The 72,089-nt window shown below is 37.5% G+C and overlaps 2 protein-coding genes and 1 pseudogene across 3 annotated transcripts; 1 reads left to right on the top strand and 2 right to left on the bottom strand.

Annotated features, from left to right (window-relative positions):
* Positions 1-42,278: 42,278 nt before the first annotated feature.
* LOC132617789 (uncharacterized) lies at positions 42,279-55,275 on the bottom strand. Of its 2 annotated transcripts, none has more exons than XM_060332863.1 (7): positions 55,166-55,275; positions 54,093-54,163; positions 48,217-48,591; positions 48,006-48,132; positions 47,383-47,670; positions 46,485-46,569; positions 42,279-42,425 (listed from the first exon to the last, which is right to left on the bottom strand). In XM_060332863.1, the coding sequence occupies exons 3-7, from the start codon at positions 48,576-48,578 to the stop codon at positions 42,280-42,282; spliced, it is 1,008 nt and encodes a 335-aa protein (XP_060188846.1). In that variant the 5' UTR covers positions 48,579-48,591; positions 54,093-54,163; positions 55,166-55,275; the 3' UTR covers position 42,279. The 2 variants fall into 2 exon arrangements, with proteins under 2 accessions (XP_060188846.1, XP_060188847.1); XM_060332864.1 differs by having other exon boundaries at positions 42,290-42,425; positions 46,462-46,569.
* On the bottom strand, positions 44,516-45,757 carry LOC132617357 (probable inactive receptor kinase At1g27190; annotated as a pseudogene).
* Positions 55,276-56,347: 1,072 nt separating the features above from the next.
* Positions 56,348-56,996, top strand: LOC132620067 (uncharacterized). The gene is made up of 2 exons (XM_060334787.1): positions 56,348-56,383; positions 56,454-56,996. The coding sequence occupies exons 1-2, from the start codon at positions 56,348-56,350 to the stop codon at positions 56,994-56,996; spliced, it is 579 nt and encodes a 192-aa protein (XP_060190770.1).
* The last annotated feature ends 15,093 nt before the right edge of the window (positions 56,997-72,089 follow it).

The following is a 72,089-nucleotide window of genomic DNA, read 5'->3' as shown; positions in this document are numbered from 1 at the left end:
CACCCTGGATATCCTTCTGCGATATCTTCTCCGACAAACAACACTTCTTCATCAGGGAAATAAGTCTTAAGGGGATCGTACTCTTCATCTACGGGATTTTCAGCAAGATGATCGGCTATTGCCTGCCCTTTGACAGCCTTTTGGGTAACATACACAATATCAAATTCACTTAGCAAAATTTTCCGTTTGGCTAACTTCCCAGTAGGCATAGGCTTTTGAAAGATATACTTGAGTGGATCCATCCTTGAAATGAGATAAGTAGTATATGCGGACAGGTAATGTCTCAACTTTTGTGCAACCCAAGTCAAGGCACAACAGGTGCGTTCCAACAAAGTATATCGGACCTCATAAGGCGTGAACTTCTTGCTCAAGTAATATATTGCTTGCTCCTTCTTTCCCGTTTCATCATGTTGTCCCAACACGCATCCAAATGCATTTGCCGACACAGAAAAATACAATAACAAAGGTCTTTCGGTCTCTGGAGGCACCAAAACAGGCGGATTAGACAAATACACTTTGATTCTATCAAAAGCTTGTTGGCAATCTTCTGTCCATTTGGTAGCAGCATCTTTTCTCAACAACTTGATTATTGGCTCACATATTACTGTCGATTGTGCTATGAACCGACTAATGTAGTTGAGACGACCGAGGAAGCTCATCACGTCCTTTCGACTTTTTGGGGCAGGCAAGTCTTGAATAGCTTTTATCTTCGAAGGATACAATTCTATACCCCTCCTACTCACAATGAAACCCAACAACTTCCCAGCAGGAACACCAAATGCACACTTTGCGGGATTTAACTTCAAATTGTATCACCTCAACCTGTGAAAGAACTTCTTCAAATCCGTCAAGTGATCTGAACTCTTCCGTGACTTGATGATGATATCGTCCACATAGACTTCAATCTCCCTGTGGATCATGTCATGAAAAATGGTAGTCATGGCTCTCATATAGGTGGCACCTGCGTTCTTGAGCCCAAAAGGCATCACCCGATAATAGTATACTCCTCAAGGTGTGATGAATGTCGTTTTCTCAGCATCTTCTTCATCCATTAGAATTTGGTGATATCCTACGTAGCAATCAACGAATGACTGCAACTCATGCTTCGCACAGTTATTAATGAGTATATGGATATTCGGGAGACGAAAGTCATCTTTCGGACTAGCCCTGTTGAGATCCCGATAATCCACGCACACCCTGACTTTGCCATCCTTTTTTGGTACAGGCACGATATTGGCTAACCAAGTGGGATACCTTGCAGCTCGAATGACCTTTGAATCAAATTGCTTGGAAACTTCTTACTTGATTTTTAAACTCAAATCCGATTTAATGTTTCTCTTCTTTTGTTTTACCGGAGGACAAGAAGGATCAATAGGCAACTTATGCGACATAATGTCTGTGTTAGACCCGGCATATCATCATAAGACCATACGAACATGTCTATATATTGTCTCAATAGGTTGATCAATTCTTCTCTTTGTGACGGGGTTAAATGGACGCTAATTCTTGTTTCCCTTACGGTTTCTGAATCTCCCAAATTTATGGTTTCTGTTTCATCCAAATTTGGTTTCGGCTTATTCTCAAAATGTTCAAAATCCTTAGTTAACTCTTCAGGTTGCATGTCTTCTTCATATTCTTCAGAGTCTTGTTCAGCATTTACTATGGGCTCGCTTGTTTCATTACGTGTCACATTTACAGTATCGGCAGATTTATTAATTTGATTGCTGAAAAATAAAAGAAAAATTAATTAAATAAAGACGGAATAATAAATAAAAGCATAGCTTGAATTTGGCATTTGAGCTTTCAAAAGTTTGGAGGCAAAACAACAAAAGCATAAACACAATTCAGGCCTTAGTTTTGAATCGTGTTGTTTCATCAAATACTTAATACAAATTGTCTACCAAGACTCCCGGAGAACCGGGGGCGGGTTACAAGTCCAATTGTTCAAAATATCTCCAGGATCAGCATCCCGGATAGTCGGGGTTTCAGAGCATTCATCCAGAACCACGTTGCATTCAGCTTCCTCCTCGGTAATGAATAAATTCTTGAGACCTTCCACGAGGCTGTCTTCAGGTTCTTCTTCTGATGCTTGGGTGGTGGATGCTTTGAAAAATGACTGATTCAGGAGAGGAACAGGCTTTGGCAAGGGAATATCACTTCTTATTTTGAGACTAGCCAGTGAAATTTCTTTAGGAGTAGGATCGTATCCAAGACCGAAAGTATCCTTCTGCTCGGGTAACTGAATCGGTTCCACGATTCCATCCAAGTTCAACCCGAGACCTCGACCGGGCTGGAAACCATTCTTCAACATCTCCCAAGCAACCATCATAAGCACACGCGGAAATTTTACCCTTTTAGCTTGAGTAGCACACATGGTTTCCTTGATATGGATGACAGATCCATCCAGCCTTTTTACACTTTCAATAACAGGAACTGAGCTTTCAGGATACATCGAGTTGCTGCCTTCTCCATGGATTACAATTTCTTGATGATTCCAGACAAATTTCAAACTTTGATGTAGGGTAGAAGGGACTGCACCAGCTATGTGGATCCATGGCCTTCCTATCAGTAGATTGTAGCTAGCGGATATATCTATTACTTGGAATTCCACTGTAAACTCCACAGGTCCGATTTCCAAGGCTAAATCATTCTCTCCCACGACACTACTCTGGCTCCATCAAAACCTTTGACTCTCACCTGACTGTCGCGAAGTTTCCCGACATCAATTCCTAACGCACGGAGGGTAGTGACAAGACATATGTTCAGAGCTGAACCTCCATCAATCAACACCTTGGAAATGAATTTGTCCCTGCATCTGACGGTGATGTTCAATGCCTTGTTGTGCCCCAAACCTTCAAGTGGCAATTCATCATTATGAAAAGAAACTTTGTGGGCTTCAAGGACTTCTCCAACCATGGCTGAAAATTTCTCGCTGGAAGTCTCAGCCGGGACATAAGCTTCATTCAGTACCTTTGCTAAAGCGTTCCTATGAGCTTCAGAACTCATCAACAATGCCAATAAAGAAATTTGGGCTGGTGTTTTCTTTAATTTTTCTACAACAGAATATTCTTTAGTTGGCATTTTTCTCCAGAATTCTTCAACTTCAGCCTCAGTCATAACCTTATTTTGGCCATTTTATTTGCTTGGTGCTCCTTGTGCGGCCTCCTCGGGGGCATAACACCGCCCAAATCTAGTCATTCCAGCAGCAACAGTTTCCACAATCTATTTTCCCTTTGCTTTGTCCCTTTCATCAGACGGATAATTCCAGGGAACTGCTTTGGTGTTGAAAGAGGGTGCTTGAGCAACTAAGGCCGTGATTCTAGGCCTTGGAGTGAGCACTTCCACTTCAATTGGGGCCCTCATTTGAACCGTGATCATTGGAGCAACAAAAGCTGATGATTCCACCTTTTCCTCTTTTTTGACTGGCACAATAGTCCTTCCAAATCACAATCTTCATCAATGGTAATCATGTTCACATTTGCATCACCATGATTGGGCAGCGGATTGTTGTTTATAATTGGGGGAGCTCCCTTGAGCTGGATGGCTCCTTCTTTGATTAATGCCTCGATTTTGTCTTTGAGAGTAAGGCAATTTTCAGTATCATGTCCGGCAACTCCGGAGTGATACGCACAATGTTTAGTCCCATCATACCATCCAGGAAGGGGATTAGGAACTCTTCCCTGAATTGGTTGAAGTATCCCTGCGGTACTCAATCTTTCATACAGTTGGGCTAGGGGTTCGGCTAACGGTGTGTAAGTATTGGCTGGCTTTCTTTCAAAATTTGGGCGAGGTCTGGCTGTATTTTATGGACGGTTTGGTGATTGGTATTGGGTTTGAGGTGAGTAGGTTGGCTGGTATTGTGATGGGCTTTGGTGGGCAGGTGTTCAGGGTGGGTAATATGCTGGTTGGCTATGGTAAACAGGATGGGGAGTGGGTGGAGGTTGGTAATAAGGCTGAGGGGCTTGGGTGTGTTGGCTATAGTATGAAGGCTAGGATGAAGGGTATTGGTAGGTTAACATTTGGTTCGGTCTTCGTTCCTGGATGGTCATGACCGCGGACACTCCGTCCCTCTTCTTCTTAGCTGAATCTGACTGAATTGCCTTGTTTGTTGCTTGCAAAGCTGCCAGATTTGTGACTCTTCCTGTCTTGATTCCTTATTCTATGAAATCTCTCATTCTAATGACTTCAGAAAACTTTTGTCCGATGACACTTAACAGTCTTTCATAGTATGTGGCATATTTTAAGGACTGTACAAAGAGCGTTGTATCTCACTCTCCGCCATTGGGGGCTGGACTTTTGCGGCCTCCGCTCTCCAGCGCATAACATACTCTCTGAAAGTTTCTATCAACTTCCTTTCTAACTTCAACAAGTAGAATCGGTCTGGGACAGTCTCAGTGTTGAACCTGAACCTATCCATGAATTCTTGTGCCATTTCTCCCCAACTATGCCATTTCTGCGGATCGTGGCATGTGTACCAATCGAGCGTCTCTCCTGTCAAACTCCTTATAAACAGCTTCATCCTGATGGCTTGATCTTTCCCTACTCCCACAAGCTTGTCACAGTACGATCTCAAGTGAGCCCGAGGATTTCCTTTTCCATCAAACATATCAAATTTTGGTACTTTATATCCAGCAGGCAACTCGATGTCAGGATGAATACACAGACCCTCGTACTCCAGTCCTTCACATCCCTTGTGGGTTTGGATGTTTCTAACTGGTTCCTTCAGACTGCGAATCTCCTTTGCTACATTCTCGTCTCCTTTCGCCCTGGCTTCCTTTTCCATCTCCTCATAAGGGTCAACCTATGGATGCTGCACGGCCTGCAATTGGGTAGTGAAAGGTTGAGCTTCTGCTACATATACCAGTGGCACATACTGCGTGTTATGGTTAGCGGTGTGTGCCAATGGTATGTGTTGAGTTGTCTGATAGTTTTGGGTAAGTAGGGTAGTTTGGATAACTGAAGGTTGAGGGATATAGGGAGTGGTGAAAGGTGGCGGATTGGTTTGTTGAAAGTTAACTTGTTGTGGGTTGGCTTGTTGCGGGTCATTTTGTTGCGGGATGGTTTGTATTATGTTAGTTTGTTGCGGGATGGTTTGCTGTGAGTGGATCGGTGGTGGAATGGCTTGTTGTGGATTTGATTGTTCTGAGATGGTTTGTTGCAGGCTGGTTTGTTGTGGGATGGGGGTGAATTGGTAACGCTTAGATTGACTGTGTGAAGTGGAGGATTTGAGGGAAAGGGCTGAGGGGCGGGTGAGTCAACAGGCGAAAAGGATGGTGGGATCGTTGCGCTTGTTCTTTGTTCATGGTGAGGAGTGTTGAGGGTAATGGATAGGTTGGTAAGATTTCGCAGTCGCTTAATTTCACTTTGCATGTTGGCCATTTGCTGCATCAATTGGGTGATAAGCTCATCAATTCCTCCTCCTGAAGCCTCAGGTTCGTCTCTTGGAACGGTGACAAGTCCCAAGCCAGTCTGTTCGGATGCCCCTGAATCATTCATATCGTTTGATGCTCATGCTTTTGATCTTGTGAAGTATGGGTGGTCTGCCAGTTCGCAGTCAACACGAATCAACCTTTGGGGGGATAATCAAAATAAAAGAAAACCTTCAAAAATGAAGAAAACTGCGTTAGTATAGTGCAAATGATTGCTGCTTTAAATAAAATAATGCGAACATTGGGCAAATAACGTTGAAAGAAACACATATTGCATAGCAAACAAATCATATAGTAAAAGAGAAATATAGCAAACATAGCGCGACCTATTATGCACGGGACCTCTTTTGTGCCAGAGGTAAGCCTCACGCTAATTATTCGGGATTATGATAGAGTGATCCAAGCCATTTAATTGAGACACTTGAGTTTGGAAATAAAGAGGCCAAATTTCATTGAATAAAAAGCGAGTACATTAAATAAACCAGAATACATCAAAGATAATATAAAGACAATCGTAAAACTTGGTCTAAAATTTTGTATTTGATCATGCTGGCGGCTGAGCCGAAGATGATGCTCCATCATTGCTAGGCCCTGCTCCCGTATTCCCCAAATACAACATTATATTCCCCATTTGAGCCCCCATCTCGGAAGTGACAACCATGGCCCCCAAGCGAGCATGTTTTATCCAAATTGTCTTCACTTTGTCTTCGAAACCTGATTCACCTGCTGGGCTAGGCTCTATGTTACCATAATCTTCTTGCAGCCATGCGTGATATTCTGGAATACCTCCTGCCGGCCCAGCCCCAATGCTTATCGGATCATGTTAACCCATTCATCGAGAATTAGGCCAACTCTGAAGTCCGGCCCAAAAAGGAATTTAGAACCGCTCATATCAGGTTGGAGAGGGATTACTTGATCTATACAGAACTGTCGAAGCACGCGTACCGGGGCGTATGGCTGGAGGCCTTTCAACCCAATAAGCTCAATGTAGTAAAGCTTCCTTCCTCTTATATAAGCCGTGGTACGTGGTAGCAAAGGATACTTCCATTGGATTTGATCGCCAGTTCGGGAAGCCAAGAACTCATACCAATCGTGAGTGCCAACCGGAGATACGAACGGTTTCGTCCTTTCATAAAAACTACCAATTTTGTTCGACTCACTAAAGCATATATCTGCCATATTCGGGCGTTGATAAAAATGCTCCATTGCCCACATCTGGAGAAGAAGATTGCAACCCTCAAAGAAAATTGTTTCTCCCCGTTTACATTTTCCCAAAGCCCGGAGTATTTCTGCCAAAATCATTGGAACCAAAGTGAGTTGCGAGTCATCAATCCCTTCAAAGAGTGCTCGAGCCACAGAACATATGCAAGTGCTGATCTTGTCGTATTCACGTGGGAATACCAAAATCCCAAGTAAGGCGACAGCGAATACAACAAGTCGTCTAGCTTGCCAATGAGCGGGAGTGCACGAAAATTCCTTCTTGAACAACTTGTACCCGTCCTGACGACCATACCTCTCATATAGATAGTCCAAAGATACCCAGTTATTTTCGAAGCATCGGAGTTCCTTAGTGTTTTTCAACCCCAAATAGCGGAGAAATTTCTTTCCCGATTGACTGTGCGGGATAATCTGACCCTTCCCTTGGTATTTTAAGTTCGTGAAATAGCTTATCTCTTCCAACGTGGGTGTGCGCTCAAAATCCTTAAATTTGAAAATCACTCGGTTGGGGTCCCAAAATTGGAGTAAAGCTCTAACTATGTGCTTGTCCGGAGTGATCTGAAACAATGAAGGGAGGAACTTCAACATCCTTGTGACCGCCAGTCTACTACCCAGGTCTAAATCTTCCCACCATACCCTCAGCTTGCTCGGGACGCCACTGACCATCTTAATTTTGGGGATCTGCGGGACGAAATTCATCCTACAAAAAAGAAAAAGAAATGATTTTTCAAACTCGACGTGTCATGATTAGGCTTGGATCCTTCTATCACTATCACGTTACACATAATATGCTTGTTGGTCGTTGGGTTATGAAAACCCGTCGATAATTTGGTAGGTTTCCTAATTGTGGAGTCGATACCTAGGACCGACCCACGTAAGGTATATGCATGTATGACCTAATAGAATTGGTGGCATAGCTCTATCCTAAGTTTTCTAAGATTTGGCTTACTAGACACAAGGTTCCCGAGTGGACTACTCGAGTGAGAAGGCTACGCGATCACCGGAATTCGAACACCCCGCGCATATGCCAACTCTCCTAAATTTGGGATTTTTTTTGAAAATGTTTTGCGGGTGCGCAAAACACACCTCGCGTGTACGTGTGATAGTGTGAGTTTTCCAGAAATGGAGGAAATATGAACGGAATGGCAGTTGAAGGAAAGCAGTAACATAGAAAAAAAATTCACATAATAAAACAGTCACTTAAAAGCACATAGGAAAACAATAAAAGCAACAATAAAGGCAAAATAAAGAAAACACTCAAAACATCCAATTAATTAATTATTAACCTAAGTTGTTATGGTTAAGAACCTAAAGTCCCCAGCAGAGTTACCAAACTGTTATACCCCATTTAAACGGGTCAAACCGGAGTACAACATATTGGTGATTCCTATTCTGTTTTATTTTAAGGAGTCGCCACCTAATTAATTTTAAGGTGAATTAGGACACCTAATCATTAACTAAGGTAAAGCCTAACCAAACCTCTGTTAATGGTCCGCTTAACTAATATGATTCTAGGTAAGGGTTCTTGATTATCTTAAAGGGAAGGGGTTAGGCATCCTTTAGAATCCGTTAACTACGGTTAACCGGTCAAACATAGGTTAATTAATTAAGGCTAAAGATGCAAATATAGCATTTAAATTTTAAGAAAATGGCTTGTAAATGTTGCTAAGGTTTTAAAGGAAAATATATTAATACTATTTAAAATAAGACTTGCATAAAAGAAGACTTTAAATGCTATTTAAAATAAGACTTATAAATGTTGTTAAGGCTTTAAATGAAAATATAATAATGCTATTTAAAATAAGACTTGCAGAAAATATAATAATTTGCATATAAGTAAAATAAAATGCGGGTTTGTGCAGCGTTTTTATAAATATTTGAAATAACTCAAATGGCGAGGTATTAATTGATTTTTGCGGTTTAGGAGTATAGACAAGATACAAAAATAGCTAATGTGAGTTTAAAAGAAAATAATTTTATAATCAGATTCTTTTCTATGGTCAAATTAGGGACTTGGCGAAAATAAAGATTTCGAAACATTGAAAACTTATTTTCCTTTTTTCAAAGATATGTCAAAATACTTTTATCATCATATAGAAATAATGCCCGTTTCTTTCAAAGATATGCATAAATACTTCATAAAAAATGAATTAAGACATTTCCGCTACTAAGTCGGAATAACGTCCATTTCCGAAGCGAGAAACAATTGAATCCGTTATTGGGCTAAATTATTAAACCTTTAAGTAAGTTATTTCGAAAACCAACTCAAACGCTACTACCCATTATCACTAAAATTATCCCCACTAATTCTACTAGGATCCATCTAAACTAAAAAATATAAAGAGAAGGTAAATGTTAGTCAAGCAATCAAATATACAAAAAAAAAAAGAACCAAGCAACGAAAATAAAATGCTTAAATGGGCTCGGCCCATTTTAATGCTGTAGCGATCTGTTCTGGCTATTGGGCTTCGGCCCAGAATCGTTTTTTTTTGCTTCGGACAGGGCTGACACGGGAGAGCTCACGTTGGGCTTTTAACCCAACACCGAATACGGAAGAAGACGAGTCCCTTGGACTCGTACGCGATGGTCATGCATAAAAACGAAAGAAAAAGATTAGTATGTAATCAATAAATAAGGCTAAACATATATAATGTAAATTCAAAACAGACCAGTGGATTGTGTATATACTATGTATATTTGAGTATACTCCATATATACATTCATAAGGAGGCTTACAGGGTTAATATTGGAAAGCTTTTGCAACCGTCTTCCCGATGTTGCACAAGTTCCAAGGGATTTCATGAATCCCAGGCATGGCTAACACTGGGGAGGTTTCAAGCTTAATCCATAATGACCCATTAATCTCCCCATAAACGTATTAACTAAGATATACTGGTCATATACAATATATACATAATCACACAATATACTTGCAATGGACAGCCACATAAGAAATAAAAAAAAGTACAGAATCAACATCACATTCATGAAATTTCCTATAGCATAGTGATGGCATGAAATGAATTTCAGTTCAGGTCAAGTTTTCCAGAACGAGTGCAGTATCTGTTTTCCTTTTTCTACAGAGAATGATGCAACAACTAATTTTCCCAAAATGCAACAGCTTGAGAACACTTTAAGGTGCAACAACCCAGAAAAAAAAATGCCACAACATTGAGCAACGATAGGTAGCAACAGATATAGCGGATAGCAAGTAGTGGATAATCAAAGTGTGATGGCCAGCCAAGGTCATAAATTCGAGCATCCAATAAATACACAACAGGGTCAACAAATGTTAAATACTCAGGCTAAGCACATGACTATTAAGATTAAAACCAAACCAAACTGCAAACAAGGGCTAATACAGATTTGACCCAAGCTACAGAATAATAGACTGCACAGCTAGACTGATCCATATAAGACTTAGAGCTTGTTTTGATGGGCTTATTCCTATAAGCTGTTTGCAGCTTATAAGCTAAAAAAAATAAGTTGGGGTAGTCTAACTTATTTTTTTTGGCTTATAAGTTGTTTTCAGCTTATAAGCTGCTTTAGATAAGCTAAGTCAAATGGGCCCAATTATTTTTTTGAGCTTATTTTAAGCACAAAATGACTTTAAGCTGGTCAGCCAAACACTCAAAAAAGCTAAAAACAACTTATAAGCAACTTATAAGCCAATCCAAACGGGCTCTTAAGCATATAAACATGGTTGATCTATTCTTACTTATAATGCACATACAACCAGCGACATAATCAAACAAGAAGACATAACTAAGGCATGCCACTAACTTAACACTGTATAGAGAAAACAGTACTGATTAGGATAGAATCAGAACCAGATGAACCACATCGTATGAATCAGGCTAGTTTCTTGACATGTGAGATTTTATTTTAGTCATGCTTAAGCTAATAGATAACACTTGAACACTTTTAGAAGCAACATAGGCTTAGTTAATATGATGCACAGAATCCATGCTCAACACCGGTCTAAGGGGTAATCATATAGTATGCGTATCATGTTTTAGCAAATGAGGAATCTCAAACACTTTGCCAGATTTAGCAGGTCATTTACACAAGTCTAAAGATGCTAAGATTGTGCTCATAATTCTTTTAATCCCTTTAAAAAGGCTTAATACCTAGATGGACCCTTAAACTTGGCATGTTTTGTAAGATAGGCATATAAACTTATAAGGTGACCAGATAGACACTTAAACTTACTCAAAGTATATTTTTCAAGTTTTTCAGTTGTTTTGAAAACAAAAACTATATTTTTCAAACACTCACAATTTTCATGGCCAAACAAGCCCTAAATATATCACAAAGGTTTTTTTTAAAATGCAAAAATAAGGCAAACGCATATACATGAGACTATAAATGTGCACTTAAACCAATAAATACTCGCTAATCGCAATTTTGCAGCTTTCAATTAACTCGGATTTTTTTTTACACTTGAATAATTAAAAAACAATAACGTTAACCAATAAAAATCCTTAAAAAAAGAAATTTCAAATTAAGAAATTTCTAAGTTCAGTATTTCAAGTGTAAAAGAAATTTCAAATTAAGAAAACTGTAAAGCCGAGAAGAAATTTCTTAATTTGAAATTTCTTTTTTTAAGGATTTTTATTGGTTAAAGTTATTGTTTTTTAATTATTCAAGTGTAAAAAAAAAACCGAGTTAATTGAAAGCTGCAAAATTGCGATTAGCGAGTATTTATTGGTTTAAGTGCACATTTATAGTCTCATGTATATGCGTTTGCCTTATTTTTGCATTTTAAAAAAAATATTTTGTGATATATTTAGGGCTTGTTTGGCCATGAAAATTGTGAGTGTTTGAAAAATATAGTTTTTGTTTTCAAAACAACTGAAAAACTTGAAAAATACACTTTGAGTAAGTTTAAGTGTCTATCTGGTCACCTTATAAGTTTATATGCCTATCTTACAAAACATGTCAAGTTTAAGGGTCCATCTAGGTATTAAGCCCTTTAAAAACATAACCTATGACTCATACTACTACCAGCAGTCAACCACATAGCACAGACTCCACATGTTAGATCAATAACAAAGTTATGCTGAACTAGGGCTGGTTAAACTATAAAAAAACATAAGACATGATTAAGTAACAAAAATAACCTAAGGCAGTATATAGGAACTAATAAATCTAACTATAACTTAACACATTATGCAGGATGATCTATTAAAAAAAAGGAGTATTATCCATCTGTTAATCATGCTTAATAACCAACCAAAACTAGCACACATAATTCTATTTTTTAGATAAAACTAAACTAAGCAAAAATGTAACTAACATACTTAAACAAACTGGACTAATTTAACACATATAAACATGCTAAACTACTTAATTTAAACAACAACATACAAAAGCAGTAAACTAATCTGCACAGAACAACTAAGGAACACAAAAAAATGCAGAAAATTAAAAGAGCAGGGGAATTACAGCAGCAGATTTAGAACACATAAAGCTGTAGTTTGACTAACCAATCTATAGAGTTATTTTCAGTAGACTGAAACTTAACAAGATATTTAGACTCAATGTTACATGCTAGTGACAGATCCATCAAAAACAGGAATCAACCAGGTACAACATCAATAGGAATGCATACTCATATACTGAAAGTTTAGCCCTAAACTAGCAATATCACATGAGCACAAGATTTGGATACCTTTAAACATGATTTAAACTTATTGAGTAAGGACACATAACCTAGACAGGACTAAACACTCAGCTTATGCACACCTAATATGAGTAACACCACCATTAATCAACTCACATAATCAAGTTTATATCAACAAAAGCATTATAGACTGAATATAACCTCATCATACTCAAAAGCAGGATATTTACCAACCACATGTAAAGTAAGCAGCATGATTCTGAGATCAAACAGGACTATTTTAAATACATGATGCATAGAATCAAACACATATTTGACCAGAACTTAAACACTAGGCATACTGATCACATAGTTGAACCGAACTAAGCACATGGATTTATACAAATCACAAATACCTAATCAGATAAGCTGTTTGGTGACTAATCTAAACTAATAACTACTAAGCAACATGATTAATAAACTAAACGGTTATAGAACTATACTAAAACACAATTAAACTAAGGTTAACTAACTACAGAAAAAATAACTCACATAACTTCAGCAGCAGCTTAAAACATAAAGAAAAAATAACTAAAGGAAAGGGGAATTACCTTCTTCGGGTGCAGCGAAATGAGACTTCGAATCTCCGATATACCTCGAAACACCGCAAACTCCGAGTTTGTATACACTCGGATCCGAACCTATACCAGGGCAAAAACAAACAGAAAAGGATTTAATATTTTTTAATCGATATCAAGAAAATTGTGACTGTTGAAAACTAATATTTTTTAAGGGGGATTTGGGCGGCTGAAGACTTATATTTCCAGGGGATTCGAGGCGGCTAAAAGAACTCCCCTTAAATGACTCAAGAAAGGATTATTTATAGGAACAACTAGGGTTTTGCTGGGGTTCTAAAACGAAAATTGGGCGGGATTTATGGTCAAAATACTTTCGAATCAAAACGTTAGGAGGCCATCATTCTGTCGTCGATCAGAAACAACGAAAAAGAAAACAAAAACCATTAAGCTAGTACTACGAAAATGACAAAAAGAACTGATAAGGAAAACGATTTCAACTTCACAAATCGACTAAACTCATTAAGGTTTTCAGATGCAAGCAGAAGAGAAAGAAGAAGAAAACAAAATTTTACCCTCTTTGAACGGTTGAATCCGGGTGGGGGGGTACGAAGCATTAATCTCCATTCCTGAATTGACCATGCACGGTCTGGGGAGGCGAAATAGATCTGCGCCTTCACCATTTTTGGTCGAGGAGAGAGAGAGAGAGCGTGTGAAGAGAGGAACGGCGCTGAGCTTGTTTAGGGTTAGACGATAACATAAAGGGGTGTGGGCCGGGATAACTTAAGCGGGTGTGGGCTGGGTTAGCTTAAACGAGTATGGGCTGGGTCGATTCGGGTAAGTTTTTTATCGAATGGTGGGCTGATTTTACGGACCGGTCCGAAAACATTTGAGAATTGGTTGGGCTCGGATTTGGGGGCTGATTTATAGGCCTTCTTGGGCTAAATATATATTTTCTTATACTGCTTTGGCCTCTGAATTTACGTAAAAGACCTCCTTCAATTAATTATATATTAACGTGTGCCAAAATATTATTTAATATAAAAGTATGTATTTATTAGTGCTCGGATAAAAAATAAAATTATATGACGTCGTAATATCAGTAAATAAACGCTATTATTTAATTGCACGAAAATAAATGCGATGCATGTGCATAAGATGGTAAAAAATGCGGAAATGATTATAATGCGAATTATAATAATACTGGTAATAATAATTATAAAATAATAATAATAATAATAATAATAATAATAATAATAATAATAATAATAATAATAATAATAGTGGTAGTAGTAACTGTAATAAAATAAAAAATAATAACAGCTAGTGACTACAATAGGATAATGAAACGCTGATATTAATAAAAAACTAATAATTGTAGTAAAGTATAAATAATTATTTTTTAAGTTGCCAAAAATATTAGAAGCGTAAATAAATATTTTGGGGAAGGCGGGACAAAATTGGGTGTCAACAGACAGCATGAGTGCAACTTCACCTTACGTCAACCTAGTAAGTGAGGACGAGAACATGGAAGCAACAAGTGAGAAAAATCGATAATAGGATGATAGAATGGCCCTAGCCACTGCTAGAATGAAAGAGGTTGTACAAACCACTAAGGCGGCCAATGAGAAAATGAAAGAAGCAGAAAATCTCCTAGCTTATGTTGAGGAACTAACAAAGAAACACCCTGCCAATCGGGTAAAATGGGGAAAGGCAACCTGAAGTACCATATATCCCACTCAGCCAACAAGAAGGGCTTGACCCCATACCAAATGGAGATGACGAGCTACTTATCCCCAATTTGAAAGTCTATGAAGACCTACGTGAATCTCAGCTCGAAGAGCCACCTGTTTCATGCACAATTGTTCTTAAAGGCACAAGATCACACAATTGGGGTACACCAGTAGAGCTGTCAAAACAAGAACTCTTGGAGACTTTGGGAAGCATCGGAGTGTACGCACAAAGCCCAAATATGTTGCCACCATGTGCTCCTTCTATAATTTATAGAAAATGCCTCTACCCCCGAAGTCAGTCAGGACACACCGCTAATGAGTGTGGAGCATTAGAAAGAAAGCTTATCCAATGAATCGATCAAGGGAGAATTACCCAACTGTGGGGGCCCCACTCTCTCCTGACTCATGACCAAAGAAGAAATCAACCAAAAAGGATATCAAAGGTTAGGTTCTGGAGAAACGACTTTTCCAAATTTGAAGAGTCATATGCCAGGATTCACTCCCTACTATGCAGTGTGAAGAAGATAAGGACGGTGCCACAAACCTACCAGGGTTGCCCAGGGTCCCCAGAAGAAAGAATTTGCATGTATCACCATGGCCGCATCCGCCACGACATTGAAGAGTGTGTGGATTTCAAGCTCGAACTAGAGCACCTCGTGAATGAAGGACATATTTGGATTGTTGTAGGAAGACAAAGATAGAAGATGAAGATGGAAAAGACAATGAAGACTTGCTTAGTGTGGTTGGGTAGAGAAACATAAGTATCCCTTTATTGCTTTCAATAAGATAGAGTATCCCTTTCCCTTTTTATGTAAATGGAACCACGCCGACCTGATGTCCCATTGGGGATACGTGGAAGGCCGATATAAGGCCTGGTCAGGGTAGAAAAATTAAGTTTCGGGTAGCATAGGAAAAACCTTTCTGTGTATGCCTGAACTACGGATGGACCTGATTTCCCTTTGGTGGGACACGTAAGCAGTCTATTTAAGACTCGGTCCTTTTATAATAAAAGCCTAAAATCCCACTTAGTATAGGGCGGGTACAAGAAAATCAACCATACAAACTATTTACCGCAAATCAGTATTACCAAAAGATATAAAAAGACCAAAATACCCTGGAATGTGAATCAATCAAGGAGTTGAAACAAAGTATATGATTTTGTATGTTATAAACTGCAAACAACGTGATATCTTGTGTTTCATACTTAAACCTAACCTAACTTGAAAGCTTTTGAGTTGTTTTCTCTTATAGACAAGGGTCGACTCGCTGGCACCAATCACTCGATCAAAAGCTGCCGCAACGTCCTTAAACTCTCAAGAAGAAAACATGCCTGAAAATCCACCACCGAACATAAATGCTTTAGTAGAAGCGGACAGCCTGAGGGCCGAGAAAGAAAATACCACTAATGTTGAGGCTAGGATACCTCCACCCACTTTCCCAAATCTGGATTTACTAATTCCCGATCATTTCCCTCAAACCCAGACTAAGGCTACCTTTGAGACTCCACTGCGCCGAAATACCACCCATGTGGGGAGTTCCTCCCACCATACGCCAACTTTTCAAACACTAGCTCGCACTACAAACACAAATTCTTATCAAGCCCTTCGGGTAACAGGAGTTCCAGTGACCCATCCCATACAATCAAATGTCACTTTTCAAGATCATGTCACTCATATTGACTCTTCGCCAGAATTGGAAAACATGGAAATGTTCTTCGAAGCAAGAATAGACAAAATAGAGAAGAAGATGGGGAAGAAAATTACCGAGTTGGAGCATGGCTCTAAGAAGAAAGAAGGGTTGAGATACTTTGACTTGTGCATCCATCCAGACTTAGGTCTGCCTGAAGGCTTCAAAATTCCCAAATTTGATCACTTCAATAGGTCGGGAAACCCCAAAGCCCACTTGAGGGCTTACTGCGACCAGTTGGTTGGAAATGGCAGAAACGAAGCTTTGCTCATGAGGTTGTTTAGTCGAAGTCTGTCAGGAACAACTATGGAATGGTTTATCTCTCAAGACATTAGCCGATGGAAAACATGGGAAGAAATGGAAAGCTCGTTCATGGAAAGATTCCGCTTCAATGTGGAAAATGTGCCTGATCGCTTCTCATTGGAGAAAATTCGTCAGAAATCGACTGAAACCTACCGAGAATATGCTAGTCGCTCGAGAGATGAAGCAACGCGTGTGAAACCACCTATGACTGAAGCTGAGCTGGTAGCTGCATTCATACGGTACCAAGAAGCTGAATGCTTTGACCAAATGATAACTATTAAAGGGAGTTCCTTCGCAGATATAGTTGCTGTGGGGGAAGATATCGAAGATGGCCATAAAAACGGCAAGATTGTTAGTGTACTAAACAGATCAGGTGCGTCTGGCACCTTGAGTGGCAAAAAGAAAAGAGAAGACGTAGCCTACGTTTCTAGAACTACTAGTCCAAAAAGCCAAGGAAAAGAGATGACCCATAAAAATTCCGATAGCTACCAATCACCTCCACCAACCAACTACACAACCACCTCACCCCAATATAGCCCAATGACTGTGTGCTACGCATAACCCGGCTGCCAAGCTCCATAACCAAACTACCAAATATCAGCACCAAGCAACCAAACCCCACGACCAAATTATCGAATGCCAGCACCTAATAGCCAAGCTCCGCAATACCAGACTTTCTAGAACCAGCCTCCACCGGCAAACTATGAGGCACCCCAAAGGAAACCTATGAGAGCATTCACTCCTCTGCCAGAATTAAGGACAAGTCTATTTGCCAAACTAAGGGATGTCGGGCGAGTAAGCGCCATCCCACCAAAACTTGCTAACCCCACTGATCGATGGTACGGGCTGGATCTTACTTGTGCCTATCATTCTAACCAAGCTGGCCATGCCACTGAATATTGCATAAACCTAAGACACAAATTACAGGACATGATTGATAATCGTGAGCTCATCTTAGAGCCAACACCTCCAAATGTGGAAACAAATCCTCTCCCAAAGCATGGAGGAAACCAAATTCACATGATAGAGAGAGGTGATGAATGAGAAGGGAGCCCGGTGATAATTCGTCTAGATATTGAAGGATTAGAGAGCACCATCGCCTCATTGTCATTACAAGAGCGAGAAGAAGTGATAGACCCTTTGACAAAAGGATCTGAGATATTTGCCACAGCCAAAAGAGAACCTTTTGTGCTTAAATACCCCTCAATAGTCACTCGAGTTCACAACAACCATTCATACTCAAAGCATTAGGATCAATTGAGAATGAGCCCTTTGTGATCAAACCACCGCACCAAATGATGATCAACAAAGATAAAGAAATAGCTGCTGTGGTTCAGGATATGACCAGGTCAGGAAGGTGTTATGCCCCGGAAGAATCTCTACCTGAAGTGCCTCATCACGAAAACCCTCAAAAGAAATCGATAACTGGAGGTGAAGCTGAATATTTCTGGAGGCAAATGCCGGTCAAGGATTATTCGATTGTTGAACACCTACATAAGACTCCTGCTAGGATATCAGTAATTTCACTACTAATCAGTTCATCCCAACATCGCTTGGCCTTGATGAAAGCCTTGGATGAAGTCCAACTACTTGCCGGCACTACAAGCGAAATATTGGCCGAAATTGTGGGGTATATCGTGCGAGCTCATAGGTTGTCATTCTCTAATGATGAATTACCAATGGAGGGGAAGTCCCACAATAAATCCCTGCACATAACAGTCAAATGTCGTGATAAAGTTATTCCACAAGTACTGATTGATGGGGGAGCTGGGTTAAATGTATGCCCTGTGACGACTCTGAAACAGCTCGGGTATGATATTGGCAAAATCCGCCAGAGTCGGACCAATGTAAAAGCTTATGATAGTGCAACCAACGACTCGATTAGAGAAATAAATTTGCACATACAAATGGTCCCTGTGGAGTTCTTAGTGGAGTTTGTCATCATGGACATCAAAACAAGCTATAACCTGTTATTGGGCCGACCTTGGTTGCACGCCGCTGGAGTTGTAGCATCCTCGTTACATCGATCACTCAAATTCATATGGGATGATCAGGAAGTCGTGATTCACGACAAAGGAAGTGTCCACAATTATTCAGATAACTCTGTACCAGTCATAGAGAGATCACTAGCGGGTGCTAATTTTCACATTATTAAGCTAGCCATGATAGACTGTAGGGGAGATGATGAAGATATCCCTATGCCGCCGGTCCACAAGATGGTTGCTGCCACTATGATAAAGAATGTGGTTGAACCCGAGAAAGGTCTGGGAAAGAACTTTCAAGGAATCAGAGAACCAGTGGGTATCAAACATGGGAAATACCAGTTTGGGGTTGGATACGAGCCATGTCAGGCAGAAGAAAAGGAAGCTGAGTATGGGCCGAGAGGTCCCGTTAAAATGAGAAAGCCATTCCCTCATCTCTACCAATCCTTCATAACATGCCCATTGGGCCACAACGGCGAAGATCCAAAAGAGGGTTTAATGACGCTGTTTTGGGAAGGAGAATGCGCGGCCATCATTGAAGAATTCTTTGAAGCATTAGAGACTCGCCTTGTTGAACCAGGAGAGACAATATGTGGATGGACTTCTACCCCGTTGTTCACTCTGCGGTAGAAAGAATGCTCATTTCAGGAAAAAAACGGCCAAAAGTCAGCTTTGAGGCTCGGTTATCACCTTTTCATTTACGTGGTGTTCAATAATGGAAATGGTTCGATGTCCCATTCCGAACCAGGACCGTCGTTTGTACTGATCTTTTTAAAATTTCAATGAAAACGCCTCAAAATTTTCAAATAAAACAAAATCGTTTTACTTCACCTATATAAGTATATATAATTTTAATATGATTATATACCAATACATAATTAAGATTGCTTTTACATGATTAATAACCGTGTTATTTTGTTTTACATTAATAATACAGAGGCCACAAATAATGTCATGACATATTACAAAGCAAGTGAAAATGACGATGTCACGACCTAACCGGCGATGACTGGCACCCAACTAAATCCTAGTGGGCAAACCAACACACAAGATCTCTATTCATTCATGTCTGATTTTATATTAAACAAGTCAACAATTATACTCATTCACGCATCAAATAAAATGGGTAAGTCATTCTATAAAATACTAAAACAAGTGCGGAAGTCTAACTATTACAAATTCCCCAAAATCCAAAAGTCATCGTACAGGACTCTAAGCCAAAACACGTCTAAGAACTGAAATCTATCTACTAAATGTCCATAATGTCCAGAATAAGAAAAGACATCATAAGTAGAAGATCTTCGGGCAGCCTGGCTTGAGAAGGAGCTCACCCCAAAATCTGTCAATCATTATCCTCCACGCTAGATGTGAGGACGAGTAGCGGTCTCTATATCAAAATCTGCACTCAAAGAATGCAGCAAGGTAGTATCATTACAAACACTATGTACCGGTAAGCATCATAGGCCGACTAAGATTAGTATCATGCATATCTTATGAAATCACTAAAATAAACAAGCCAGTCAATCATACACGAATATCAATACATCACAACAAGTCAAACACAGACGAACACAACAAATCACCGAATTGCCAAGAATCACAAACACGTACTACAACGGAGATAAAAGTACACTATACCCCCACTCGTTGTACACACATGCTGTCTAATGTCATAGCTCAGTAGTCATGACCTACAGGGGACCCATGGTGTCTATGTACCACTCGTTCCGGAACACTCCTCGGGCCCGAGCACAACCTCCGCTCTGGAAAGAACCTCGGACGCGGGATATAACAATAAACCTCTCGTTTATGGAACTAACCTCGGACCACGAGCCCATAAGCTAGGCCACATATGTGCCTTGTCATACCTTTTATAGAACAGTGTTTCTTGCCTTCTCAATATCCATATTCTCCGCATTATTTCATGTCACAATACCCTCGAGAAGACTATATTAACTTCTCCTCACAATACAACCACTGCAGCTTAAATCACACAGGAATAATGGCATGAAGCCTACACAACATTCAATCACAACACATAGGAGCTCAACCATACAATATCATGTAATGAATAATAGACATGTTGTCTCCTAATGAAATCACAAACATATATTCAACTAACCAAAGTCTAACTCAAGTAAACTGTAACCTACCTCAAAGCAGAGCTGGAACAATGCAAGTCACTCTGCTACAGCCTTTCCTTTCCTCAAAGCCTCAGAACGCTCAAAGTCTAGAAATAGAAGGTTTAATGAGTCATAATACTCAATCACAAGTTCCAACACAAGAATACCCTTCCCTTACCCCATTCCAAGGGGTGGATGATTCTCTAGGTGATAAACAACCTATCTAAACCCTTAGTAATCATTACTCATCACTTTATAACAACATTCTATCAATATTCACATTACAAGCAGTTTTTCCATGGCAAGACACTATTTTTATATAACCCTAGGTCTCCAATCACTTAGTTTATGTCTCTAAATGTTCAATTTATGAAAAATTGCAACTAACCCACACATTTAGATGATAACTTAAGCGATAATAATCATAACCCATCAAGTTTAGAAGTTTTATTAATATTCTAGGATTTCTAATTCAATTTCACCATTAAAGACCCATGAGGATGATTATAATAATGAAGGGGAAAGGAATGATAGAATGAAAGCAATGGAACTTACCTCACAAGATTGTCTTGCCCTAGCTTGAAAATTCTCTCTAAGTGTTTGTTGGGAAGTGTGTTGGGGTATTATGAATGAGAAAATAAAACTAAGGCATTTAAAACCCGGATTTTGCCTCCCGTCGACGTCATCATCAAACACCGGGTAGGTGAGGACCACCTTGAACATTTACAAAGATTCTTTGACAGACTCCGCAATTACAATTTGAAGTTGAATCCTGCAAAATGTGCATTTGCAGTGAGTGCTGGAAAATATCTAGAGTTTATAGTTAATCGTCGTGGTATCGAGTTAGATCCCACCAAGATCCAAGCAATCCAAGAGCTACCACCGCCTAGAACGAAGAAAGAGGTCATGATCTTCTTAGGAAGGTTGGATTACACTGGGCACTTCATCTCCCAGTCCACAGTGATCATAGAACCAATCTTCAAGCTCCTCAAGAAAGATGCTCCAACGAAATGGATGGAAGACTGTCAGAAAGCCTTTGACACAATCAGAAGATACCTGTCAAATCCACCTGTTTTGGTCCCACCAAGGCCGGGAAGTCCCTTGCTGCTATACATGTCGGTATCAGAAAATGCTTTCGAATGCATATTAGCACAAAATGACGAGACAGGAAAGAAAGAAAGAGACATCTATTACATCAATAAGAAGTTCACACCTTGCGAATCCAGATACTCCCTAGTGGAAAAGACATGTTGCGCTCTAACCTGGGTATCTCAGAAGCTAAGACATTATATGGCTGCATACACGACTCATTTGATCTCAAGAATGGATCTACTAAGGTACATCTTCTGCCAACCTATGCCTATAGGGAAGCTGGCCAAATGGAAAATGCTTTTAAGTAAGTTTGACATCCAGTACGTCACACAAAAGGCAGTAAAAGGGCGGGCATTGGCAGATCTACTGGCAGGAAGCCCGGTAGATAACAATCCCGTACCCTTATGGACTTACTTCCCAGATAAAGAAATAATGACAATTGAAGGTGAGGAAAGCGAAGATGAGTCATGATGGAAAGTATACTTTGATGGAGCAGTCAATTTTAAAGGATCAGGGATCGGAACCGTCTTGGTTTCAAACTCAGGCCAATATTATCCAGTGGCGGCCAAGTTGAGTTTCAACTGCACTAACAACATAGCTGAATACGAAGCTTGTGTCTTGGGTCTACGTTTAGCTCTCGACATGGATGTGAAAGATCTTCAGGCAATTGGCGACTCAAATTTGCTAATCCGTCAAGTTCGAGGAGAGTAGGACACTAAAAATGAAAAGATCATACCGTATGTTGGACTTGTACAAAGATTGGCGGATTGTTTCCTAGAAGTCAAGTTCAAACATATACCAAGAACTCAAAATGAGTTGATGCATTGGCAACAATAGCATCCATGATTCAGCATCCCGACAGTAGATACATTGATCCTATAAAAATTGAAATCAAAGATCAGCCAGCCCACTGTGCTTTTGTAGAAGCTGAGACTGACGAAAAACCTTGGTACATTGACATTAAATGTACCAAGGAGAATATACCGAAGGTATCACTTTAAATCATAAAAGGACTATCAGGAAGTTAGCAAATGATTTCTTCCCCAACAAGGATGTCCTGTACAAAAGAACTCCAGACCTGTGATTGCTTAGACATGTTGACTCTTTCGAAGCTAAAAAATTGATTGAAGAAGTGTATGCTGGAACCTGCGAACCTCACATGAATGGGTTCGTGCTAGCAAAGAAAATCTTGAGAATAGGTTATTACTGGATGACCATGGAAAATGACTGTAGCAAATTTGTCCAGCAATGCCACAAGTGTCAGGTTCATGGAGACTTGATGAAGGTCCCTCCAACAGAACTAAATGCTATGACATCACCTTGACCATTCGCCGCTTGGGGCATGGATGTCATAGGACCAATTGAGCTAGTTGCGTAAAACAAACATCGCTTCATCTTGTTCGCCATAGTCTACTTCACCAAGTGAGTGGAAGCAGCATCGTATTCATCAGTAACCAAGAAAATGGTCACAGACTTTGTGCGCAACAACATCATATGTCGATTCAGCATCCCAGAATCAATTATAATAGACAATGAGGCTAATCTGAATAGCCACTTGATGAACGACATGTGTGTGCAGTTTCGAATCACTCACCGGAATTCAACTGCATATCGGCCATAAATGAATGGGGCTGTGGAAGCCGCCAACAAAAACATCAAGAAAATCCTCTGAAAGATGATTGATAACTACAAAGACTGGCATGAACAGTTGCCTTATGCATTCTTGAGATACCACACTACTGCCAGGACTTCGACTGGAGCCACCCCATACATGTTGGTGTATGGAACTGAAGCAGTGATAGCAGCCAAAGTAGAAATCTCTGCACTTCGGATAATACAAGAAGCTGAGTTGGACGATGCAGAATGGATCCGCAAAAGGTATGAGAAATTGGCTCTGATAGATGAAAAGAGAATGATGGTTGTTTGCCATAGTCAACTGTACCAGCAAAGAATGGCGCGTGCTTTTAACAAGCATGTGAGAACTAGGGTTTTTCAAATCGGGCAATTGGTGTTCAAATGAATATTCCCTAACAAGAAGAATATAAAGGAAAGTTCGCACCAAACTAGCAAGGCCCCTATATGGTTCGAAAAGTGCTATCAGGAGGAGCCGTAGTACTTGCTAAAATGGATGGTCAAGAGTGGCAAAAAGCGATAAATTCAGATGCAATCAAAAGATACTACGTGTAAAGAAAAAGACAGCTATGAGGATCCAGAGTTTCCATAATTTAGGTTTTCTTTAGTTGCATTCCCTTTACGTGTAATTTTACATTTATTCTTAGAAAACCAAATCCAAAATATTATGTACGAACTACGCAAAGACCTGATTCCCTATACTTATAAAGGGATATGTAGGCGCTTTTCAAAGCTCGGTTGCTTTTAAACCAAAAATCTAAAATTATGGATTTTGAACTACGTTATGACCTGATTCCCATTTTGGGATACGTAGGCGCTCATTTGAGTTCGGTATCGCCAAAACATTTCCAATATGTTTACCCCGAACTACGTTTAGACATGATTCCCGAAACGGGATACGTACGCGCTCTCCCGAGCTTGGTCATTCCAAACGAAATTCCCAATAAACCTTAGGAAACCTCAGAAATGATGTAGCAAGAGAAAGATAAAGGTAACCCCACAAGAAAACTGGGGCAAATTTTTGAGAAGGAATTCAAAAATTCCTCCAGCGCGGTGAAATCAAGAAAAGACAAGCACACGCTTACACTGGGGATTTTTTTTTGAGAGGGTCTCAAAAACTCCTTCGACTTAGCGAAACGCGAGTTGGTACAAAGACGTACAAAAACTGGGGCAAAATTTTCGAAAGGGATTCGAAAATTTCACCAGTCAAGATAAAAAAGGAGGAAGAAGGCAGAAGACCTTGTTTGAGTATCCAAAGAATGCATATATTTTCCAAAACCACCGCCAAAAAACTTTTTGGCTCTGCTAGAAAAAAATATTTTAAGGAAAATGAGCATCCTTTCCGGCCAAAATATGAACGGAAGAAGTCCATGTGCCGGGAGAGCGGTCGACCATATAGGAAACTGACAAATTTTTCTGTGGATGCAGGAACAAACAAGCATGGATTTTTTTCACTAACTCGTTTACTAGAATGTTTAAAATAGGGTAACGACAACAAACCAAGTGAAAAAAAAGCTTCAGGGATAGTGGCACAAAGAGCGTACAAAAGGGTAACGAACCCCCCTAAAGTAAAATTTGCTTTACGCTGACAAGTCTGTTCATTTTTGCAGAGCACAATGATTTTTACAAAAAGAAAGTTTTAAAGACTACTGGGAGAAATAATCACGGTATCAAAAGCCGGGTTTCCACTAAAAATAGCCTTTGTATCAAGGTATTGAGACCCCGGCCTAGACGTCGCATGGCTTGTCTTAATACATTGGCTGAGCGGACGTCCAAAAATACAAAAATTTAAAATGACGCGTTGATAGCTGTCACGACCCAAGCCGATGAATCGTGACGAGTGTCTAACCTCTAGTGACCAAACACCCCTGTACTTATATCTGGACAATACCGAACATCAAGGGCCCGTAAATAACTTAACTGAATTCACACTACCTCATGAAAGGGTGATATCAAGAACTCTGTACAATCTGAATATACATATACACATGTTGAAAGAACAGCGCAAGCCCACTAGGCTGCTACATATACTGTACACAAAGAATAGAAGCCAACAAGGCTACATTATCTGACTACTACATACAACTGTCTACAGACCTCTACTAGAATAAATGTTGTAGAAAGGATGAGACAGGGCCCCGTCATACCCATATGCATGTACATCTCAAAAGGCTAGTACCAAAATAGACTACAGCTTCAGATCGATGGAGCGCACTGACCACTGCTGGATAGAAGTCCTACTAAGCTGGACCACCTGCCGGTCTACCTGAACCAGCGGGCATGAACGCAGCCTCCCGAGCAATAGGGAGTCAGTACAGATAATGTACTGAGTATGTAAAGCATAAGAGTAGCAAAATCATAAGAATCATGAACTGAATATGGAACTCAAAAATCACTGACTGTCCACATAAATTTGTATGAACTAGTATCTGTAAGTATGCATAAATCTGTATAACTGAAAATGCCTCTGTGGGCGCATAATCTGCATGCTCTCAACGATAATCATGCTCATGCCTATCAATGTAGGTCGTACGTATATGTGCGTATGCAACACCTGTTAAGCCTCTATGGGCATCTCATCATATTATATCGGCCTCTCGGCGGCCATCATCATCATCATATACATTGCTGCGGAGCGTGCAGCCCGATCCATATCTCAACATTCTGGTGCAGCAGCTGATCAGGTGGTAATGCGTCTATAGCTCTGTTCATTTCCCCGTACCCCATATACATATAATACTCGCGTATATAATGCCTTCTGGTCACGGGTCAATATACATATATGAATGAATGTAATGCGTGAATAAACTGCATACATAAAACTGGACCCATGAACATAAGGAACAATCATAAACGGGGTACATGAACATCAAAGACTGAAGTACTCCTAATGCTTTTAAGAGTAGAGTAATATGGAAGCTCGCTTACTGGTTGTTGGTTCGTATCATAAGATCATGCCAAAATAAAGAAGGAAAAGCCTTAACATACCTTTATGCCTTCTCACTCACTTAATGTTCTCCTTCCAGGTTCGTAAATCTACATTCAAGATAGTTCATACTAGAGTTAAGTCTTGAAAACACTTCTAAGTTCAAACTAGTGCTAATAACGAACTAACGAAATTTGGGCAGCATTTCCCCTATTTCGTCAACTTCCACCATATGGAAAAACAACTCCCAAATACCATTAACAACATCCATAATATCAAAATAAAGAAATTATATTCAATAACATCTCCAATTCATCCAAAATCCCCTTTTCAATTTCACCCATAGTCATCTTCTTCACCTCAACCTCTATGGCTTCTCTACTTTAGATTTTCTCCTCCATAAGAGTTACTAAACCTTTATATCACTTAAACATATGAGTAATAGGGATATCATACCTTATTAACGAAGAAATTCACCTTCCCCACCTTCTTTCAGGATCAAGGTTACCACAACTTTGAAGAGAAGCAAGAATAATTACCTCCCATGGACTCCTTTTGGGTTTTGATGTTTGATTCTCTCTCTTGATTATACGGAGAGGTGTGGGGGTGATTGGGAACCTTCAAGAACTCTTAGGAAGCCTCTTTAAATGTAGAGAAATAAGCGTGGAAAGTTGGAAATGAAGTTTGGGATATAAAAAGGTGACAAAATCACCCCCGACCCTACTTTGCGATGAGTATGCGGCCTTGCACACTCAGTGTGCAGCCGCACACTCCTTCCTCCGCCTAAAAATGATGTTGGGCAGTGATCTCACCTAAAATGGGGAGTTGGCAACCAGTGTGCCGCTCAGCACACTCAATGTGCGACCACACACTACCCCTGCATCTCCCTGTTTCGCGAAATCGCGTTCCTTTCGACTCGTTTGACCTCCAATCCTTATGAAACCTTCTTGGAACTTGTATAAAACTTCATTAACCATCCAAAGGACTCTATATAATTTCCTCAAAGCAAGGTTAAGCAATTTATAACTCCAATGCCACGAAATCTTCCCAAAACATAACTCAAACTCCAATTCCTTCAACGAACTCGCTTTCACCGATTCGTTTAATTCCGAAACCTTGGAGTACATGCGAAAAGTTATCAAATATCCTTCTTAACCTTATAAGGGCTTCACATCCCCTTTAGTCTTGTGTTAGTTCAATCACAATGCAGGCGAGACAAAATTTCCAAGGTGTAATAGCGGGATTGAATGTCGTTACTCATAATCGAGTCTAGTCCTTTTGGAAGATGTGAATCCTGTCGACGGGCGGGTATTCTTCCCCGGAGTCAAAAAAGGAAGGTGTAAGTCTTGCCACCGAGGTAAGCTTCATTCCTCAAAATAACAATATGGATTAAGAGACTACATGTCGAAGGGGCTGAGTCGCCATCCATAAATATAGCCAAAAATAGGTAGCGTAATTCCGAGCTTGATGTCCGCAATCGTTGAAATACGACTGTGATTCCTACGTCAAGATTTGAGGTCGCTATCGCAGTCTATTTCAAGTTAACATAATCATGGTTCAGGGATAGTGGTAGTCATGAGAAAAGGCTCTGCCCTTGAATATGTCGTAGTTAACGTGAAAATTCTGACTAAATGTTGTAATTTTGGACACAGGGGTTAGCGGTCATCATGAGAGGAATATGATACTGCACTCTGATGTGCAGTCTACATTTAGGTATTTTTTACTATAGGTGATGTTAGACCAACTGGTATACCGCGGTCGCCGTATGCGGATAACGGGATGTGCGACACCAGATTTGGACAGTCATTGCGATATGTAATCATGATGTGACGCCAAATTTTTTAGGGTAGTGGATGTCGTAAGAAGAAAAAATGGCCCCGCACGAGAAAACATGGGTTTCATGATTGATATATCGAGTTACAAAAACAACAATCAGACTGGGGTGTGTATGTTCACAGAAATGCGGCATAGCCCGACCCAGATCCCAACGGAAGTTATCATTGAATGATGGAAACATCTAACGACGAAAAAAACTGGTCAAAGTATCGTGATTATTATCCAGAGCAAATTATTTTCAAAAAACATACACAAAAACACACACTTACAGGAGAAAGGAAGAAGACGAATAAGCGTGTGTGAAAAGACGAATGTAAAAGTAGAGGATGACAATAATGACAAGAAAATGGCAAAACGCCACACAGGCATGACTACATTAAAATTAAATTTTTCAAAAGACTAACATGCACGACTCAGCATTTGGAAACGATCCAGAAGCTACCAAAGATAAAAAGCAAAAGCCGGATTCAAAACATGCGAAAAATAAGTGAAACTTTTTCTTGGGCAACCGGTAAAAAACCGTGTACGAAAGTCAAGCTTTCTACGCCAGTGATTGGAGATCATTTCAAGCATCAACACTAATAGGTCCTTTCAAAAACCGCCTCTGGTTCGGATTTTCAACCGGAAATAGCCAAAGGGGTTCCCACATAAAGAGATATTCCTTTTCGGGCTATCGAGTCGAACTACAATTGTCCAGATTCCCAAAGCTAGGGATATGTAGGCTACTCAAGTTTCGTGGCTCGGCCATATTCCTATAGTTACCTTGGGACATCCTGAGATAGCTTAAAGAAACTCTTTATTTTATAGTCCTCATAGAGTCAGAACTACAAACGGCCTGAATTCTCATTTAGCCCGAGATATGTAAGAAGCTCAGAAACCAGGGTTTGGCCATACTTCAGAAATATTGCACAAAAAGGACTGTAATTTCTATTATTCGGTGAAAATTAGGTTTGTCAAATTCGTAGCACAAAGATGGCACGAACTTCGAAGAGGCAATCGTTGACACCTAATTTTCACCTCATAAAACATATGTTTTAATTTTCATATTTCCCGAGTTCAAGACGGGGTGAAGATGCCGTTAAAAAAATTTAAAATCTAAAAACATCCCGAGAAAATTGCAAAATTGACGTTTAATTATTATTCTGTGAAAATTGACAATTACAAGAAATTATGAGTTATTTATTTTCATAAATGTAAGTCAAAAAAATAAATAATACACATCCCGTTCCGTCTAACTCGGAAAAATTGTTAATTAAGACGACATATGAATTACGGTTTACTTTTGATCGCATTTTTCACATTCTTGAATATCCTCCGGAACTATATCAGTATTAGGCTTGTTTTGAAGCTAATATTTTAAATATACGAGTATTAAATTTTAATTAGACTAAATAATTATTTTATTTAGCTATACATGTATTTATAATACTTAGTTTCTATTTAATTCAAATTGGATAGAGAGGGAGTCTTTTGATATTTTAAATAAAAAGGGGGGTCTTATTTGATTTTTCCTTTTAACAAAGGGAGGGGGGAAGTTTAATGAAATAAACTTTACCCCCCCCCCCCCCCAGATTTTATTTTGACCCGCTTCACTTTCTTCGTTAAAGGCGATTTTGGGTTGGGGTTCCTTTTCTTTCGCCACCGTGACACGGTGGTTTCTGACCAAAATTGAAAGGGCTTTATGTCTTTTCACTCGTTTGCGGTGGTTCCCGGTTCAATTGTGTTAAATTTCTTATAAGTTGCACTAGTTATATCCTTTATTTTTATGGATGTTGCTCGGGTCGCCCATGCGTGTGGTTGCCATGGGCGGGACCTCGAGTCCCTAGCCATCTTGCGCGACTATATGGGGACCTAGGGTAATTTCATGAGGGTCTGCTGGTTTTAGGTATGAATTTGAGGGTTTTATCCCCTTGGTACAATTATGCTGTTATATTTGTTGTTTGTTTGTCCTATATGTGACCAGGTGTACTATCCAGTTAATTGTTCCTAAATTTTAGGGATTTTGAATGAGAATTTGGTACAAATGGGTTGGATTTTTGTTTGCTTGTGTGATGTGTACAAAATCTGAATTGAGGATAGTACTACTTGTACAATTTTACAAGATTCTTATCCTATTATGCCTAAAATTCGAAATGTTTGAGGTTTTGGGGGGAAAATCTATTTTGGGAATATTCCTTCCCATTTTTTTTTACCCCTAAGCTTGTGGGATTGCCTATAAATAGCAAGTTTCTATTCGTTTTTAGGGGTCCAGAATTTGATAACCTAAAAAAAACCCCATTAAGTCTATTATTCTATATAGCAATATACCTGACAATATACACTAATATACTACATATATACAACATAATATTAGTAGCCGATATACACATATAGTATCCACAAATATACTACAATATACTAGAAAGAATCAAGAAAGAAAAAACCAAAAAAAGGGCAGTTTTTCAAGGATTAAGTATTGCTGTTGAAGTGTTGATCCAACCCCTCCTCCTTGATCTTTAGGTTGCCCCAACAAGAGGTAAAATCCTTTTTCAAACTCTGTTTCATTTCCAGTTATGTTTATGTGTTGATTAAGCTTGTTCACTATCTAAAATGCTATAAAAGTTTAGTCTAGATATCTATGTTGTTATTCTGTTCTTATTTTGTTATTCAAAGCTATAAAATGGGTTAAAGTCTAAGACATGTCACATTAGGTAGACAGTATAACTTGTTAGTTAATAAAATGAGAAGGTTGGTTAAAGAGTAAGATTTTGAAATTCTGAGTTAGAAATGCATAGTATTTGAACCAAAGATGAGTTAAATAAGGTGGGTATAATGGGAATTCTAATTTGCTAAATCTGTGTTAAGTTTATTGTAGTCATACTTTTCCAGTTTTGTTGTTTGAAATTGAGATGTTTAGAAACCACTTTAATGAAACAGTGGTATGTACTTACTATTTTAGTAAAGGTGAAGTTACTTTCAAGGTCTGAAAAAATAATTTTGTTGGCTTACTTTAGATTCTAAACCTCTTCTTGTCTCAACTTGGCTAAATATGATTTCTATTAGTTAATAAGTTACTTTAGAATAGCATGTTTGCTTGGCTTGTTTAAAACTGTCCCAAATGAGTAAGTTCTTTAAAATGAGTTAGGAAGTTGTTTGTTAAGCCTGGAATGAGGATTCTTGAAAACTAGAAATCTTGAGTTTGTTTTGATTTAAGGATTCTAAACCTTTTTGCTGTCAAACTACTAAAATATGATACATGATAAGGATAAGTGACCTCTAACCTTATTTGTTAACTATGCATTCACAATTTTTTGTGAAAATGATTTCAAAAGATCTTAAAATATGTTTAGATCCTAGTCTGTAAACTTGGGACTTTGTAAACTGTCTAAGTGTTCACACTGTTTTAAGAAATGCAAACTGAATGGCCTTGTTGAATTTCTATCTTGTATAAGTAGCTTAATAAGAATAAGAAATGGATTTAGTATGTGTCTTGTAATTTATTTATTTATTTTTTAAATCTAGAAATTGTGTAAGTGAGGTTAGTTTCTGAAATTGGAACCTTTTCTGCTAAATGTAATCCTATCAGTCTACATGGGCTTATATTTGTGCTTATTTGAAGTCTTGAAAGTTAAAGGAATAGAACAGGTTGGAAATTCCTTTGCATTTAGATATTCAATATGTTTTAAAATCATTTAGGCCATATAGGTTTGAAAAAATGAATCCAATTTTCAAAAGGAAAGTATAGAAGGTGTAAGCTAGTGTTATGATTGTTATGTAATCTCAAAATTGATAGATAATTATTCTCCTTTTCCCCTATGTGAAAGGTGTAATCTCTTTATAATTTAGTTTCCCTCTAGGTGACTTAGTTGGCCATTAACTTCAAAAGCAACTTGTTTTTTCCTGGAATTTGCATAACTAGATATCACTGAGTAGAAAAAATGACTTTAAAATAAGAAAAACTTTACTGGATTGCAGTCTTGTCTCTCTTATAAATAATCTGAAAATGTGAACTTGTGTATCTTGTCTTTGTGTAATTTGCTATGTGTTCATTTTCAGTACATCTTCTTGACCTTAGAATAAAGGCCATGCACCCTCTGAGTTCTTTTCTCTGAATTTTTTGTGAATTGATATAGTTTTATGGAAACTGATTGACTACGTGAATAAAAATGAAAAACTTGCTTTGAAACTTGCTTTTATACCATACTATGCTCATTGAAATGCTATGTGGGATCATTGTGATCCATTTAGGATAGAGCTTGCCTCTGAGTATTGTTGTCCACCTTAGTTAATAGTTTGATGCTTTTCTAGACTTGTCATTTGAAAGCTGAGACTGCTATTGGCCAAGTTTGTCCTTTAAAGGCTAAAGGCTGTAAAAAATGAACCTACTTTGATCTTAGAGTGTTAAACTGTGACTATATGCTATATTTTAACTTGCAGTTTTCTTGTTTTTCCTGAATCTGAAAATTCAAAACTAAATGAAACCTATTTTTGTGTCATGACTGTTTCTATATGATCCTTCTTAATTGTTGTCTTGCAACTTAGAATAACTATTGAACCTGAAATACTAAATCCTGTCCTGTTTGCTTTATTCACTAAGTTAGTTAAATGAATTGGTTACTAAACTATCAAGAATGGGAATTGTGAAGCTCTTTGTGAAACTGTAAGAATCTGAATTTGAGTGCTTAGATTGTCTATAGTCCATCCATATTTGGCCTTTTGCTGTGCTTGCTTGTGTAACTTGAGGTTGATAAGATGGTTCATTATAGAAGATTGAAACTAGAGTCTCATTTTGTGTTTTTCCTGAGATTTGTTGATGGTTGCATAATTTGGACCTTCAAATGAGTCTTGAACTTGCTTAAAAAATTACTTGAATTAGCTTATATTCCCTGCTTTTTTCTTAATCACAAATCATAAAACTTGCATTAGCTTGAACCTGTCTAAGCTTTTACTTGTATTCCTTGTTTGAATTTGGTCATAATCATGTAAACCTTTGTCTAAACTTGAACCTGCACATGAACCTCTGAATCCTAATTGAAACTGCAACTTGATCATTCTTTTAAGACCATCCTGAACTCAAAATCTCAACTTTAATTTTATCTTATTTACCTGTTATGTGTCATATGTTTATCCCATCCCTGTGTTGCCCCTCTTATAAGCCAAAAAAGCCTTTTGAAAACATCCAAAGCCACTGCTAATATTGATTGGATACTGAAGATTGCATCATCATTCTAAGGGATCAATGTAATTGTGTGTCTTGATATGTACCCTGTGGGAACCTTTTAGCATTTGTACTTAAGTTTATATGACCTGAGCACCTTAAAACAACTTAAAACTTGTCTTGTTTAACTTGGAATCTGTAAATAATCCACCCTCTAGTCACTTGGCTTCCTTTGAATTTGGAAGATGATTTTAACCAACATAAGTATTCAATGTTTGTCTCTGTACAACACCTGAGACTTCCTAAACATTAGATGATTGTTTGAACCACTTCTGACATTAGAACTTAAAACTAGCAATTTGAGGAAGCTATTTGTGCATTTGATATCTTTGAATACACTTGTTGTCATCATCTCTGTGTGTACTCCCTTAACACTGCCTCATCTTTGCTTATATGTGACTGTTTGGCATTGCTTGTTGGTTTCTGGTGTTTTTCTGGGATCTTAGATGAGCTTCTTGAATAGTTTATAATCCCTATTATCTGTCTGATTGAATTTAGATAGTCTGAGCTTGAGTTATGTGCATTTTATGAAAGGTTAATTTGAATATGAGTGGGTATGCCCTTTTGGGAAGTTTTGCTCCTCATATTCAAGTATATCTATGGACACTTAGGTATATACTTGTTCTTATACTTAGAAAACTTTGATAAAATAAGAGTATACCACTGTTGCAACATTATATTTCAAAAAATGGGGAAAAAGAAGGAGTATATAGACTGTATATCATGTATACTTAACTGAACACTTAGATTTATTTGGGAAGAGTTTGTGAATGGGCCCTAGGGACTGGACCTGCATATTTAACAGTTCATTGGTTGATTCTTTATAGTAATTAGGCCAGTCCTGGCCATTGTTTACGATCAGTCTAAATTATTTGTTGGGCTTAGCCTAAACGTATATGTTTGTAATTTAATTTTTGACTTTTTCATAATAATTAAGAGTTAATTTTCAGTATTTTAGCTTTTAAATTATTGGATTTATACTAATTATGTATACCTCTTGTATTTTCCAAACCCAAAATCCGTTGATGGGCTTCCACAAGGCCAGTCAACCCCAATAGATCGAGTCAAACTTCAACATGGATGGACTACGCATGGAGCATACGTTTGGCCTTGCATAAATATTCCTATTGGGTTTGGTCGGCCCAAAACTATACCTGCTAATTTTTTTGCACCTAGTATAATTTAAATTGCGTATTTGGATTACAAATTGGTGCCCTTATGGTAATATGATACATATTAGAGTCTTTAACAATTTCCAAAATCGTCACTTTAATCTAATTTATTGAAAATTTGACTATTTTTGGGACAAAAGGACTAAAACTGCTAGAATTGTTAAAATTTTGGGACTGGATTCGACATATGCGAAGCTTGAGAACTTGGATTGTATTGGAATGATGCAAGACTGTTTGGACCATATTGCGACATTTATAACTTATATAAAACTCGCATAAAAACTAAAAATGGACTAAAATTGGCTAAATAGAAAATAAATTGGATTATTAAGCATAATATGGTTTATATACGAACCATATAGTATATAAAAAACTATCCTTTGTATAAAAACTATTTTTTATTAACTTAAACATTTTTTTTTTAAAAAAAAAAACCTTTTTGGGTGGACTTACGTGAAATCCTACTTAGGCTAAGAGCCTTCGGGTATTAATCTAGGTGTTCTAGTCCTACACCCTATGCCCAATTTTGGGCAAAACTATACTTCTTTCATTTCTTAAAAAGCATATTTTTGCATGAAAATGACTAACCTTTATTGCGGAAATGAAAAACTTAAGCAATTTTTATCAAAAACACTTATATTCATAAGGCACTATTGGAACTCGTAGGTAAACCGCGATTAAGCGGATCCTTAATACGGGGGTGCCTAACACTTTCCCTGGGGGATCACCAGAACCCTTACCCAAACTTTGGTAGATTAGGTTTCTTTAGGATAGTCGTAAAAATAACTATTTTAAATGAACCCTTTTCGAACTGTTTTCCTAATTTTCTAAAAATTACGTGGCGACTTTAAAATGTATCCTTTAGAGCACCATTAAGTGGTTGACGGGTTTTTTCGACTTTCCCTGTACGATTCACAACCGTACTTCCTCGGGACACCTCCTTCCTTTTATGAGGTATGTGTGAGTCGTTAAAACTTTAGAATTCCCAACACCCGCTACACCAATCCTTAAATCTTGTTCCATCTGGTAAGCCTGATTCTAACAAAGAGCGGTCAAAACACTCCCTACTTCCAAATTCCTCCAAACCTCTGAGATAATCAATGCAAAGGATGATAGAACGGAGGTATCTAGCAAAATAAGGGATTCTGAATGTGTAACTACTAAGGTCCAAAGTTCTGCTGCTGAAAAGTTGATCTATGAGGGCATGAGTGACTTTAAAAGTACCAGCACTACTAAGGAAAAATAAGTTGCAACGGAAATTTCAGATAAACCCATCTCCTTTAGTTGGGATAAAGACGCAGAGGACTCTGTCATAAATGAATATGATAACTTTGCAAAGTGAAGTGGAAATTGTGGCCGAGACTCCAGGAGCGTTCAAATCATTCATTCATCAGACCACTCCTATCTCAATTAAAACTCCCAACCCCTCTAGGGTACTAAAAGACAACATCCCTGTGGTTGTGCTCTTAAAAGAACCTTTATCTGAGAAGACAAGTGAGTCTAACAGCTCCGTTCTTGAAATAGATTCTAATAAGGAGAAGAGCATGGGTCAACCTTCTAAAAAGTAAAGGAACCAAAGCAAGCGAGCAACCCTGTTCCTCCAAGGAGAAAAATAAGGTACAGGACTTGAATGATGAAAAGCAAGTCTCTCTGAGGAATCAAAAGGTGCTGATTGGCAGAGTATTTAACTCAAACATCTCTGAAAAACATGGCATGAAAAAAATTCTAGAAACTGTTGAATTTCAGCAGTGGGAACAAGGAAGCAAATAATCACTCTAGGGATCTTGGACGAATGCGAAGGCATACCCAAAAAGGAAGGTATGGGGAGCCGTTATGTTATCTCTGACCAAATCAAAACACAATAGCAAGAGACTACTGAAATTAGTAGGCTTGAAGCTTAAAATGATAGTCTGAGAGCTGAATTGGTTGGACAGACACACGAACCTAGTCCCAGCAGTGAACTTGTTTGTGTAAATGCTGAGCTCCAAGTTGAAAATTCTCGCTTATAGGAGAAAGAGGATGAGCTTCGTGATCAGTTGATCAAGAATCAATGAGGTGCTGGTGCATAAGTCCCCTAGCTCGTGCTCCCTAGCTCTTCTCCCTATTATGTCCTCCATCTTTTAGTCATTTGAGCCCTAAAGTTCCCTCTGGATACCTCCAGTCCTCTCTGTCTCTGACATGATATTTTAGCTTTTTAATTATCATGTTTGTATAATCTAGACTACTGATTTGGATAATTACTTCATCCTTCCTTTACATATGTCTCTGTTTGTTGCCTTTCTGATGATGTCAGAAGGGAGAAATACTGAACTCAGGGGGAACATATTCAATGAGTTTATTATTATCAAAAAGGGGAAAATTGATAGTCCCAAGTGCATTTGTGTTTTGATGATTGTCAAACTGTTTCAAAAGCGGTATTATGTTACTAACATGTTGCAGGTGCCTTGATAATGAAGGTCTGCTTCACAGGGGGAACAAGTGGGGAGCTGGTTCTCAGGGGGAACATCAGTTTACATGTTTGTCATCATTAAAAAGGGGAAATTAATAGTCCCAAGTGCATTCGTGTTTTGATGATTGTCAAACTATTTCAAAACTAGACAAAGACCTGGTCTGTAATCTATCTCTGTGCACCTGGCACTGTTGGCAGAGACAGCTGTAAAGCCGAGCCACTTGTTGCACACAAGTACAGCTCTGAGTTGGCCCATGCTTTAGGTCAAAGTGAATAAGTGGTCTCTATCCATCCCACATGCTCCTATTATATATACAACATGATGGCAACATATTGAGTAGACTTGAAAATCCAATCTAAATCGTGCAAAGTTGCCGACACAAGTTCTCAAGATCTCTCAAGAACAAAGTCACCTACAAGTTGAAGAACTTGATCCAGATACAAGACTTAGTCTATGTTCTTTAGGTTGTTGTAAATTTTTGTTCATTTGTACTTAATTGTAAACCTACTCTTCTGTATTAAGAAGTTGTTTGTAGGTGGTTTGAAAAATCTCAAAGTGTACTTGCTGGAAGTGTGTTTTCGCAAGATTTTGAATGGTACACTAGGCTAGAGTTAGTCTAGGTGTATTAGTGGTCCTTGGCTAGAGCTAGTCAAGTGGAGGTGCTTGCAATTGGAGTATTGCAAGGGCGGAGGGACTATGGGGTTCGTTCCTAGGTTGCATAAGCGTTATTGTAAGGGTGAGGGATTATGGGAGTTAATTCCTAACTTACGATAGAGTTGTAACCTGAAGTTGCTCATGTAGTGGAGTTGAAATCCTACTGGGGTAGAACTCATTGAACTCTATTTTAATCCTTAAACTCTTAGGAATGTCATGCTTGTAGTAAGAGTGCCCAAGTTTTTCTCTCTCAGCGCACGTTTAGCCAAGGCAGGCTAAAGTGCACTAAGTATGGCAAGGCGACACAATTCACCCTCAACGACGATGATGCTTACTCCGACAACTAGAATTCAACAAGTATTGATCCCACTGACATGTGGGAGCTTTCTTCCAGCTCAATTTCAAACGATAGTGGAGGAATCAGAGGTAGTCAATCAACGGAACCCTAGGACACTTAAAAATGCACCGGTGTCGGAACCTGTGAAGACGGCTCTTCCACACTGACTCCAGTTCTCAGAAGTTAGCAAATTCGATCAATCCACAGTGGCACAACAAACACCAATCGAAGAACCAACACCTGAAGAACGGCGACCTACTCCAATTGCTAAGGAACCAAATGGTCAGAAGCATAACCATAGCTCTCAAATGGGCCTAACATTGGAATACATTCCTCCCACTCAATGAAATGGCAAGTTTGTCGTTAAAATCGATCAGGAGGACATCAAGGACAGCATAGAACACTGGAGTATAACATTAATTGGGTATGTTCTAAGTGATTCTCCTTATGAAAAATCCATGGATAATTATTTGACTCATACTTGGGATTTCGTGATAAAACCACAAATTCTTTACCATAGTGATGGCTAATATTGCTGACGATTGAGAACGAATGTTACAAGCAGGACCATACACATACCACAACAAGCCATTCATATTGCAGAATTAGGAACTTGATTTCTACTTTAACCCTAACTGCATAACACATATCCCTCTATGGGTTAGTTTTCCAGGTCTACCAGCAGGGTATTGGTTTGCTGAATCTTTGAGTAAGGTAGCTAGTACCATTGGTAAGCCACTTTACACAGATAGGTATACTGCAGAGTTAGATAGAATCTCGTTTGCTCAAGTTCTTATAGAAACTAATATCTCGAAGCCCTTGCTGGACTGTATTGAAATTGATATTCCATCTGGCACTATTCACCAGGAGATTGCATATGATTGGAAACCCAAATTTTGTACTGATTGTATTAGGTTTCGGAATGATAATGAATCCTGCTGGAAGAAGTAAAAACCACTACAAGAGGAAGAGTTTAAAGCACCTCCTACGAGGAGAAAAAAAGGCAAGAGGAGAAAGAGAATTATTCAGAAATGGGAACCAAACAGCCTGTCCCACCAGATGAACAACCTGCAGCAACCACAACAGCTGCAGCAAAGCCTACACCCCTTACTCAAGTGACTAGAATCTCTACTGATCAGATAAACACTATGCAGATACCAGTGGCTGCTACTGCCAATAGGTTTGATCTTAGTGCTATTAATATGCCTAGTACCTCAAGAAGTAAGGACCCTAGATTGGACACTCAATTAGATCCCCCATGATAGTGTACACCTGGAATGTTAGAGGGCTGAATCAGCCATTTAAACAGAAAGAGCTGAAACTCTTTCTGAAAAAGAATAAAATAGATTTTTTTGGTTGCATAGAAACTAGAGTTAAGGAAAGAAAGGCAAAACAAATAATATCCAAAGTTGCAAGAGATTGGGATTATTGCTGTAACTATCCCCAGGCAGAAAATGGTAGAGTGTGGGTGTTATGGAAGAAGCATTTGAATGTTCAAATCATCAAAATTCATGAACAATATATCCACTGTTTAGTAGAGCATATGGCAACAAACTTTTCTACCCTTACTACTGTAGTATATGCCAAGAATGACCAGCAGAATAGAGAATTATTATGGCAAGACTTGCAGGCTTTGGGTACACAAATTCAAACTACTTGGTTAATTGCTGGAGATTTTAACAATGTGTTATCATCAAAGGATAGAATTGGTCAGCCTGTCACTCAAAATGAGATTCAGGGGGTTCAGGGATCTTATTGACATTCTTCAACTAATTACACTCAAAACTAAGGGTTGCTTCTTCACTTGGTGTAATAAACAACAAGCTAGCAGCAGGATATATAGTAGAATAGATTAGGTGTTAGGTAACTTCAGCTGGATACAATAGTATGGGCATGTAGAAGCAGAATTTTGACCACCTGGAATCTCTGATCATTCACCTGTAATTATCCAGTGCTGGCAAAGGGTTACACTCCATCCTCAGCCTTTTAAAATGTATGCTACTGTTATGGAACATCAAGACTTTATGAGAACGTTCAACAAAGTCTGGCAGATGCAGATAAGGGGTGATGATATGATTGTTATATGGTAGAAACTGAAAAATCTTAAGGTTGAAATGAAGGATCTTAACACCATTATGGCTTTCTATAAGAGGAAACTGAATCAATCCAGACAAAGACTAGCGAGTGTACAAGCCACCATAGCTACTCAATTATTCTGTCAGCCTTTATTTGATTAAGAAAAGCTGCTGATTGCAGAAATTGAAAAATGGAGCTCGGTAGAACAAAATATGCTCAAACAGAAATCTAGGGCCTACTGGATTGAGAGTGGAGACTCTAATTCTAGATATTTTCATGCCCAAATGAAAATCAGAGCAAGCAAGAGTTCAATCACATCCATATATGCTGAAGATGGTACAAGAATCAGTGAACCCATGGCAGTAGAAGCAGAATTTGTGTCATTCTTTACCAAGCTGATGGGAAGTTGTGCTGATGAACTCCCATGCCCTAATACAATAGTTACTCGGAGAGGACCTTGCCTTACTAGAGCTCAATAGCTACAACTAGTTGAAGTTGTGACCAGAACCGAAATTGATAATGTTGTAAAGGACATGCCTATGGATAGGGCACCTGGTATAGATGGTTACCCCATAGAATTCTTTACAAAACACTGGCCTATTATTAAACAAGATGTCTATGTAGCAGTTGAACACTTCTTTGCTGCTGGGAAACTAATGAAATCCTAGAACTGTACTGTTATGACTTTAGTGCCAAAGATTGCATCACCCACACAAGTGAAGGATTACAGGCCAATAGCCTGCTGCTCAACATTATACAAGATCATTGCAAAAGTTTTGACTGTGAGAATCAAGAGAGTTACTCATAGTATTATAGGCTGCTCACAATCAGCCTTCATTGAAGGAAGGAGCATCACAGATAACATACTCTTCAGTCATGAGCTTTTCAAGGGCTAAAATAGGAAGGGCATATCCTCAAGGTGTGTATTAAAATTTGATCACAGGAAAGCATATGACACCCTTGAGTGGCAATTTCTACAGAATATGATGTATGACCTGGGCTTTCTTCACAAGTTTGTAGCATGGATTATGGAGTGTGTATCAACAGTATCATAATAATTAGTGATGAATAGGGGATTAACAAAACCTTTCCAATCTAAGAGAGGTATAAGGCAAGGGGACCCTATGTCCCCTTACCTTTTTGTGACAGCTATGGAGTATCTCCAAAGGGAAATGAATGAATTGGCTGCAAACAAGGATTTTGGATTCCAACCAAGATGTAAAAGGCTTGGAGTGGTGCACATCTGTTTTGCTGATGACCTTCTTATGTTTTGCAGGGCTGACAAACTTTCCATTACACTATTGCCACTACAAAAAAAAACTGGTTTTAGCGACGGACGAAATTCGTCGGCAAACAGCATATATCCGTTGCTAAACCAATATAGCTACAGAATAACGACAGAATTGAATCCATCGGTAAAATCCTCGTAGCTAGCTATTTGCAAAACAAAAAAATGAATCCGTCGCTGGATTAACGACGAATTGGCGACAAATTTTATTTGTTGCTAATATGAGCGACGAATGAAATTCGTCGCGATGTTAATAATTTCCGTCGCTAATTCTATGAGTTATTTCGTCATTTCTTCTGATTGGCGACCAATAGTTTCCGTCGCTAATTCTGTAGCCAATTCTTTTAATACACATTTCTGCATTCCTTTTGGCGACGAAAATAATTTGTCGCAACATTTGAAATCCATCGCAAATCTTTTTTATTTTTTATTTTATATAATATTTTAAATACACCTGTCCAAGCATATATTAGATACTCATGTAATAACTTAATTAATAGAAACTAATATTCTACAAGGTCCAAAATACATAGCAGAATGCAAATTAAGTTTGAAGCATCCACAACGATAATATCCAAACCGAAAAATCCAAAATCATATGCAACAACCATAAAGTCCAAACAACAAAACTAACAACCATTAAGTCCAAACCACAAAACTAACTATAAGAGACTGGAAAGCCACGATCATCATCAGAAACCGATGCATGAACTTGATCAATGTTGGCAGTAGCTGGAGCTGGAACTATAGGTGCCATAGATGATGGATGGTTGTTAGGAGTGTCCGTCTGAGAAGAGACTGAAGGATTCAATCCACGTACCCGCTCAACAATAATAGGAAGCAAGCGATCAGTCAGTGCAGGAATTTTGCTATCAGTTAGTGCAGGAATTAATCGCGTCACTAACTCATCCAAATTTCCCGTCGCTGCTGGTTGAGCATTCGGAGGTGGTACTGAGGATGTAGCATCAGATGCAGAAGAAGGACGATGCTTGAGATCCAAGACCATATATTCTTCTTTTCTTTACCCCTCCTACGGCTTCGTAATAGGCTTGACATTGATTAACTTTAGATTGAGTTGTGACTGATTTTGTAGTATTTCTTGACATTTTTCCTGTAAAAAAGAGAGTGATAATTAATTAAACTCATTTCACTAACAGTAAGCACATGTACAAAACCATTAAAGACAGCAAGAATAATGCCCTGAAAGCTTCAATACAATTCAAGATATCTCTGTCTCACTGAAGGAAGCAAACAAAGCTTATTCCTTTTTTTTTTTTTTTTTTTTTGATAAGTTCAGAGAACAATTCAAAAGCTGAACATCAAAAGTATAGCCAGATTGGTGCTTGCTAAACTAACCACCATGAATTAAACAAAACAGTTTTTAAACTATTACAGTGAAAATACCTAAATGACACACCAACAGTATTCTCAAAACATACATCAATTAACTTATCTATAAAATAAATAATCTGGTCCTAGAAAAAACAATAAATGATGTTTCATCTTAACACAGACCCACACAATAAACAGTTATGCTTTCCTCTATTACCTCATAAAAATAACTAGCATGTGCATCTGGCACAAGAAACTGCCTTTCAAAATTTCCTTTTTTATGATGAGAGTTCTTCTGGATAAGGTGGCTATAGATATTGCAGTTAAAAGGTTTGGAGTGAATTTATCTTCCATTTGTAGCTGATGTACTACTAATCACTATGAGGAGACTAGTTACCACCTGTTTAGTTATGGTTATATTGCTAATCAAGTTTGGACTTTCTTCTGCAATTCATGTGGAATTAATCTGATTCATAGACAGGTTAAGACAAAAAGCAATGAAGTGGTGGTTGGCAAAGCCTAAAAATGAGGTTCATAAAACCATTTTACAATGCTTACCAACTATCATATGCTGGCAAATATGGAAAAGCAGGTGCACTTCCAGGTTTGATAACAAAACTATGTCTCACTGATTCATTATGCAGCAAGTGACCAAGATGATCACTATGATCATTCATTTACAAGCACTGTGATCACTATGATCATTCATTTACAGTTCCCTGACCTGCGACTACCTGGTCTCTGGCATGATCGTTATAAAGCAGTAGAGAATTTATCCCCTGCTATCCAATCCCAACCTGTTTTTTGGCATAAACCTCCTATGGGATGGGTTAAACTTAATATGGATGGATGCAGTAAAGGTAATCCTGTTTATGCAGGTGGTGGTGGCCTAACTAGAGATCAAAATGGAGTTTTCATATGTGCTTTTGCTGAATTCTATGGTGATTGTAGCAATAATATGGCTGAAGCTAATGCCATACTTAGGGGCATCATTCTGTGTATTAGCAAAGGCCTTACTAATGTTGTTGTTGAATCACTCCATGATTATTTTGAACTTGATTAAAAGGGTCAAAAAACCTCCATGGAAACTTAGTCAGGTTATTGCTCAAATACTGGAACTGATCAAGGAGGATAACTTCAATTTTTGCCACACCCTAAGAGAAGGCAACAACTATGATGATAGTCTTGCTAACTTTGGAGAAGAATCCAAGACAATTTCTTTGTTCAATGTGGTTGTTTCATTACCTTCAAATGTTAGACCCTCAATGAAGTTAGAACTAGATGGGATTCCTAACTTTAGATTTAGATAGAAGAAGAACAAATATGTTATTGATAGAAGATAACCATAGTTCTCATATCCTCACTATTTTGTACATAACATTTTGTGGTGTTACAAGGTTCAATAGATGTGCAGCCTATCTATGATCATATTTATATACTTTTGTGTTATCTTTCATCATAGGCTGATCACAACCAACTCTCATACTGTTTTGGAGGCCAAGGTTTATGTCCTCCTCCATGTAATTATGATCGTTGGTAAATATACAGGTTGGAGTCAAGCCTTAACTCCTCCATCATAAGGATGGAACCTTATAAATAAAAAATAAAAAAAGATATCACTCGGTGAAAATGTAAAAATAATCTCAAAGAAATAGTTTTCTATAGGCAGCACAATGTCAACTCTGCCAGGTGCTTATTTCAATGAGCTTCACTTTCAACCAACACTCCCACTCAATCTAGGACTCCTTTCCCTTCACCTCACTCATTTTTTTTTTGGTTCACTTAGACATTGTTTAACTAAATTACAAAGCAATCTCGCGAGCTAGTAAAAAGAAAATCACTTTCTAAATAATGAGATATAAGTGCTCTCTAAGCAAGTCCTCTAGCTACACCAGCAGCAAGCCTTGCTGGCCAAACGAGCTCGAAATCACCATTCCTAACACCAATACTAAGATTACCATGTAAAGGGGAATACAAACTTCCATTCTGCATATGTTGATACACCAAAAACCTTTCAGTATCAACTATACAAAAACCTAATAAAGTCACTAAATTCGGGTGCCTAGTTTTCCCCATCTGATTCATCTCGAACCGAAAATGGTTTTCACTTATTTACAACTACTCGGCCTTTTAATAGCTAATGCAGATCCATCAGGAAACATAGCTCTATAAGAAACACCATTCCTAGTTGAAATTACAATATTTCCACTATCAAAAGAATTAGTACCTGCTAATAAATCATTAAGCTTAATCTTGTTAATAGGTTTTTGAAACAATGTAAACTGAACAAGCTTAAAAGCTCTCAACTTTTTAACCCAATCACTACTATTATTACTACTACCTTTACCATCACCAAGCTCTCTATCTTCCTAGTTTGGCTGAACCAAAAACCATCTCCAAATCCCAAATCCAAGAATTAAATATCCTAAAGCACCAACACCACCAACAGCTATAATAATAACATGACTCTGATTACTCAACTTACTACATTTATTTCCAAGTGGGGTCCCACAAAGTCCATTATTCCCTTCAAAATCAGCTTTCAAGAACCGATCTAAATCATCAGGAATTGAACCAGAAAGACCATTATTTGACACACCGAACCGGCCCAACCTGCCAATCTCAAATGGTATTGATCCAGCATTTTTGTTGTCATTTAGCAAAAGGGTGTTCAAGAATTTGCAGTTAATAAACTCAGGTGGTATAAAACCAGTAAAAGAGTTACCAGAAAGATCAAGATTAACTAAATAAGATAACCAAGAACAAATTTGAACAGGTAGTGAGTCTGAAAGTGATTTCCTAGAAAGACCAAGTGATTGAAGTGAACTACAAAACTGAAGATCAGGTGGTAGTGAACCAGATAAAGACATAGAAGTAAGTTGAAGTGAAATGAACCTACTTTGAGAAAACAACAATAGAATTATTGATTTCTCTGCTAAAGGAATATAAGTGTTCAGAAAACATATTTGTTAACATAAAAAAACTAAAATGAAATCAGACAGTACATGACTGTAAATCTGCCACTTTATATAATGGTAGTGCTAATCTTGGATTAGATAGCTTTGGAAATAGTTGTGTAGTTGAGTTGATATTTAACCATTCCCCTTCCATCTAGTATGTTAAAAACTTACTCGTACCCAGTGTTTAACAAAGCCCTATCAAGACTTGTTTGGTGTTTAAATTAAACTAATGGATCCAGACGGGGTTTTTTTTCTTTTTACACACTTTTGTTATGATTAAGTATTTTACCCATCTAGTACTGTGTCTTAATTTCTGGCATGGCTTTTACTCTTGGTTTCCTTATAAGCATCATTTATATATGTAGTTAATGTTTCCCACTATGCTTAAGATAGTATCTTTAAGTAGCTTTGAGGAGATCATATCTTTTAAATATTTTTGCCTTGTGTGCAGGGATTATGTGAGCAGACTGTAAATGTTCTACAGATAATGGAAGCCGATGGAATGGAACCAAACCTTATAATGCTAAATATGTTGATAAATGCTTTTGGGAATGCTGGTAGGAATGTGGAGGCACTATCAATTTACCATCATATAAAAGAGATGGTAAGTCCTTAAAATTTCCAAATTTCTCCCTGACATAAACTTTGCTGATAGTGGTGCTGCTATTTCTGTAAGGTACTAGTCCTGATATGGTTACTTATAGCACTTTAATAAAGGCCTTTATGAGGGCTAAAAAGTTCGATCAGGTTTGGCTTCTAATATTGCTATCAGCCATTGGCTTTCGCTCTTTTCTTGAATGTGATGGGACTAAACAAAGAAACGTCCTATAGAAGATTATAAAATGTTGGACTCACATGCACGATTCGGGCTCACTCACCAACAAAAGATTTTCCATCATGACCGTGTGTATGGACGTACAAATGTACCTCACTTGGTGTTGGATCTCGACCCTTTTTAATAGCCTATACAAGAAAAAAATATACATAGTTTAGTAACTTCCAAAACCAACAAAAACAGCAACCAATGTCACAGTAGAGAATATATTTTGACATATTCCTTTTACATATGCAGAGTACATATGAGAATATGTTCATAAAAATTTAAAAACTAATTGAAGGCAGGAAATCAGTAAAAAGTTATGGTGAAAATGAGAACAAAACTTTAAAAACTAATAGTATTAATTAGTCTGTGGTGGTCCATGAACCCAAACAGTCAATGGATAACTGATCCCGATCCTTATCTTCAGAATTTGTTCGCAAATAGGCTGTATCGCAAGTCCAATAAACACAATTATAGAATACATGTCTTTCTAATTGGATATATAGGTAACTGCCATAGCCGGCTCATAGTATATTTAAAGAAAAATTGAGAATTTAACATGATCAGGAAAAAGGATCAACACTAATAAAAGCTGGTTTCTATAATTAAGTCATATGTTACGTCTGTTCGGTGACACCCAATTCTCATATGTTATGTCTGTTACTATACCCGAAATAATGAGTAAATGACTCAATTAATGAGTGAAAATATGCTATTTTTATTGCTCAGCAAATTCTTTTAGTGAGAAATAAGAGATAAAGGCCAATTCTTTTATATAATTATATAGATTTTCAGCATTTTCAACCTGCAACTGATGAAGCAGTCTAAATTTTTTAAAACAACAAATAACTTACAAGTCCAAACTTGCCAACATAAACATAGTGCAACTGATGAGGCATTCACCTTCATGATGGAAATTTAGTTAGGAAAAGGCCAAAGCCACATAATTAACTTACAAGACTCTTGTGATGCTCTCCGATGGAAATAGAGCCGCCCGTGTGAGTCCCACTGGCAACTGTATCCTCACCGCCACGACGATTCTTTGAAGCTATTTTCGATTTTTCAACAACCTTAGGATCTTCCCAATATTTCTTCGAACTTTCCCATGTTTCTTTCGGAACATAAACTGGCCGAATCCCCTCACCTTTTATTGTGCTAACGAAATCACAGTACCTTCTCGCTGCCTTTCTACGCCATTGCTTCCCCACTTCACTATCAATCGAAGAATCCCAATAGAATGCCTTCTGAAATAATTTTACAGAGTAGAGTATAACAATAAACTCATCATCTCAGTAGACAAAAATTATAAGACATGAGTTATAAGAAAAGCACCATCAGTCACCCAATAAACGGAAAGTAAAAGAACTGCAGCTTTCTCTAACAGGCGAAAAGAATGAGATGATGCCCGTGTTGCAAGGAAGTGAGACAGAGGGATTATTAGACATTTTCTTGGTTACTTTCTCTGACAGCTTCGATTAGGAATAAAGCTCTACATCTCATAGTCAAAGTTAAATAAAAAAATCTATTTTTCGTTCTGAACACTAACGATAATTAGTGACAAATGTTTCGGTTATTATACCTCGAATTCTCTGAGATAAAAATCTTTTGTCTCTTGTGAGACACTTTTCCAGTTAACTCCATTAGGCCCAATTTCATTCTTGCAAATCTCAGTTATCGTCTTAGAGCATAATCTCGATGGTTCCAACCTGGACAAATTTGAAGACATTATATGAAGCCTATCATAAAGCAATTATAGTATATAAATAATAATGGTGCAAGTAGAAACTAACCCTAAAGGAGAAAGAAAAATAAGTGTTCGCTCCACATTACTGCTGCTCTCACCTTCACCTATTGCATCACTCTGAGCAGATGAACCTTCACGTACTGCGTTTCTTTGAGTAAACGCACCCTCGCCTATTACGTTTCTCTCATTAGGTATTATAGGAGATGATTTAGAAATGGATGGGGTGCTACCATGACCTGATGTTTGAATGGGTGGCGTAGTAGTAGGACATGTTTGAACTTGGTCTTGCCCACCTGAGGAATAGGTACCACCTTGTTGAGAACTAATTGTGGGAACAGGAACAGAAGACATGTTACCTCGACCAGTGCTACCTTGACCTCTAGTTGAGGTCTTGCTTACACGGCCCATGCTACCTCGACCTCTGCCATGAACCATATTTACAAGAAAAAAAAAGAGGCAATCATCTTTTAGATAATCAGCATGAGAGTAAGAAATTGAAACCACTGATTACACACAAAAAATGGGCAGTAAATTATTGGTTTTGCACAATAATTATGCTCTTTATTATTGAAATTCGACCAACTTCCTGTGAACAAATTCACAGAAACATGTTAGGTTTATGGATCCTCACTTTCCTGATGAAATTTTTATATAGTCAAGATGTATATAAAAGGTGATCAGTTAAAATGAAAGAAGTCAAAACTCTACAAAAGGTTCATTTGCAGTAGTAAACTCAGGTTAATACCTTCAATGTTAAGAAATGAAATCACAGTGGACGCAACTAACAGAAATGAAAGAGATCATCACAAGAAAACTATTTTCTTTAAATATTAAACACACAAAATGGACAGTAATTTAAATTGTGCAAAACCATTGAATTATTGCTAGATTTTCAGCATAGTAAGCAATGGATATATTAAGAAAAAGTCTTTGGATTGTGCATACATTATGAAAATGACTAAGAAGCTTAGACATCCAAGACAACCAACAAATGTAGACATATCACATACTTATAACATCCAAAACATAGTACTACAAACAAAAGTTAATAAAGATATAGTAGCACATTTCTATCAACACACTAGTCAGTATCTATTTCTTCTTCAAACTCCTCCTCATCATCCTCCTCAGTTTCATCCTCAGTTTCATACTCATCTTCTGTAAATTCTTCTTCAGAGTCATGATGCTCTTCTTAGGAGTCATGATGCTCTTCTTCGGATTCATGATGCTCTGGCAACAATCCATCATCAATTGGTTCATCCATTTCAATTGCTTCCCCATTTGGATCATGCGGGAGTATAACTTCATCAACGATCATATTCATATCTATCTCATAGACTTCAACTTCTTCAACTTGGAATGGAAGATTTAGTTCCAGTTCCGGAGTTGTGATCACTACCTCATCAAGTAATTCAATAACATTTCGAGGCTTGACTTTCAATACAGCTAACCAATCATCCTTGTCCTTTTTTGTGCTAGGATAAGACACATAACCACTTGAGTTGCTTGCATCACAATAATAAAAGGTTCATATTTGTTAAACCGACGACAATGGTTAACGTCGACCAATTTGTACTGATTATGCTCCTTAACACCAACATTCATAGTTGGATCAAACCATTCACACTTGAATAATGTAGTTTTCTTTAAAGGTGTTTCACGGTATTCCACTTGTATAATCTCTTGTATCCGTCCATAGTAATCGCCAACATTTGGATCCGAGATACAAACTCCACTGTTCATTGTTGATCTAGCACTACCGCGACGTAATGTGTGAAATTTCTATCCATTAACAAAACACATTGGATAAGCATATGCTCTTATTAATGGTCCATGAGCAAGACTACGCGAGTATTTGTTCTTAATATGATTGGATCGAACCTATTTTAAGAAAATTATAAGACTTAGTCAAATTTCACAAGCCATTTTAAGCAGTCATAGTTTAAAAGATAATGATTGATGGAGGCTACATATTCCTTGAACCATATAGAAAAATATGTTTCAAGACTCTCATCTATTTGATCTTGAGATAGATTCGGGAACTCTTCTTGCAAACGTTGCACATACATGCTTCATTGCAACAAAGTAAGTTAATTAGAAACTCATAATATATGGATATATTCATTATATTAAATAAGTATAACTTTATAATGTTACCTCACAAATGGCTCAAACTCTTTAGTATTTAGTAAAATATAAGTTTGGGCAGCCTTGATTTCTTCAAGGGACAAATCTCTCTTTTTTTCTTCTCCTGATAGTTTGCCTGGATGAGTGAATATTGAAACATTTCCTTCAATATCTTCTATAACACCACCATCATTGTTACAGGCCACATTTTGATGATGTGAGATAACATGAGGTTCAAAATAATGAGAAAACAATTGTGTTGACTCCGCCATCAAGTATGATTCACAAATGGAACCCTCAACACTAGCTTTGTTCCCAATCATATTTTTAAGAGTTCGAAGGTACCTATAAATGTAAACCAATAAATTATAGGATACTTGTCACCATTAAAGAATATATATTTTATATTTATCTGTCAAAAGGGTACATCGGTCTGTATTGTACAGGTCCAGCAATCCGTGCTTCATATGGCAGGTGCACGGGTAAATGTTCCATTGAGTTAAAGAATCCCGGGGGAAATATGCATTCTAACTTACACAAGATCTGTGGGATGTGTACCTCTAATCTCTCCAAGTCCACCACTCGAAGAACAGTTAAGTAAGATCTTTAAAAAACAAACTCAACTCCGTAAGTGCCTGCCACACATTACTAGGAAGTAGCTCATGAAAGGCAATTGGCAATAGTCGTTGCATGAACACATGACAATCATGACTTTTCATGCCAAATAAATTAAATTTGTCCGTGTCCAGGCATCGACTCATGTTTGAAACATACCCATCTGGAAACTTCACACCTTCCAACCAATCAAACAAGACAACTTTTTCATTCTTTTCTATTGTCTATGCAACTTTAGGATAGCTTCCATCAGGATTCCTTGCTAACTGCGGTCGATCGCAATATTTTGCAATATCTAGACGTGCTTTCGGATTGTCTTTGGTTTTGCCAATAACATTAAGAACAGTGTTAAACACATTATCAAAGACATTCTTCTCAATATTCATGACATCAAAATTATGTCGTATCATGTTAGAACTCCAATAAGGCAAATCCTAAAAGATGCTTCGTTGTTTCCATCTGCATAAATTACATATCCTCTTATTAACTTCTCGTGCATATAACTCAGTTACTTTTCTTATCCCCAACTCACAAATTTGATTCAAAATTTCTTCTCCTGTTCTAACGGTAGGTGGTGTCCTTGTGACAGTATGACCTTTAAGAAAGTTTTCACGATCTCTCCTAAACAGATGATTTTGATCAAGAAACATTCTATGGCTGTCGAACCAAGTTGTTTTCCCACCATGTTTTAATCTGAAGGATTGTGTTTCCTCCATACAATAAGGACATGCTAAGTTGCCACCTGTACTCCATCCTGATAACATAGAATATGCTGGAAAGTCATTGATTGTCCACATCAAAGCTACCCTTAATTGAAAGTTTTTCTTTTTTGAGATGTCAAATGCGTCTACACCTGTCTCCCATAACAAAGTCAATTCCTTTATTAGAGGTTTCGAATAAACATCAATTTTTTGTTTAGGATTGTGTGGCCCCGGTACAATGACAGTCAAGAACATGTATGCCCCCTTCATACACATCCCTGGAGGCAAATTATATGGAGTGACAATTACAGGCCACGAAGAGTATTTTCTCCCTGTCTGGGCAAATGATTGGAAACCATCTGTATATAACCCCAACCTCACATTCCTTGGTTCAGCAGCAAAAAAGGAATGAGTTTCATTGAAGTGCTTCCAAGCCTCAGAGTCTGATGGTTGACGCATTACCCCCTCCTCTTATATATGCTTGTGATGCCATCTCATGTCGGCAGCTGTAACATGAGACGCATATAATCTCCGCAATCTAGGAATCAAAGGGAAATAATACATTTTCTTCTAAGCGACCAATTTCCTCTTACGAGAACCAACACGACGTTTATACCTCTCATAGCCACAAATCTTACAAGATGTTAGGTCCTCATCATCACCCCAATACAACATACATCCTGAATTACAACAATCAATCTTTTCAACCGGCAAACCCAAGCTACGCACTAGCTTCTTGGTCCGATAATAACTATCAAGCACTATGTTATCTTCAGGTAAAGCCTCTTTCAATAGTTGCATCATTTGATTATAACCCCTCTGTGACAAAGTATTCTCACTTTTAATATTTAACATCCTAGAAACTACTGCGAGTTGAGAGCGGGAAGAACCAGGATACAATTTTGCATCAACGGCTTGTAGCAAATCATAAAACCTCTGGGACTCAAGATTAGGCTCCTCCTCCATTGAAGGTTCACAGTGATGAGACGGCTTAGGTTCAGTATTACTCGAACCCTGGCCAAAGTTCGGTCTAGCTGCATCTAAAACCATTTGGCGATATGGATTATCATATCCCAATTCAGGTTGAGTACCACCATGTAAATCACTATACATATCACCGGTCACTTCTTTTTCCCCTTGATACTCCAAACAAAATATTTCTCAACAAATCCAAACGATTGAAGGTGCAATTTAACGGTTTCAACATCCATGAATTTAATATTGTGACATTTTTTACACGGACATTTGACATCGTCACCACTTATGCGGTTTCTCTGAGAACATGAGAACTAAAGAAACTTATTCACACCAGTTATGAAACTAGAATTAATACCCCCTCGACCATCCAACCTATCGTACATCCAACCTCGCTATAGATTATCCATGATCCTATTTAATGTTAAAATAAACAAGAAACTTAGAGTTACTTTTTGTAAATAAGTAAGACAATCAGAATGCCATCCAAAGGAAAACAAGTTGAGTTTATGACCTTTTTTTTTTAATTGCAAAAAGAAAGTGTGTTGGCTATGAAGTTTAAGACCATATTTAAAAGAGAATGTCAAACTAAAGCCTCTTATGGTAGTCGTGACAAGTAACTACTATAAAGAACGACAAGTAACTTTGTAGCTGTATACTGCTAAATATGACAGTGAACTCACCATTTTTCTATTTTGGAACTATTGTAGAAAAAAACATGGAATATACTGAACATGAAATTAAGGAGGTAATAACGAACTTCCTTAATCAACAAAGGAAAAAAAATAGTAAAGACAAGAAAGATTACCAACATTAAAACAAGCAGGTATAGATTCTATAATCCTACTCAACCAGACAACTTCACTAAAATGCGCCATCAACTACAAATAATTTCAGCAAGGGTAATCAAAAAAATAATGACACAGAGGATAGCCCCAAACTTTATGAGCCAAAGTTAAAGGTAATTAAACAACCTACTGTTTTTCTCTTAGTTTTCTAGTTGTTAAAGAAAGAAGAAACTCAAGAAATCAATTAAGCAAAACGAGGCAAATCTACTCTTTACAGAATTTCTCAAGATGGTAAGGAATACAAAAAATTTCACTAATTCAAACATTAGGTGAGGTAAAAGAAATCACAAGTCACGTTAGGACTTCCTAAAGTGGCTATAAACTTAGTTATGTTCATTTTAGAGAGGTTGAACCTGCTAACTTTAGGCAAAACAAAAGGGCAGAACCGAGAAGTGCTTTGAAATACTTACCTTAATCAATGAATGTCACATTTACCATTTGGAATTACTTAGCCTTGTCACGGGAGGATCATGTTTACAAAATTTGAAGGCTCAAAGTATCACAACAATATTAAATAATTCATGTATTTAGTAAATGAAGTTTAAACATGCCTCAAACTCAAAGTTCTTCGCTTAATGTTAAGCTCAGTTTAGGACTTTAAAACTTCTCCATTTGTGAACAAACAGTGAGAGAAAATAGCAATAATCCTAACAAACCTTTCGAGAGCTTTTTGAAGAATTTGATGAAGTACAATTCTTTCCTAAACCCTGCAACTCTTTCCTAAACCCTGCAAGAATGAATATAAATCAAATCCTTCAGTATTAGTGAAATAGAGATTTAGCCAGGAAAACCAAAAATTTACGTTCTTTAACAGCATAAACATTGTTAAATGTCATAAAAGAGGAAAATAGCATTGAACAAAATAGCAAAAGAAAAGAAGAAATAGATACCCAAACCCTCCAGAAAGCTATACATACATCTACTAGTTAATTATTAGTTTATTACCTTCTAAATTAGATTAATATGCACATAACAAGTAAATTGAGATAAATGGGGTCAACTGAGAATAGTTCTTGCTTGCAGTTCCAATAGTAATAAAAACCCACTATTTTCACACTAACTTCCCAATTAAATTCCAAATAATTTCAAGAATGCATAAGAGCACAACTCTTATAACTTATTTTCATAAAGGAGTTGATTAAAAAGAGTACACCTTGGGGGTATTCGGATTCCTAACTTGGGTTTACATAAAACAGAGAAGGAGGCAAGTGAGATATGGAATTTGAAGAGAAAACTGCAGTTGCTGAAGTTGCACCCATATTTTGTTGGAAAACTAATTTTCGATGCTAAATGGAGAAACTAAACTATATTTAAGAAATCAAAAATAAAACAAGTGCAAAATTTCTCCTCCTTCCAACACACTGACACACACAAGGTGGCAACAAAACCAAAATTTATGTTCTTTAACAGCATAAACATTGTTAAATGTCATAAAAGAGGAGAATAACATTGAACAAAATAGCAAAAGAAAAGAAGAAATAGATACACAAACCCTCAATTTTTTATCTATACGTTTCTACCCTTTAAGGGAAAATGTTTATATCATTTACCCACTAGAAAAGGTGGCTATCTGAGTTGAGCATGACCAAAAATACAAAGAAAAAATGGAAGATCAATGATATTTTACGAGAATTCAAACTTTTTTAACTGATATAGAAAAGCAAGAAAGAGAGAGAGAGAGAGAGAGAGAGAGAGAGAGAGAGAGAGAGAGATAAACAAAGTAAATCACCATGGTAAATGAGAAATAAACAGAGTGAGAGTATGAGAATGGCGGCGAATTTTTCGGTGGGTTTGAAGAGCAAAGTATATTTTCAAGAGAAAGAGAAAAATACCTTGAAGTTAGTGGGTTTGAAGAGAAAATTCTGGTGGGTTTGAGGTGTTAGTGCGTTTAGAGTCTATTTCATTTTATTTCGTTGATAAAAATAAACTAAAATTTATCTACCGACGGATAAATTCTGTCGCTAAAAATTAACTTGAAATTTTACCATTTTAAAAGATAACGACGGAAATATCTGTAGCAACCGATATTAATATATGGTGAAGCATACATATTACTTAACGACAGAAATAATCCGTCGCTACATACGTTGCTAATCTGTAATAAATTTTGCCGCCCATGGTTTGTCGTAATTTTAGTAGCTAAAATAAAGGCGCGTAATTTTCGTGCCAAAATATAGCGACAGATTTTAAAAATCCGTTAATTTAGATATCATTTCTTTTTTCATTTTTTTGAGACAAAACTGTAATTCCGTAGGTAATCCGTCGTTACCTAGAGACAGAATTAATTGTGTCGCTAAAATCCGTCGCTAAAACCAGTTGTTTTTTTTTGTAGTGTGCAGAGCACCTTTCAGAGATTCTCAGCATCATCTGGTCTGCAAGCTAATGCAGACAAAAGCTCAATTTACACTGCTGGCATCTCTGATGAGGACAAGGAGGACATACTCCAATTGCTAGGGTACAGTGAAGGCCCTCTCCCATTCAAATACTTAGGAGTACCCCTGTGCACAAAGAAATTATATGTTAGCCAATGCTTGCCTTTAGTGGAGAAGATCACAGCAAGATTAAGCTGCTGGTCCTCAAAATTACTTACTCAGGAAGATTGCAGTTGATCAAGTCAGTACTATTTGGTATGCAGACATACTGGCTCAAATCTTTGTTTTACCTAAAAGAGTGATTAAAATGGTTGAAGCAGTCTGTCGATCCTTTCTATGGACTAGTAATGGGGTGATCTCAAAGAAAGCTCTAGTATCATGGGAGAGAATCTGTCAACCACAAGCAGCAGGAGGGTTAAATATTATGAACTTGGGATTATGGAACAAGGCAGCCATCCTGAAGCAGCTTTGGGCTATATCAATGAAAAAAGACTCTCTGGATTAGATGGGTCCATTATTACTATATTAAGCAAAGGGATATGGAGCACATGGACATACGCAAGACTGCAGCTTGGGTAGTTAAGGAAAATCTTAGCCAGCAGAGAATATTTGATGACTTTGAACTCTATCCATGGTACATTACAGCAAAGACTATCCAGCATGATGCAAAATGGACAATTCTTGATGAAAAAAACCTACATCAGTATGATGCCTACCTATCCTAAAGCACCACGGAAGAGTATCAGCTTGCAAGCTCGAATCCAGCCTAGACATAAGTTCAACTTGTGGTTAGCCATCCAGAGAAGACTAGCTACAGTTGATAGACTACAGAAGTTTGGCATTGATATACCTAAGGACTGTATATTTTGTGCTAGAGATGAGGAGACCTTTGATCACTTTTTCTTCACCTGCTCACACACCAGAACAATTTGGGGAATACTATTCAAGTGGCTGGGTCATACAAGAAGAATAGGCTCATGGCAGGAAGAAGTTGACTGGATAAACAGATTGGCAAAAAGGAAAAATGGCAGGGACTCAGTTACCTGCTACACCTTTGCTATGATGATATATTGCATATGGCACCTGAGAAACTCCACGAGATGCCAAGGTGCAAGAATGGAGACTGAGAAGATGTACAGAGAGATTGCTATGCATATTCATATCAAAGGAAGGAAGTTAGCTAACTAGCAGGCTGTTTTGACTACTCCCAATTGTTATCCCTAGATTAGTTGTTTGTTCTTCCTTTCTGATGTAATCTGTAGATATTAGATTCCTAGTATAGTTTCAAACTTATATTTGGAGGCAAGTTGGTCTACAACTGCCTGGATTTGTAATGCTCAGTTTTTGATTAATAGAAAAGTCTGTTTAATAATAAATAAAAAAATCCTACTGGGGTAGGTCGTGGTTTTTAATCCCTTGAGCAAGAAATTTTCCACGGTAAAATCTTGTGTTGACTCTCTTACTGCACCACATAAGGGAACTGGTATACAACTAGGTCCCTCCATATACTGTTTGGTGGACGCACAGCCTGCAACACATACACAACCCACTAAGAAGACCAATAGACACTGCATTCATAATCCAAGACAACACAATTGCATTCACCCTCTCCCATTGTTCCCCTAATTCTGCATGATAATTTTCTTTCTTACAAGTTCCATCAACTAGACCAAATTTGTTTCGACCTAATAGTGCAAGTCTCATTGATCTAAGCCGTAAAGAATAATTTTCTGTACCAGTTAACTGCAGATAAATGAGGGAAATTCCACTTACATCATTTGAGTGCAAGTAGAGAGGATGATTGTGTTCTACTGGTTGTACAGAACCACATGACTGTCCACTTTTTCTATTTGTAACTCCTGAGGGTTGTGTAACTCCTCTATTAACAAGATTTTCTGCTGTATTCGAAGTATTGTTGCCAGTGTTCGTCATTGTAACCACAATAATCAATTGATCAACGAATTTTGACAGAAAGAATGCGATTATATAGAATTCATTTTTGGCAGAATCTAGTGAATCTTGGAAGAAGAATTTAGCAGATCGAATTAACAAACTCTTGATTCAAGAGTAACTGCTCTGATACCATGAAATGAGTAAAGATTCATATATGTTTTGATGAAATTTGAAGATATAGACAGATTGAGAAAGAAGAAGAAGAAACAGTCGAAGTATGAGAAATTGAAGAAGAGAGTAATTCATCTATTCATTATGATTAAGCTTGATCAATACAACGATGAATCATCTATATATATACTACTTCGTTAAGTTGATAAGCTGGAGGGATTAGGCTTAACCACTCAGCTGATAAACCTCAACCAACAAACAAATTTCCTAACTAACTAACAACTGTCACAGAAACTAACTTCTGTGACTGTATACATGAATATGCAGTCATATACTCGTAATATACACTTCATCTATATTATTCAACAATCACTTATTCCATATGGTCCTTTAGATATTCTAAATTCAGTTTTTCTTTTGCAGCTGAGTAGAACTTCACCGTTTGAAAATATATACTTTGGAATGATTCATATGATTAACGGAATTCTGGTATCTCTGATGGTAAATAGTTTAGTTCAAGATTCTTTTACACCATACTCTTTCATTATCCATAAATGAAAAGAGATACTCTCGTCGCTATAATAAATACAATGTATACTGAGCATTCCTCCCAACTCTGTTACACATTGGTCTCTCATGCCAAACGTCAAGACCATTTCCTTTGACAGTGGTACTTCTCTGTACACCTCATTTGAAATATCACATGAAAAAATAGCAACGCAATACATCATTCCACAAAAACCAATCCAATGAAATGCTCCTTGGACAAATGCCAAACAGTCCATACCATCGGACTATTGACAACAGTTAATATCCAGGTTTCTCCAGGAACAACTTTTTAGAGCGAAAATTTCATTAGGTGCTTCGCCATCCTCCTTGGGAACCTTAAAGACCTTATAGTCATCACTAGTTGAGTCATATCCCAATCCATAAGTAGCATCGTTACTAAAGTTGGAAGTTCTCCTTTGGAAATACAATTGACTCTCTTGTAGGTGGATTCCATAGCAACAACGAAAACCTCCCAGGGCCAGAGTAAATCTCAATTAAAAACAACCCATCATAACAAGAATGGACACGGTAAAACCCTGATAGACACGGTGATATCTGTAAATCCTTAACTATTCGACGCGAAGATAAAGAAGAAGAGTAGTAGAAGGAATATTCACCATCCTTTTCGCGGTTTTATTGAATAAGCAATTTTTGTTTTGGTTCTTGGCATGATTGAGATGCTTAATCTTAAAGCAAGTTTCAGATATTAATGTCTTCCAAGACTCGGAAACAAACTTGAATTGTAAAAGAGACTTCACGGGGAGCCTACTTAGGATATCCATAATTATTTTCTCTTGGATGCGCATATGTCCTTTTTTATTTTAAACAATTCATTCAACTACGACTTATTTTACTCCCTCGTTCATTTTTACTTATCCAATATACTAAAAATATATATTCATTTTTACTTGTTCAGCTTGGAAAGCCAAGAGATAATTTACTATTTCATACCTATTTTACCCTATACTAAAAAATATGTTCATTTTTATTTGTTCAGCTTGGAAAGCCAAGAGATAATTTACTATTTCATACCTATTTTACTCTTATTACTAAATATTGGATTGGAAACTTCAATAAATTGTTAGTGGTACACAACTCTTAAAGCATGTTTGATTGATTTCAATTATTTAGATGATTTATAATAATTAGGGTAATATAGTAAAATTGTTATTTTATTATTGCTCTTTAAATGTTGTGAAGTCAAACATGGACAAATAGAAATGGACGGAGAGAGTAGCAATAAAAACCATGTCTTTGAGTTCGAACTTATTTAAATAAACATCCTAGACAATTTCACTATAAGAAGTCGGACTTTTTGTGGCGCCTAAAGTCACTACAAAAGTCAAAAATTCGTGTAGGGCGATCTCTGATTGAGTACAGAATTTAAAATATCCTTTTGGCATATTGTATAATCATTGCTAATTAAAATATATGATTCTAAGATATTTCTATGATAAGGACATAAAAACTGTCATTCTTAACCAATTAAGAAAAGAGCGTCACAGAGCCAAAAGAAAAAATCACAATTTATTTTTGCCTTGAAAAAACCTCGATCAGTCTTGTCTTTATAACAATAACAATAACAACAACAACAACAACATACCCAAAAAAAATTAAATGGACGAAGAGTTTCATTTATAATTCTTTTATATACATTTTCTTTAATTGAATGAAGGTTCTGATCTTCAATTTCTCAAAATTGACCAAAATCGGAAATAGTATTACTCTTCAATCAAGATCAAGATGTCCTGAATTGGTCAAACGTGGAGATCGCCTAGCTTTGAGGAATAGTTTACACCTCATTCAAGAGAACCAACACGCCCATAACACTTGTCATCGCAACACCAAAAATAGAAACATTTATATAGAAAGTACAAAAAACATGCCCAAAGAACAAATAAAACAAAGTTAATTATTTTGCATAGTTGAGAGGAAAGTAATTAAGAAGGAAGTGGAAGTAAGAAAAGAAGATGGAGAAGAAAACAGATAAGGAAGGGAAATTAGAAAGATTGCCAGTGGGTACAAGTCCATACACACAATATAAAGATTTGGAGGATTATAATAAGAAAGGAGGCTATGGAAAAGAGGGACAACATCAACACCCCAATCCTGGCCCTGGTGCTGCCAGCTCCACAGATGCCCCTACCTCTCAGGCTCAGCTTTCCTTTACAAACAAAGACAGATTTAAAATTTAAAGTTTATTAGCTCCTACAATAACCTCAAATTGATAATACAATAGTAATATGATTCACAGTGAAATATCTTATAGATATTAGTAGATTTTCTTAACACATACAAGATACAAGTAAAAGCTACTAGGTTCCCATTAATTTGTATATTGGCCTCTAGATCCACCCTGGCTACAAATGCCATTAATCGACAGGGCGTCCTTAATTAGTTTTGGATTTCTTCTAATATATAATTACTTTATGAAGAATCTTTACGCTACCATCGACATTTTACAAGTTTAACATGTTGTAATAGATTATTTTGTCTGATTTATTTTATTAAATATGTATTATAACATATTTGGTTCTCTAATATGACTAAATTACGATTTTGATCCTTGTAATATATGACGCAGCGCATTTTATATTCAATTAATTAAAATGTATGTTTTTGGACCCTTTGAATAGGAAATCTGTTCTATTTAGATTAGTTTTAGAAGTATGTTACTTTTAAATATGAAGTAAAAATAACAACTTAATATAGTATCTGAGTAATTAAATGATAAAACGGTTAATACTTCATAAAATTTATGATTACTCACTAACTGAGATTAAAAGTGCACAACTGAAGGTTAAATGTACTTAGGCTCCATTTGTAAGCATTAAGATTAAGATTAAGACATTCAAATCTGAATGCACATCTGAATGATTAAGATGTTTTCTCTAGAGCTGAACACTGAATGATTAAAACTGTTTTATTTTTCAACATTTGAATGTGCATAATTTATTTATTTTTAAACATAATAATTATAATACTGTAAAAAAAATAATTAATTATTAAAAAATATAAATTTAATAAATTAATTTTTTTATAAAAAAATAAAACATTTATGTTCGCTAGTGATGGTGGAGATGGTTTGTAGTGGTGGTGGTGATGGTGATGGTTGGTGCTAATGGCTAGTAATTGGTGGTGATAGTTGCGATGGTGGATGTGGTTGGTGTGTAGTGATTGACACAATGGTGGTTGTTGATAGTGATAGTGGTGATTTGTGATGGTTGAGTCGTTGATCTTAGTAATCGGTGTGGTGGTGGTTAAAAAATGTGTGGTGGTTCACGATGGTGTTGGAGGTAGTTGGAGGCAGTTCTAGTTGTGATGGTGGAGGTGGTTGATGTTATACCCCATTTTAAACGGGTTAAATTGGAGTACAACATATTGGTGATTCCTATTTGTTTATTTTAAGGAGTCGCCACCTAATTAATTTTAAGGTGAATTAGGGCACCTAATTATTAACTAAGGTAAAGCTAACTAAACCTCGTTAATGGTCTGCTTAAATTTCAATTCTAGGTAAGGGTTCTAATTATTCTAAAGGGAAAGGGTTAGGCATCCTTTAGAATCCGTTAACTACGGTTATCCGGCCAAACTTAGGTTAATTAATTAAGGTTAAATAAGGTGCTTAAATTTTAAGAAAATGACTTATAATATTACTAATGTTTTAAAGGAAAATATAATAACGCTGTTTAAAATAAAATTTTAAAAAAAAATATATGCTAAGGCTTTAAATAAAAATGCTATTTAAAACAAGACTTGTAGGATAATTTGCACAAAATGCTATTTAAAACAAGACTTCTATGAGTATAGTGGTGTAGAAAATCTAGACTTATTTTATAAATAGAATGCAAAAGGTGATGAGTTTTCTTTCTCTTTTTACTAACTTTATTTAACTATGCTCGGCTAAAAATATGTATAATTGGATGAATCTTGGAAACAATGTTTATAAAATATACTTAAGTTACTATTTACATATTAGTGACGTTTTGAAATCTTTAAGATAGCAAGAATAAATCACGATTCCTTTAGCTCAAAATATATAATCATGCTATTTTAAAATCAATTGTTTTAACGAAACGAATATTACAGATACTATAAATAATTTTAACTTATGAAATGAACCTATGGAATTAACTATTGGTTTCTTCCTTAAATTAATCACCCATTATGCTAAAGCTAACCCACTAATTTTACTAGGGCTCATCTAAATTAACAAAAACAAAGGGTTAGTCATACACCACAAATTAAATGCATAAAATTAAAATAGGGGAGCAAATATAGTTTAATGGGCTCAGCCCATTTTTAGGACTGCTACGATCAGCTGTTGTTGGGCTTCGGCCCAGAATATTTTATCGTATTGCTGCAAACAGAGGGTTGGGCAGAGAGAGGAGTCATGTTGGGCTTTTAGGCCAACGCCAAATGCGGAAGAAAACGAGTCCCTCGGACTCGTATGCGGTGATCATGCATAAAAGAAAGATAAGGATTAGTATATAATAAAAGACTAAGGCATATGCAATTCACATTCCAAAGTCATGCGTGTATACAGAAACAGACAGAAGGATAATAAGGCCTTAGGCCTAAATGCAAAGGGGAAATCAGGCCCAAACACAATGAAGCCACACAAGTCCAATTGGATACATAAGAGGCAAAAACACAACAGTGAATATATGTAAGCAGACCCAAGGACTAACAGAAATTCTATATCAGCACGCATTTAGAGATTCATACGAATGATATACCCTTGTACCCTAACACATCAAATAACACATGCTCGTGTATATACACAGAACATATCTCACATATCAAGGTGTATTCATGAAAGATACTTAATCATACAAAGGCACAGATAACAACCAGGAGACATGGAATCTGCGGCAGGCCTTTGGCATTTCCTTTTTAACATGTTAACTGGTCATAGTAATCTCAACACCCAAACAAACATCATACAAAGACACATATCTTTTAATTCCACAATCTTCTTAAGTGAGCTTAAGCAGGTTCGATTTTAAAATAGAAATGACCACATAGTACGCAACTACAACTTTTGTCAATCAAGAACAGCATTATGGGACTCAATAGGGTATTGGTACAGATTTGCGGATACTGAAGTTAGATTCAAAATCTTTTTAAATCCCTTTGAACACATTCTAAGATTTGCGATACTACCTACGACAAACCAATAGGCACAGACCTCATGTTTGAAATAGATTTCATTAAGGGAGCATGCGAATGGTCTGGTTCTTTTGTTAAGCCGAGTAAATGTCATTTCTAGCTTCAACAGGTACAAATCCAGTAGGCATAAGGGTTCCATTTTATCACTAGTAACATGTTTTGAGAATAATACTATGCCCAAGCAACATACCACGGGAAAACCTATTTTAGTATATCAAACATACAGGTCATAAATGACTTTAAACTTAACTTAAACAGTTATGGGCAGGTCTCAGCTATTCAAAATCAATTTACACACTAGTTTTAAAAAAACAAAAAAAGACAAAGAGTTGAGTACACTAATCATGGTATCAAACAAGAAAGTATATTTAGCCATATTGATCAAATCTAACACCCATTAATCCCGATTTGACACCAACAATTAATAGGGTGACTAGTCATAACAAATTTTAAACATATTAGCAGATTTCTAGATCATAACTGAATATAAATCATTAGGTGTCATAGCAGCGAGCCAACAAATCCAGTTTTCAGAGAATAAGCAACGATTAACATCATTCTTCTAAATAATACATAGAAGCAAACAGAATAGGCATGCTAATAATCCTTATCAGACTTTAATCAGATCAGATTCAGACTAATTAATCATAGAAAAAGAGCTAAAGCACACAAACACGATTAATAGGTTACCTAATTTGAACTAACATATGATTAACCCAGTGACATACAAGCAAACAAAGGCCCACTTAAAGCACAAGGTTAATCTAAACTTGCGTATGAATCCAAAACAGTCACGAAAACTAAACTAAACAGGACTAAACATGCTTAAAACAACTAGAATAACTACAACAGAACTGAAATACAACTAAGCAAACAAAATCACGTAGACAGTTTCAAGCGTTCAAACAAATACCAAAAATAACTTAAAGGAAGGAAATTACCTTCTTCGAGTGTAGCGAAGTGAGTGCGAGGTCTCCGATTCCACTCGAACACTACCAAATTCCGATTTTTCATGCAATCGGATTCGCACCAGTAACAGGAGGGCAAAAGAGAAAAAAAATTATTTGGTATTTTAGAGGAATATCCAGAAACAGTAAGGCTGATAACGATTAAAGTTTTTTCAAAGGGGGAATTGAGGCGGTCAAAAAAGAACTCGGGGCGGCTGAAAACAGAATCCTTTTCAAGAGATTCAAGGCGGCAAAAGAAACAGTATTGTTCTGGGAATTCGATGGCGGCTACCCAAAACCCCCCCTTCAACGGAGTAAGAAGCAAGTATTTATAGGATATTTTAGGGTTTGCTGGGTTCGATTTTCTGGGCGGGATTTGAAAACAAAAATTCAAATCAAGTCAACACTCGTGCTAAATCTGAACGTTGGAGAGTTTTTTTTATGACATCACTCCGAAAACCGAAGAAGAAGGAGACAAAGACTCATTAAGATTTTTGTACCCGAAAAATCAAAAGGGCTGATAAAGTAGAATTTGAGCTTGCAAACGGACAAAAATCATTAAGGCTTCAGATAAAAAAAATCAAAAAGAGAAAGAGGAAAACCCCCTTTTCAACGTTGAACTGTGATGAGAGGTACAAGCGTTAATTGCTATTCCCGATTTGTCCATGCATGGACTGCGAGGATCGAAAGAGCTCTGGGATTTTGCTGTTCACGGCGTTGAAGAAGACGAGAGAGAGAGAGAGGTGAGGAGAGAGAGGAGCGGGGTGGAGGCGGATCTGAAGATCTGTTTTGTTTTAGGGTTAGGTTGGGTGAAATAAGAGGCTTGGGTCGAGTCGGGTTAAACGATTCAATGGACTGGGTCGATTTTAAATGTGGGCTGGGTGAATTAAAATGTGTGTTGAATGAAAGAAATAGTTTGGCTTCTAAATTTAAAAAAAAGACTCATTTTAATTAATTATATACTAAGTGTGCTAAAATATCCCCTAATATGAAAGTGTGTATTTATTAGTATTCAGATAAAAATAAAATGACCTGAAATTCAACAGTAAGTAAACACTATTATTTAATTGCGCGAAAATAAATGTGATGCGTGTGCATAAGCTGGTAAACATGCTGAAATGATAAAAACGTGAATTATGATAATACTAGTAATAATGATAATAATAATAATAATAATAATAATAATAATAATAATAATAATAATAATAATAATGAAAATAATAACAGCTAGTGACTACAATAGAATAATGAAATGCCGGTATTAATAAAAGCTAATAATTATAGCAAAAATATAAATAATTATTTCTTAAGTTGCCAAAAATATTAGACGCGTGAATAGATATTTTGGAGGAGGGGCGGGACAAAATTGGGTGTCAACAACTTGTCCCTCTTTGCCCGGCAATGATGAAAGAATTTTCGGGCAAAGACGTTGACTCAGTAGCCTATTTAGTCCCGGCTAAAGGATTTTGGAGGACTTAAGGATAAAGGAAATTTAAGAGGATTACGGCCGAACTCCGGTCTCCGAGTTGCCTACATATCTCGGGCTGCACGAGTATCAGGCCGTGTGTAGTTCTGGGATAACTACGACGCTCATGAATAACGAATCCCGACTGGTGCGAATCTTTGCAAAATATTGTCCCAGTGTCGAATTATGATGACACTCGAGAATTCTGAAAATTGAATGTGCTGGAATGCAAGCGGAATATTTGCGGTTAGAGATGAGTGTTCGAGGTAGATCCTTGACCCTTGTCGGGAAGTCTGATTATCCTTCCCAACAAATGGCCCAGTTCGTTGCCGAAGAAATAGTTCCACGAGTAGATGTGCAAAGCCATTTTAATCTTACCATTTTCGAAAAGCCGCAAGCTAAAAACAATACTTAGCCATAAAGAAATATATATGTAATAAGACAGGGTTGAGGAAGTTTATACTTATAACCCATGTTTCGGAAGTTGAATCCACATCGTACTTTGGAGATGTATTGAATTTATGGCTTCCACTTGAAGAAGAAATTAAGTCGACATCCACATTTGCATTAACGAAAGCTAAATCCACATCCACGTCTGTTTTTTTAGGAAAGCTAAAACCATGATGACACCACATTTTTAAGGGGAGCTAATTTATGACCATATTCAAGCCCTTATGTACAAAATCCACTGTGCGTGAATATAAATCCACGTCCTTATCCACGAAATCCATGCCCGCGTCATAAAACTCATGATGTAGAAAAATGAATTCATGTCCTCATACACAAAAATCCACTATGCACAAATATAAATCCACGTCCACGTCCACATTCCACGGTACAAAAATATAAATCCACATCCACTTTCACAAACTTTAAGTGCAAAGAGATAAATCTACTTCCACATCCACAAGATCTATAATGTAAAAAAATAAATCCACGTCCACGAAATTCACTGTGCTGAAATTTAAATCCACGTCTATGCCCCAAAATCCACAATGCAAGACATAAATCCACGTCCACTTCCACGAACTTTATAATGTAGAAATATAAATCCACGTCCACATCCACATTCCACGGTACAAAAATATAAATCCACATCCACTTCCACAAACTTTAAGTGCAAAGAGATAAATCTACTTCCACGTCCACAAGATCTATAATGTAAAAAATAAATCCACGTCCACGAAATTCACTGTGCTGAAATTTAAATCCACGTCTATGCCCCAAAATGCACAATGCAAAACATAAATCCACGTCCACTTCCACGAACTTTATAATGTAGAAATATAAATCCACGTCCACATCCACATCCACGAAGTCATTAGAGCGAAAATGTAAATCCACGTCTACTTTCACAAAATTTATAATGCAAGAAAGATAAATACACGTCCACGTCCACAATGCTCATAATGCAAAAAGATATATCTACGACCACATCCAATATATCCACAATGTAGAAAATAAATCAACACCCACACAATCCACGATATTGAAATATAAATCCACGTCCGCTCTCACAATTTGTAATGTTGACATGTATATCCACGTTTATGTCCACATCCACAAAACCATTCGAGAAGAGATATAATTCCACATCCTAATCCATGTCCGAAAGTTAAATCTACAATTGTCCCCACGATTTGACATATGATGCAAGATTTCGATATTGTCATCTCATTAAAGACCACATTCTAAAAAGAACTTGTTAGCGACTTGAAATAAATAAATATGTACAAAGTGATGACAAAATTGAGGAATTTAAACCAATAACAGGTGACCATGTTCGTATCCACTTTGAAGAAGGTTAACTCCACGATCATGTGCCCTTGATCCATCGAGAAATGCCACGAGCTAAAACAACTGTTAGTGGTAAGAATATGTAAATAGCTGGGTTTGAAAGAATTACGCTCACACCCTTGGTTGAGAAGATAAATTCATGTCCACTGTTGCGATCAAAATTTCATGAAGAGTGGAATAACGTCCACCGTTTAGCACAAGCTAAATTTACATCCACATTAAAGAATATTTGTCTTTTGAAGAAAGCTAACTCTTTGTTCACGTCCATAATTAAAATTTGAAGAAGAGTCAAATATGCGCCACATTCATGTTAATTGAACCTGTCTCATCAAAGAAAAATTGTGAGTTTTAAAAGAAAATTGGTTGACTTGTGCATATCGGGGAACTTGGTCCTTGAATTGATTCTTGTCTCGGTCGCCTTTACATTCTTCGATACCCCACCAGATATTTTGCTTTGCCAAGGAGTTTTCAGTAATAAGTAATAAAGAACATCTTTTGAAATTAAGAGTAATGATATTTGGATGACTTTGAAAGAGGATACTTAGAGGCTCTAATAGATAAAATGATTGTGAAGACTCGAATTCAAACTTATCAACATTTCTAGAAAGATATGGACGAACTTTATTTAAAGTTGTTGAACATTTAAGACCACTTTTGTGCTACTTCTAAAAAATTGCCCCAGTTTCCAGTCCTGGAGGCACTTGGTTCTAAATAATTGAAAAGTGAGAAGTTATAATGAAAGTTTTTGGAAGCGATTTGACCGATTTCAAAAATTTGTCCCAGTTTCAAGATACTAGGACACATGAATTTAAACAATGGGAAGACCAAAACTTTATACAAAATCCTTATGTATCTTATAGGAACTAAAATGGTTGGACAAACCAAAGACTTTGAAATTTTAAAATAGAAGGGCCGAACCCGCCTTGGGTTGCCTACGTATCCCAAAGGAATCAGGCCAGACGTAGTTCATGAATAAAAATAAGAACTTTTGAGGTTTTTTTTTTTTTTTAATAAAAGGAGGGTCGAACCCGATGTGGGTTGCCTACGTATCTAAAAGGAAATCAGGTCACACGTAGTTCAAACCTACAAAACAAAGACACTGAAATGTTTTGAAAAGAGTGGCCGAACCCGATATGGGCTGCCTACGTATCCAAAAGGAAGTCAGGACAAACGTAGTTCATTACAAAAAATGAAAAATACTAAATCAGAAAGGCCATAACAAAACATAGAGGCGACATGACAAAAACAAAATATTCTAGCTTATGCCTCCGGCCTATTACAAAAGGAATATAAACTTAAACTACTGAAACTCCCGACGAACCTGGGCTGAGATGCAAATCCAATTCTTCAACTTAGGTCCTGGTTCGGCAGCCCATAAGGTCAGTGTTTCAGCAATGTCTTCAATTACCACAACATGATCATCTTCGTCTTCCACGAACAAGTTCTTGATCCCTTCCACAATATCATCATAGGCAACTTCGACAGTCAAATCTGAAGTTTTGGAGATGGCAGGTTTTGAGAAAGTTTGATCAATGGTAGGAATGGGTTTTGGCAAGAACATCTCCTTTCCTTTATTCTTTCGTGCTTCCTTCACTTCTTCCTCAGTTGGTTCATATCCCAAACCAAATGTATACTGTTGTGCAGGGAGGACTACAGGCTCAACCCGCCCATTTAATGTCTTCCCTAACCCAAATCCAGGTTGGTACCCATTTTTTAGCATTTCCTTTGCAACCATGATTGCGGCGCATGACATTTTTGATTCTTGAGTTTGACTCCCTTCACCCACTCTAGTAACATTCACAACCTCCCAAGCATGGTAAGTTGTTCCATCAAACCCTCCTGTTGCCTCAATGAACGGGATAGATTGCTCTCGATAGATGGACATGTCACATTCTCCTTGTATGCATATTTGTTGTTGATCCCACTCAAATTTGGCAGTCTAATGCAAAGTAGATGGCACAGCTCCAGCCAGATGGATCCACGGTCTTCGTAACAACATGTTGTATGTCGTGGAGATATCAAGTACTTGAAAATCCATAATGAACTCAACAAGTCCAATCAGCACGTTTAACTCTATTTCTCCAATAGGACGCCTTTGAGCCCCATCAAATGCTCGAATATTCATATCACTTGTCTTAAGCTCGCTAATATTATATCCGATCTTCCTCAGACTTATTAGTGGACAAATGTTAAGTCCAGAGCCCCCATCAATCAACACTTTAGACACACACATGTTACGACACTTGACAGTTATATGGAGTGCTTTGTTGTGACTATATCCCTCTGGTGGCAGTTCTTCATTATCGAAGCTGATTCGATAACTGTCAAGCACGCGCCCAACTATTCCAGCTAAAGTCTCACTAGTTGTTTTGATTGGAACATATGCTTCACTCAAAATCTTCAAGAGTGCATTTCTGTGTACATCTGAACTCAAAAGAAAATAGAGGATAGGAATCTGGGCATTGGTCTTTTTCAACTGCTTAACAACTGAGTATTCGCTGGCCTTAATTTTTCTCAAAAATTCTTCTGCCTCGGCTTCTGTCACAACCCTTTTGGGAGGCACATTGGTTTATTTAGTTTGCCTCAATCTAGCTAGCTCTTCTGGGGTATAGAACCTTCCGGACCTTGTCATTCCTGACGTCTTAGTCTTGTCAGTGATCGTTTCCTTTCCTCGACATTCCATCACAGCTTGTTGATAATTCCATGGTACGGTTTTGGTATCGAGTACTGGCAACTGATTTGGCGCTTGAACTACCTCCACAGGTGTTGATGAAGCTCCTAATATCTCGACAGGCACAAAACCTCTTATCACTATAGCCCGAGAAGCAACGGCCACAAGACCATGATCTTTCACGCTATCCACAGACACTATAAATTTGGTGCCGGTTGTTTGACCATGATCTGTTTTGCTTCAATAAGATCTTCAACCTTGTGTTTCAATACATAACAACGATCAGTGGAATGGCCTTTTACCCCCAAATGATATGCACACATTTTAGTGGGATCAAAACTTCTAGGTAGTGGATCTGGAATTCTACCTATTTCAAAGCTTGTGCTTTGGTTCAGATCACTGCTTTGGTTTACTAGAGACATCAACATATTGTTTTAGCTCGGTGGAAACTTCCACAGGATATAATAAGCCTGAAGCTTGCAGTCTTTCAAAAACAACGCTCAATGGCTCTCCTAACGGTGTAAAATTGCCGAAAGGTCTATTTAGGCGAGGTGCGGATGCATTGTTTGGATAATGAAATTGTGATGGTGGAGCTGGGTATGTTAGTGGTCGTGGAGCTCGGGATGTTGGCTGTGTGTTGTAGACGGGGTAGGAAATTTGTGGTGATTGAGGCTGGTAAGATGACAAAGCTTGGTTGTATGGATGTGACGAATATTGGAAATATTGTGAGTGGAGAGCGTTAGACTGGTACCGCGGAGGTTGTTGATGGTGGTATGAGGTGCTTCCCAGAGCCATTACCGTTGCCGCTTCCTTTTCTTTTTTCTTTCCATTTCCGAGAGCACCGGTTTGTATGGCCTTACTAGTAGACTGCAATGCCGCTAGACTTGTTATTCTCCCTATCTTAAAGCCATCTTCGATCAAGTCCCCAGCTTTGATCACTTCTGCAAAAAAATTTCCGCCCATTGTCACCAAACGTTCATAGTACTGCAGTTCTAGTGCCTGAATGAAGAAAGTAACCATTTCTGTTTCCTCCATGGGCGGGTGTACCCTAGATGCTTCTTCCCTCCACCGTATAGCATATTCTCGGAATGATTCGGTTGACTTCTTCTTTAATTTTGTAATTGAGATTCTGTCAGGAGCGATCTCAACATGAAACTTGTAATGATCCACAAAAGCATTTGCCAAGTCATCCCAAGTACGCCATTTAGTTGTATCTTGCTTGGAATACCATTCCAAAGATTTTCCACTCAAACTCTGATTAAATATTTTGATTCTTATCCCTTCATTCTTCCCCACACCAATCAACTTTTCACAATAGACCTTCAAATGGAAGAAAGGATTTCCGACCCATCAAACTTCTCAAATTTTGGAATCTTGTAACCTGGTGGAAATTCTACCTCAGGAAATGCACATAATTCTTCTCTCAAGCTTTGGTTACTACCAAGTCCACGCAAACTTCTCATAGCATCTTCCAAACTTTTGATCTTTCTATTTATCATTTCATCATTAACTGCCCTTGCCTCCTTTTCGACTTCGACATAATGATCAACATCTGTGTGACATAGTCCTTGAGTTTGTGTCATGGGTGGAGCTGTGGCATAAGTATATACCAGCAGAAC

The sequence above is a fragment of the Lycium barbarum genome, chromosome 11 (assembly GCF_019175385.1).
Source record: "Lycium barbarum isolate Lr01 chromosome 11, ASM1917538v2, whole genome shotgun sequence".
In the NCBI taxonomy this organism is placed as follows: domain Eukaryota; kingdom Viridiplantae; phylum Streptophyta; class Magnoliopsida; order Solanales; family Solanaceae; genus Lycium; species Lycium barbarum.
The sequence above is the reverse complement of the archived record's forward strand: the minus strand, read 5'-3'. Positions and strand labels throughout refer to the sequence as shown.

What these genes read in the sequence shown, in the direction of transcription:
- LOC132620067 (XM_060334787.1), top strand. Translation starts at nt 56,348, where the DNA reads ATGGAGCACATGGACATACGCAAGACTGCAGCTTGG. An exon ending in TACGCAAGACTGCAGCTTGG is followed by an intron (nt 56,384 to 56,453) that starts GTAGTTAAGGAA and finishes GGTACATTACAG; the next exon opens with CAAAGACTATCCAGCATGAT.
- LOC132617789 (XM_060332863.1), bottom strand. Translation starts at nt 48,578, where the DNA reads ATGGGCCGTGTAAGCAAGACCTCAACTAGAGGTCAAGGTAGCACTGGT. An exon ending in TTTATCTCAGAGAATTCGAG is followed by an intron (nt 47,671 to 48,005) that starts GTATAATAACCG and finishes AAATTATTTCAG; the next exon opens with AAGGCATTCTATTGGGATTC. An exon ending in GAGAGCATCACAAGAGTCTT is followed by an intron (nt 46,570 to 47,382) that starts GTAAGTTAATTA and finishes TTTCTTGTATAG; the next exon opens with GCTATTAAAAAGGGTCGAGA.